Raw genomic sequence first — 72089 nt, 5'->3', positions numbered from 1 at the left:
CCAGCACTAATACTTTGCTTACATAGCTATCTTATGTACTTTTAGCCTTTTGCTTGGGGTGGTGGGGCTTCAATATACGGTTATATGTCAGGACCACGGGTGCCTAAACCACCAGTGGCTCAACAACGATGTCGGAACAACGACCTAATTCTAAACACTAATGCCTTTACCACGAATGCCTTTACAACGATTTTACCCTTGTAAACGCATTCCTGTTAAAGGCATTACCAATCAGCATGCACGACCCACCATCCTTCCACCCCAGCCCCCCACCCCACCACTTAAACCTAAACCCTGACACCCTCCCCCCTAAACCCTAATCACCCCCAGCCCCCACCCCAACCCAAAAACTAAAAATACCCTGAGTCACCACCCCGCCCCTAAAACCTAAACCCTGCCCCCCAAACCCTAATCACCCCCAGCCCCCCAAAACAGCCCCAGTCCCAGCCCAACTTACCTCCTCCTTCACCGCGTCCACTCCGACTCCCTTCTGTACCTTAACCACGCGTGTACGTTGTTCAGACATGCATGGTTAAGGTACCAAAACCAGGGAGTTGTGGAAAATTAAAGCGTTGTTTCGCTTTTGTTTTTAACAACCTTGTGGTTCCGAACTCGTTCTTCTGGGTGTTTCCCTCAATATACAGTGTAACTGTTTCTCAAGCCTGGAGGTAAATTCAAGGACATAGCTTGGTCAGTATGATCAGGTCCGGCTTTAGCTCTAGTGGCGCCCTGTGTGACAGTCTTTTTTGGTGCCACAAAGCCCTCCCCCTTCCACCGCCTTGACCACCCCTCGGATTCCCTCACTACCAACAGGCAAATGTGCCCCTCATCTCTCCATAGCCCCACTTTCACATACATTAATTTGTTTTAAAGCGCTGGTAAAGGCTGTCTTTACTATCCTCTCAGCTATCCCCATAAAATATAGTTCTGTTCTTTGCAGTAGGCATATTAACCCTCTATGCTACTTTAAGGCAAGTCAAAATTGCCCCTAGACAAAACTCCAATCTCTCTCCCTAACAGGAACATTAATCACAAGAGGTGTTTTGACATTTTAATTGCTCCCTGAAGGCTGGACACACAAGGAACTTTTCAGCAGGTGCTTTAAATCGCAGATTTCGTAAGTTATCGCTAAACACAGCGCCTCCCTGAGGTCAGTGCCCCCAAATCCAAGCCAGCACCTGGGGCACCTGCCCCTTCCCTAAAGACGGCCCTGAGTATGATTGGGGGGTGGGGGTAGCTTCAGATTTTCTGACAATCACGCTAGCACAGGATGTTAAAATACAATATACAACAAGCAAGTTGCACGACAAGGGCTTTAGGGGCATGGGAAAGGGAGATGAATGTGTATTAGTAGGTGTAGTAAGTGAGAGAAAGTGCATTATTTTGTGAAATAACCAACATTTTTTAGGTCTTTCAAAGCAGAGAGAGGGAAAGCGTGTGTGTGCAATTTTGTCTGTGTGTGTAAAATATCCTGGTGAAATCTGTCAGACACCTCACCATACCCGACCGAAAGCCCCTGTACCCAACTATTTATCACAAAATATATTTATTAGGGGGGTGTAACACCCCACAGCCCCCCCCCCCCCCCGCCCGAAGCTGCGCCCCTAAGTAAAATGCATATTATCCTATCTACAAGAAGAAAAGTCTTGATTTTGTCAACGACACGGGCATGTTTTCGTTCTCTTTCCTTAATTAAGATCCCGAACCAGTCAACAGCAAGCATAGACCATATGTGCTTCCTCTGCAGATAATCCCCTTTACGGCTGATGTAGAATCATGAAAACTGGGCTGTGGAAAGATTTTTATAGAAGTGTCGTCGCCAGATTGAAGGTGCTGAAATGTTCCCTTCTTAATATGCTGATGTTACCGAGGAACTGACTTGACACTGCAAGGAATAATCCGAATCATAAATAAATGGGCCAGACCAAGCCAGATGCCAAGAGCAAAGACTGAAAACTCATATTATGCACATTTATAGATCAAGATAAAGGTGGCAATTACAAAGAAGGGACCCAACTAATAAAACATCATAAACTTCTTTTGACAAGGCATGACATGTCAAAATCTGCTTCTTGGCACTAACAACAACATTATCTAGGGGGGACTGTGCTCCACAAGCAAGAATCTAAGAAAACGGAAAAGATTTCAGTACCTTGACATCTTTCTCAGTTGTGAGGCAGCTTGTTCTGAAATAAGGTGCCTAGGGCCAGATGTAGGAAATTCCTGAATTGCGACTCAGAGAGACCCGCAATTTGCGAGTCGTACCATCTGCGACTCGCAAGTGGGTCGCAAAGGCCCAACTCATTAATATTAATGAGGTGGGTCACAATTTGGGACCCCCTTGCGACTCGCAGCACTCACAGGGATGGTGGCCTGCTGGAGACAGCAGACCACCATGTCTGTGACTGCTTTTAAATAAAGCAGTTTTTTTTTTTTGTAATGCAGCCCGTTTTCCTTAAATGAAAAGAGATGCATTACAAAATGAAAAAATTTAACCTTTTTGTTTCATTTTTTCAGGGCAGGCAGTGGTCCATAGGACCACTGCCTGCCCTGAAAAAATGTTTTCTATGCCATTCACAAAGGGGAAGGGGTCCCATGGGGACCCCTTCCCTTTTGCGAATGGGTTACCACCACTTTGCGCACTATGCGGAGATAGACAGCTGGATATTATTCTCTGCTAAATTCCTAGCAAGTGGGATACTCGTGCCTGAGAAACAGTTTATTTTTTCGGATATTTAGTATATAAGAGATTATGCTACATTCTGTTGAAGGTCAAGCTTGTCTAAGGCAAACACTCACACACCTAGGTGTGAAACAAACTTGAAAATACCTTTGACCGTATCAGTGAAACTGTTGCCTGCTTCAGCCATTTTGTTGCTCAAGCTAACACTGCCCACAGGACATGCCTGCATCTGACATTGAGATGACTTGCATTTTGACTCTGACGGTGAGTAATAATTGAACAGCTGGACCTGCCAAAAACTGTTCACGTTTTTGTACTGCTCCGTTCTGCAAGTTGAAGCTCGTCTTCTAAACCACAAAAGAGACACCCATGTGTCAAAACATCCTTTAAATTAATTTGCCTATTACTATAACCTGCTTAAACTATGTTTCCTTGCTCAGGGTAACACTACCCACAGGAAGTGCCTGTCACTGACACTTGTAGCGTCCTCCTCAGGCTGGGTACCAGCTAATGAATACGCCGCACACAGAGCCATGTAATTACACATCTTTATTTGTCAGCGTGTGTAGGAAAGTACCTTATTTCTTGGTATGGGTACCCCCATTTTCTGCCTGCTGTCAGTGATTTTGACTGTGTCTACTGGGATCCTGCTAACCAGGACCCCAGTAGTTTTGCTCTCTCCTGTAAATTGTACCTTTTTCATCCCACAATTGGCATACTGGTCCTCTATTGTAAGTCCTCAGTATATTGATCCTAGGTACCCAAGGCATTAGGGTTCCAGGGGATCCCTCTGGGCTGCAACAGTTATTCTGTCACCCACAGGGAGCCCATGTAAAGGGTTCTTCAGGCCTGCCATTGCAGCCTGCGTGAAACTGGTCCATGCACCCGGTTTCACTACAGGTCACTGTTTCAGGTCACTGTAAGTCACCCCTATGGTAGGGCCTTTCAGCCCAGAGGGCAGGGTGCAGGTACCTGTGTGTGAGGGCACCCCTGCACTAGCAGAGGTGCCCCCACAATCTTCAGATCCATTTTCCTGGACTTTGTGAGTGCGGGGACGCCATTTTACACATGTACTGGACATAGGTCACTACCTATATCCAGCTACACAATGGTGACTCTGAACCTGGGCATGTTTGGTATCAAACATGTCGGAATCATATCCCAATACTGGTGCAAGTATTAGAAGTATGATTCCATACACTCTGGCGGCTCCTTAGAGGACCCAAAGCATTGCTACCACCAGTCTTACAGGGTTTTCCGGGCAGCCCAGCTGCTGCCACCCCTCAGACAGGTTTCTGCCCTCCTGCTGCTTGATCTGATCAAGCCCAGGAAGGCAGAGCAAAGGATTTCCTTTAGGAGAGGGAGGTAATACATTCTCCCTTTGTGAATAGGTCTGACTGGCTTGGGAGGTGTAGCCTCCCCAAGCCACTGGTTTGCCTTGAAGGGCACATTTGGTGCCCTCCATGCATAAACCAGTCCACACCGGTTCAGGAACCCCCAGTCCCTGCTCTGGCGCAAAACTGGACAATGGAAAGGGGTGACCACTCCCCTGTCCATCACCACCCCAGGAGTGGTGCTCAGAGCTCCTCCAGAGGGTTCCTGGGTTCTGCCATCTTGTTTCCAAGGTTGGCAGGGATCTCTGGGGGCATCTGAGTGGCCAGTCCACGCAGGTGACGTCAGAGCCCCATCCTGATAGGTGCTTATCTGGTTAAGTGACCAATCGCCCTTTCAAGGCTATGTAGGGTCTCTCTCTTGGGTGGGTCCTCAGATTTGGCTTGCAAGATTGCAGCAGGGTTCCTCTGCAACCTCTGCTTCGACTCCTCGCCTCTGGAACTGCGACTGGAATCTCTAGGACCCAAAAGCTGCCTCCAAGAATAAGAACTCTTCTGCAACATTGTTTCCAGCTTTGCAACATTTCCCTCGCCGTGCATCCTCAGAAGACTGCAACCATTCAGCCTGCACAAGAAGATGAAGGAATTTCCCTTGGAGTGAAGGAGTCACTCCCCTGCAACCGGAGGCACCTACAGCAAGCAACGATCGGCTCCGTGCATCTCCCTTCATCTTGAGCTGCATGGATACTGCATCACAGGTGGTGGTCCACAGTAGTCCTCCTGGTCCTCTGTGCCAGCTTTCCAACTTTGGTGGAGGTAAGCCTTTGCCTTCCCATGCAGGACAGTACCCCCATGCACTGTGTCCCTTGCAGCTGCCACAGATTGTTTGCATCTCCTCCAAGGGATCTTCAGGCGATGTGTAGCTTCAGCCCCCAGTACTCCTTCCTGAAAAGTACAGCTTTCTGCATGGTTCTCCTGTGACGTGGGATCTCCTTTTGTAGAGCTGCATGAGCTCGTTTGGCGACACATGTGTCCCCATCCTGTGGAACTCCTGTGGGTGCTACCTCTGCTCCTGTGGACTCCCTGTGATGCAGAGGGTCCCTTGTGACTTCCCCTCCTGGGTTGAGCCCTCCTGGGCCTAGCTGGTCCCCGGCAGCATCACTTATCCACTAACCGAGAGTTTGCCTTTGCCAAGGCTTGTTGGTGGAATTCCTGCACCGAAACCCATCTGCAATCTTTATTCCAGCGTGGATCATCTATATCCATCAGGAACTCTTCTCCAGCTCCAGGGCTGCAGTGCTGACCTGTTCTTCATCACCGTCGACCAACTCCTGCAAGTACAGCTGGGTGTGTAGTAGCTCCTACTCCTCCTGGAATCTGCTGTGCCTCTTGGACTTGATCCCCTCTTTTCACAGGTCTTCTTTCTTCAGGAATCCACTGCTGGTTTTCTTGCAGTCTTCTCTGGGTGTCTTCTTTTTTGTTCTTTCCCTCCTTTTGGGTGGTTTGGGGAAAATCCAGTGATTTACTCCTGCTTTCCTGGTCACTGGAGGGGAATGTGTTACTTACCTCTGTGGCTTTCAAGTACTCCCAGCTCCCCCCTACATATTCCACTTACCTAAGTGGGGGTCCTGTGTACGCATTCCATTTTTTTAGTATATGGTTTGTGCTCCCCCTAGGGTCACTATTGGTTATTGCAATTTGCACTGTTTTCAAACCTTTTCTATGCCTAATTCTGATTGCTAGTGTATACATTTAGGCACTCATTACAACCCTAGCGGTCGGTGATAAAGTGGCGGTAATACCGCCAACAGGCCAGCGGTAATAACTGTGAAATTATGACCACAGAGGAAACCGTTCAGACAGAGAGCTACTTTAACACACCAACCGCCAGGGCGGAATCAACAGGCACCACAGCGGTAACCGCCTACAGCAAGGTGAAAGACAATGTCCCGCCCACTGTATTATGAGACACCAATCCGCCACCTTTTCCGGGGCGGTACCAACGACATCAAAACCCTGGCGGAAACACTGCACAGAAGGGAAACAACTCACCTCCGGAGACTCAGGGCACAACCACTACGCCATGGAGCCTGAGTTGCATGTTTTCCCAATGCTCTTCTACGTGCTGCTCTACCATGAACACCAACGCCGGCGAAGACGACCACAGTGAATACTGCCGCGTAGCACACTGGGTAGGGGGGAGAAAAAAGAGAGTGACACACACGCAACACACAACACCTCCACCCCCAACACCATACACACAAGCAGATGCAGTAACATAACATACCCTTCAGGAATAATGCAAGACTACTACAATAGAGTAAAAGGAGTGTAATAAGATAAATATAGTAGTAATACGTGAATGCAAATAAAAAAAGTATATACATATTCACAAATCAAGGGACACTGCCCAGTCCTTAATGTTCATTGGCACAGGGCCACATCACAAAGTCTAAGGCCACACCTCACTCCTGCAACAACACAGAGAGAACACTGCAGGGGCATCAGGTCAAAAATATCCAGACACCTCAGGGGGACGGGGAATGGGGGGCACTCAGCCAGAAGATGGTACAACGCCACTGGTTCTGGAGGGGGCAGCATGCCCTGTGCTCTGTCCTGGGGAGTGCAAGCCCACAGTCTCTCAAGTCGAGACTTGCCCATATGCTCTGGAGGGGGCAACATGCCCATTACTTGGTCCTGGGGAGTGCAAGGCCACAGTCTCTCAAGTGGGTGACTTGCCCACATGCTCTGGAGAGAGCAACATGCCCTCTGCTCTGTCCTGGGGAGTGCAAGGCCACAGTCCCTCAAATGGGTGACTTGCCCACATGCTCTGGAGGGGACAACACGCCCTGTGCTCTGTCCTGGGGCGTGCAAGGCCACAGTCTCTCAAGTGGGTCACTTGCCCACATGCTGTGAAGGGGGCAACATGCCCTGTGCTCTGTCCTGGGGAGTGCAAGGCCACAGTCTCTCAAGTGGGTGACTTGCCCACATGCTCTGTAACGGGCATCGTGCCCAGTGAGCTTTATCCTGGGGAGGATGGGGTGAGTGAATGTCTTCTCCACTGGTTCTGCAGGGGGCATCGTGCCCAGTGAGATTCATCCTGGGGAGGATGGGGTGGCTGGATGGCTTCTCCACTGTTTCTGGAGGGGGCATCGTGCCCTGTGACGGGGAGTACAAGGTCACAGTCTCTCAGCTGGGTGTCAGACCCATAGGATTTTCAGGGGCCAGGACGCACAAAAGTCCATGGACGCAGGACTACACACTGTCCGCCGGATGGCTCAGTGGGGGAATGCTCCAGCCCATCCTCTGCAGTCTTGGATGACTGCCCACTGGGCAGGGGTCGGTGCTGGTGGTGGTGCTGGTGGCGGTGCTGGTGGAGGTGCTGACAGTGGTGGTGGGAGCCTCCAGCCCATCCCCTGCAGCCTCGGATGGCTGCCCACTGGGGCAGGTGGCAGTGCTGGTGGTGGTGCTGCTTGTGGAGCTGGCAGTGGTGGGGGGAGGCTCCAGCCAATCCCCTGCAGCCTTGGATGGCTGCCCACTGTGCAAGTGGCAGTGCTGGTGGCAGTGCTGGCAGTGGTGGGGGGAGGCTCCAGCCCATCCCCTGCAGCCTCGGACAGCTGCACCACCATGGTTGGTGGTGGGGGCTTCGACTGAGTCCCAGCACCAGGCCCCTTGTCTCTGCTGCCTGCTGTTGCAGGCCCCTTGCCCTTCCTTCCAGCAGCTGGGACTGGCTCCTTTCTCTTCCTTCCTACAGCTGGGCCTGGCTCCTTGTCCTTCCTTCCTGCAGCTGGGACTGGCTCCTTGCCTTTCCTTCCTGCAGCTTGGGCTGGCTCCTTGTCCTTCCTTGCTGCAGCTGGGGCTGGCTCCTTGACCTTCCTTCCTGCAGCTGGGGCTGGCTCCTTGCCCTTCCTTGAAGCACTTGGGGCAGGCACCCTTTCCGTCTGGCTGGCTGGTGGCCAGGATCCTTTGCCACCTGGAGTTGCAGGGGACACTACTGTGCCCATGGACTGGGTGGCTGAGGTGCTTGCCTGGGTTTTGACCACGCTGGCCTGACATGAGGGATGGGGGAGGGCTAGGGAAGAGGTCAATGGTGTAGAGGAAAAGCTTCTTGGGGACATTGGGGCGGGAAGAGGGAGATGGTTTGGGAGTGGAGGAAGAGGGAAAAGTGGTAGAAGGTGCCAGTCTGCTGTGTTTGGGTGCAGGTGCATGGGCTGGATGCTGTTGTGAGGTGGATGGCTGTTGGATGTCTCAGTGCTTGCATTTGTTTACTTTGGGAGGAGTGGGCACAGGCACAGTGGGAGAGGACACAGGGGACGTGTGCATGGATGTAGGGGTGGTGACTGCCAGGGAGGGGTGTGTACTGATAGGTGTGCTGGTGATGGTGGTAGTGGATGAGGATGTAGTGCATGCAGGTGTGACTGGAGACACAACTGGGTGGGAGGTGGACAACGAGGAGGGGGCCACAGTGGAGGCAGTGGATGTTGGTATGTCTGCTTCTGGATGGTGTTTGTGTGAGTGCCTGTGGGGTGAAGTGTGGTGCTTGTGTTTGCCATGTCCCCTCTTCTGTGTTGTCCTGGGTGCCTGCTCGTCTGACTGTGTGCTTGGGATAGGTTGGGGCTGAGGGGAATGGGATTGGTAAGAGGAAAGTTGGAGGGTGGAAACAGGGACAACGGCTGCCATCAGAGAGGAGGCCAGAGCCTGGATTGATCTCTGTTGGGCCGCAAAGCCAGTGTGAATGCCCTCCAGAAATGCGTTGGACTGTTGCATTTGGGCTGTCAGCCCCTGCGTGGCATTCACAATGGTTGACTGCCCAACAGAGATGGATCGCAGGAGGTCAATAGCCTCCTCACTCAGGGTAGCAGGGCTAACTGGGGCAGGGGCTGAGGTGCCTGGGGCGAAGGAGATGCCCACCCTCCTGGGTGAGCGGGCACAGGAAACTCGCTGAGGGGCTGCTGGAAGGGCAGTGCTGGTACGGCGGTGGTGGCTGTACCTGTAGCTGGAGTGGGCACAGAGGTGTCCGCCACCACCAGGGAGCTTCCATTGGAGGAGGTATCCCTGTCTGAACTGTCCTCTCTAGTCTCCACCGTGGTGCTCCTCTCGCCCTCTGTCCCACTGGTGCCCTCACCGTCGGTGGATTCAACCTCCTGGGTCCTGTGGGATGCAGCTCCCTCTGTCGCAGGCACCTCTGCTCCACTGCCAGATTATGCTTGTGCACATAAGGACAGGGTGACAAAACAAAAAGGGGGGAAGAGACAAAGGATACATTTGGTCAATGGCGGCAACAACACCACCTTTGGCGTACACAACACATTCACACACAGGGAACAGCCCTACGCATTAGGCAAAACACTACCAGTCACAATGCTAGTCACCAGTCCATGGACAGGGACACCTACACAAATTGGAGCATATCTGAGACCCACAGACCCCTGCCCAGTAGTGGATGCCTACTAGCTTGGTAGGAGGACTTTCACATCAGAACCCTGCCCAACATGAGACCTACTCTGCAATGCCAGGCCTTGCCTAGGGGCACCCACAGGGCCCACACCCCCCACCCGGACACCATCCCACCAGACGTAAGTTGTTAATTAGGGCACTGTACTCACCCCGTTGTGGCTGCTGTGATGCCCCCAAGCGCCCATCTAGCTCCGGATAGGCCACTGCCAGTATGCAGGCCATCTGGGGGCAGGGTTCGACGGACACCGCTTCCTCGTTGGGAGGCCATCCCCAGTTGGGTCTCCGTGTCTTACGTGCCCAGCGTCTCAGGTCCTTCCACTGTTTCCGACAGTGGGTGCTCTATCTGCTATAGACCCCTAGGGTCCGCACGTCCTTGGCAATGGCACGCCATACGCCTTTCATTTGATGGGCGCTGACCTACAGGGAAATAGGCACAGGGAAAGGTATTAGTTAGACCGTCTTGCCTGTTACACTTATGGCCCACCAAGCCCTTTCCCATCCCCATTAGCACAGACATGGCCCAGCATACATGCTGCACGCTGCCCTGGGCCTATCCACCAACCCCCCCACATGAGGCCTTCACACACAGCACTCCATGCATTCACACCCCATGCATCGTACTCATGGTGTACTCACCTGCCGGTCTGGAGGCCCATTCAGCAGTCGGCACTGGGGTAGAACTTCTTCTACCAGTTGCTCCCACTCCGCTGAGGTGAAAGCAGGGGCCCTTTCCCAAGTAACATGAGCCATGGTTGGTTCCAGACACAGGTCACAGCAGCACTTGCAGTGTAGGTTCTCTCCTGTTGAAGGTAAATTAGTGAGTGAACAGATAGAAAATGGTGGTCACGTCCAAGGCAGTGCGTCTTGTCACTGCTGGCGTACATCACCATTGGCCACTGTATGCCATAGGGGCCAATGATAACCAAAGAGGAGTTGCACGGAGGTTCTCGACCGCCTCCCTCAACGGTGCACAACATCAGCGGAATTACCTGATTTCCACCTGTCCCTCCATGCAAGACAGGCGGACGCCATTTCAGGGCGGGGTGCAGGCCATGGATCCTAACTGAGTCACAGTTCACAAATTCACTATTTGGACATATCCCACCAAAATAATGTTACAATCAAATCAAATCAAATCATTAACATTTATAAAGCGCGCTACTCACCCGTGCGGGTCTCAAGGCGCTAGGGGAAAAGGGCGGGGGGTTACTGCTGCTCGAAAAGCCAGGTTTTTAGGAGTCTCCGGAATGCGGAGTGGTCCTGGGTGGTCCTGAGGCTGGTGGGGAGGGAGTTCCAGGTCTTGGCTGCCAGGAAGGAGAAGGACCTCCCACCCGCAGTGGAGGGGCGGCAGCGAGCGCGAGGCCCGAGGAATGGAGGAGACGGGTGGGGGCGTAGAAGCTGAGGCGACGGTTGAGGTAATCCGGTCCCTTGTTGTGGAGGGCTTTGTGTGCGTGGGTGAGAAGTCGGAAGATGATCCTTTTGCTGACTGGGAGCCAATGCAGGTGTCTCAGGTGTGCGGAGATGTGGCTGTTGCGGGGTACGTCGAGGATGAGGCGGGCCGAGGCGTTTTGAATACGTTGCAGGCGTTTTTGGAGCTTGGCGGTGGTCCCAGCATACAGGGTGTTGCCGTAGTCCAGGCGGCTTGTGACGAGGGCGTGGGTCACGGTTTTTCTAGTGTCGGCGGGGATCCAGCGGAAGATCTTGCGGAGCATGCGGAGGGTGAGGAAGCAGGCGGAGGACACAGCGTTGACTTGCTTGGTCATGGTGAGAAGAGGGTCCAAGATGAAGCCGAGGTTGCGGGTGTGGTCTGCGGGGGTCGGTGCGGTGCCAAGGGCCGTGGGCCACCAGGAGTCGTCCCAAGCGGACGGGGTGTTGCCAAGGATGAGGACTTCCGTTTTGTCAGAGTTCAGCTTTAGGCGGCTGAGCCTCATCCAATCTGCGACGTCCTTCATGCCCTCTTGTAGGTTGGTCTTGGCGCTGGCGGGGTCCTTGGTGAGGGAGAGTATAAGTTGGGTGTCGTAGGAGGTGATGATGATGTCGTGCTTGCGTACGATGTCGGCGAGGGGGCTCATGTAGACATTGAAGAGTGTCGGGCTGAGCGATGACCCTTGAGGTACGCCGCAGATGATCTCGGTGAGGTCTGATCGAAACGGAGGGAGGTAGACTCTTTGGAATCGATTTGAGAGGAAGGAGGTGATCCAGTCCAGGGCCTGGCCTTGGATCCCGGTGGAGCGGAGGCGGGTGATTAGGGTGCGGTGACAGACGGTGTCGAAGGCAGCCGAGAGGTCGAGGAGGATGAGGGCGACTGTTTCACTGTTGTCCATCAGGGTTCTGATGTCGTCTGTGACTGAGATGAGGGCGGTTTCAGTGCTGTGGTTGGTTCGGAATCCGGTTTGTGAAGGGTCGAGCAGGTTTTGTCTTCTAGGAAGGTGGTCAGCTGTTTGTTGACGGTCTTCTCTATTACCTTGGCGGGGAAGGGGAGGAGCGAGATGGGGCGGAAGTTTTTCAGGTCGCTCGGGTCAGCCGTAGGTTTCTTTAGTAGTGCGTTGACTTCGGCGTGTTTCCAGCATTCGGGGAAGGTAGCAGAAGAAAAAGAGGAGTTGATGACGGCCTGGAGGTGCGGGGCGATGATGTCGTCGGCTTTATTGAAGATGAAGTGAGGGCAGGGGTCCGATGGAGCGCCGGAGTGGATCGAGTTCATGGTGGTTTTGGTTTCTTCGGTGTTGATGTGGGTCCAGTCGTTGAGGGTGATGGTCGGAGGTGTGGGTTCGGTGATGCTTGGTTGGGTCTGGTGTCCGAAGCTGTCGTGGAGGTCGCTGATCTTGCGATGGAAGAAGGTGGCGAGGGAGTTGCACAGATCTTGTGAGGGCGTGACGGCGTTGGCGTTGGCGTTGGAGAACTCCTTGACGATGCTAAAAAGTTCTCTGCTGTTGTGGCTGTTTTTGTCCAGTCTGTCGGTAAAAAAGTTCCTTTTGGCAGCGCTGATCAGGTGGTGGTGTTCGCGGGTAGCGTTCTTGAGGGCGGTCATGTTGCCAGCGGTGTGGTCCTTGCGCCAGGCCTTCTCGAGGGCGCGACAAGTTTTCTTCGATTCTTTGAGGGTGTCAGAGAACCAGAGAGGTTTTTTGCAATCACAATATGCATTGAACTGTAGTGGTTGGAATGTAGAGATAATGACCAGCCGCTCACTCTTTTGCCCCACAGATTGCAACTGCTGCGGATAAATAGGAGATGAAGACATACCACCGTTTACAGACCTCTGGTGGACTTGGCAGCAATGGAGGACAGGCACATTATCCTCATCTATAGACTTGACTGGGCCACAATCACAGAGCAGTGTGTCCAATTGGAGCCTGACCTAATATCTGCTATCCGTCACCCCACCGGGATCCCACCTCTTGTGCAAGTGCTATCAGTGCTTCATTTCCTGGCAGCTGGTTCTTTCCAAGTGACAGTGGGCTTGGCAGCAGGAATGTCACAGCCAACGGTCTCAATAGTGCTGACAAGAGTGTTGTCTGCCCTGATTTAACATATGTACAACTACATTGTTTTCCCCCAGGTGGAGGATTTGGCCACAGTGAAAGCTGACTTCTATGCAATGGGACACATCCCCAACATCATTGAGGCAATAGATGGAACACATATTGCATTTGTCCCCCCCACCGGCGAAATGAAGAGGTGTTCAGAAATCGAAAGAGTTTTCACTCCATGAATGTCCAGATGGTGTGCCTGGCGGACCAGTACATCTCCCACATCAGTGAAAAGTATCCTGGGTCTGTGCATGATGCCTTTATCCTGAGGAATAGCAGCATCCTAAATGTGATGGCCCAACTCCATAGGCACAGGGTGTGGCTGAGCCCTGGTTCCCACCCAGTAGATGTTGGTGTATGGGTATGGTGTGGGCCCTAAGGGTGAGTGTGTGGCTAACAGTTGTCCCTCGATATTTGCAGGTGACTCTGGTTACCCCAACCTCTCATGGCTACTGACCCCTGTGAGGAATGCCAGGACAAGGACAAAGGAACATTACAATTAGGCACATGGGCGAACAAGAAGGATTATAGAAAGGACCTTTGGCCTCCTGAAGGCCAGGTTTCATTGCCTCCATCTAACAGGTGGATCCCTGTGCTACTCACCCAAGAAGGGCTGCCAGATCATTGTGGCATGCTGTATGTTGCACAACCTTGCCTTGCGACGCCATGTGCCTTTTTTTCAGGAGGAGGAGGCTGGAGATGGCCATGTGGCAGCAGTGGATCCTGTGGACAGTGAAGATGAGGAGGCAGAGAATGAGGATGAGGACAACAGAAGTGCAATTATTCATCAATACTTCCAATGAGACACAGGTAAGACAGTGTTAATACACATATAATTAACAGTTTGATGTGTGACATTGTCACTGGCAGGCTGTGTATTCCTACTTATATGCCCACTCACTGTACCCTTTGGCATCTCTTTTTGAAGATGTTGGTGCCCCACTATTACTCCTGGTGTGTTCAGTGCAGCCAACTACAGGTCTTTCCTATGTAAACATTTTTGTACAGTTGAATTGCAATGTTTGAACCTGGTTAAGCAAATACATTTTGAAAACATTTGACATACACCATAAGTGTATTTTATCAAAGTGTGTTTCTTTCAGTACTCTGAAGAAGAGGGGGTAGTGCAATGAGCTGGGGTGATAATGGAGGAGAGTCCAGGTTAAAGTCCAGTCTATGTGGATCACAGGTGGGTTGTACAAAGGGTCATAGGAAGGGGAGCAATGGCAGTTCAAGGTGGACAGGGTGACAGAGTGGGACACAAGAATGACAATCAGGAGAGTCTTATTTCCTGGCGGGGTCTAGGCAATAGTCTCTGGCTTCTGCCTGGATCGCAGGGAACGTTTCAGGGTGGTTCTCCTTCTGCAGGGGGAGGGGTGCTGGTGGCCTGTTGGTCCTGTGGCGGGGCCTCCTGTCCACTAACGGCAGCGGAGGTGGAGGGCTGTTCAGTGGTTTGGCTAGTGTCAGGGGCCTAGTGGTGTGCCACTGCCTCCCTCATGCCGTTGGCCATGTCTGCCAGCACTCCTGCAATGGAGACCAGGGTGGTGTTGATGGCCTTCAAGTCCTCCCTGATCCGCAGGTACTGTCCTCCTGCGGCCACATGTTCTCCTGCAACTTGTTCAGGATCTGGCCCAGCGTATCCTGGGAATGTCGATATGCTCCCAGGATCGCAGTGAGTGCCTCCTGGAGGGTCGGTGCCCTGGGCCTGTCCTCCCTCTGTCGCACAGCAATCCTCCCAGCTTCCCTGTTGTCCTGTGACTCTGTCCCCTGAACCATGTGCCCACTGCCACTGATCCCAGGTCCCTGATTGTCCTGTGTTTGTGGGTTGGCATGGGGTCCCTGTAGTGGTGGACACACTGCTGATTGACTTGTCCTGGGGACAGCAGTATGGGCCAGTTGGGTGGGTGCTGTGGTGGTGTTTCCTGAGGGGGGAGGCTCTGTGGTGGTGTGAGAGTGTGCCTGGGTAACCGACTGTCTGGAGGTCCCTGATGGGCCAGGTTGGTCATCCAGATCCAGGCGACCAGAGCTGCTGTCATCACTGTGAGCCTCTTCTGTGGGGGGACTGGATGTTGTTGGCACCTCTTCGCCGGTGACATTGGGTGGGTTACCTGTGGGGATGTAAATGCAGTGTTTCTGCGTGTGACATATTGTGCATGGGTGTGTTTCCCTCTATGGTTGTTATTGCCCTGGCAGCTTTGCCTTGTGTGAGTTGTTATTTGGTGGGCTAGGTGATTCTCTCTAGTGTGCATGCTGTGGTGATAGGTGTCCATGCAGGTCTGTGAGGGGTGTCCATGCATTGGTGTTACATGCAGGGCTTGGCATTGGGATGAGTGGGTTGTGATGGTGAGGTGTGTGGGAGGTGGTGGAGTGATGGGTGAGGGGGTTAGGGTAGGGGTATGTCATGGCATGCAGGTAGGGAATTGACTTACCAGAGTCCAGACCTCCTCCTACTCCTGCCAGGCCCTCAGGATGCATGATTGCCAAAACTTGTTCCTCCCATGTTGTTAGTTGTGGGGGAGGAGATGGGGGTCCACTGCCAGTCCTCTGTACAGTGAGTTGGTGTCTTGCTGCTATGGAACGCACCTTTCCCCGTAGGTCGTTCCACCTCTTCCTGATGTCATCCCTTGTTCTGGGGTGCTGTCCCACGGCGTTGACCCTGTCCACGATTCTCCGCCATAACTCCATCTTCCTGGCAATGGATATCTGCTATACCTGTGATCCAAATAGCTGTGGCTCTACCTGGATGATTTCCTCCACCATGACCCTTTGCTCCTACTCAGAGGACCTGGGGTGTTGTTGTGGTGCCATGAGTGTGGTGTGAGTTGTGTGGATGAGGGTGTGTAGGGTGATGTGTTGGGGTGTGTGTTGTGAGGTACGTGGGTGGTGTATAGGTGATGGTGGTATGTGGCTTTGGTTGTGTGAGTGCTCTTGCTGTCTCTCTCTGGTGGCAATTGTTTGTAGTAGTAAAGGGTTGTGGGTAATGTGGGTGTGTGTTTTATAGTGATGTGGGTGTGTTGTGTGTATGTGTATCAGGTGTGTGTACTTTGAATTGACCAATGTAGTGTTGTTTTGTTAGGTTGTGTGTATTTTGAGCGCAGCGGTATGTATCGCCAATGGTTTACCACCATTGAAAGTCTGCTGTGGTGATTTATGGGTCATAATGTTGTGGGCGTGGTTCTGTTGGTGTAACAGTGTGGGTTTGTATACCGCCAGTTTATCACTGACCTTTGGGCTGGCGGACTTGTGTGTGTGGCTGTATAGTAACGGATTGGTATGTGTGTGTCATAATATGGTTGGCGGACATCTGCGGCGGTATGTTGGCAGCAGTCAGCATGGCGGTAAGTGGGATTTACCACCAATGTCATAATGAGGGCCTTAGTGTATTACTTACCTCCTATTGGAGGGTTGCCCTTCTAGCATTTTGTGATATTGTGTTCCAAAAATAAAGTACATTTATTTTTGAACAACTGAGTGTTTTCTTTCATGTGTGTAAGTGCTGTGTGACCACAGTGGTATTGCATGAGCTTTGCAAGTTACCTAGATAAGCCTTGGCTGCTCATCCACAGCTACCTCTAGAGAGCCTGGCTTCTAGACACTACCTACACTTCACTAAGAGGGGATACCTGGACCTTGTATAAGGTGTAAGTACCCTAGGTGCCCACCACACACCAGGCCAGCTTCCTACAGTGTTTAACTGCGAACCCAACATTCTAAACTTGCCTTCACTGTAACGCGTTCTAACACTTACGTCATCATGCTACGGAGTCCTTCAGGATCCAAAAGGTTAAATAATTCTTACACACAAGACACATTATCTCCCCTTCTGTTTAATAAAAATCTAGAATATTTCAACATATACATATTATTATAATTCTTCAATGAGTCCTCTTGGTGCTTTTACAACTCATCTGGACCGTGTCTTGGGAAACTGGGATTAAATAATCAGAATGTCCATGATCTGCTTTGGTGATTTAGGGGAAATGGCGATCTGGGATTTGCCACAGTTTTTCTCTGATCAGGCTCTACATTAACATTAACGTCCGACAAGCGTCACCTGTTTGGAGTGCGAGGAATCTAGAGTGATAGATTTTCCTGGACATTGGGCCTTTATCATCTGCCCTTTGCTGGTTACAACGCGAAATGGCTCACCATCATAAGGGGCATCAGATTTGCATTGTTGTGGTTGACTAAGAAGAACTCGAACTCCCCACTTGAAAACAATGTTCTTTGTATGTCTCCATTTGTCAGCATAGGCCTTCATCTTCACCTCAATTCGGTTGTGCGTGTCTTGGCATCAGCCTTGGATCTGACGTTGGTCCACTGAGGTAACTTGGTTATTGAGGCTCTCCCAAACATCAGTGTTGCAGGGCTTTCACCTGTGGTGAAGTGAGGAGTTGAACGGTAAGCTTGTAGAGTAGAAATCAAGACAGTCTTGAGGTTGAGCTTCACTAATGGAGCACACTGAACAGCTTTCTTTAATGTTCCCATAAAATGGTCAATGAGGCCATTAGCCTGTGGTCAAAGATGTGTGCTTTTCTGATGCTTCATATTAAGCAGATTGAGTAAGTCTCTGAATTGTCTCCTATTGAAGGTGAGCCATTGTCAGTTTTCCATAGCATAGGAATGCCCCATGTTTCAAAGATACCATCTAATCTCTTAATGACTCCTGTCCTGAGTAACAATGAAGAGATCTTCAACTAATGGGAAGCAAAAGTATTTGTTCACACCTCCATCAGGTGATGTCCATTGTCAAGTGGACTGAAAAGTCAACAGCAATCCTTTCCCTGGCATGCTTGGGCATCGCTGACATGTTCATGGGTGTACAGTAGTTTTTGGTGACAGGCAGTTACATAGGTGAGAGGTCTTTAACTATTTTTCAACTCATTCATCAAAATGAAGAAGCCAGACTCGATCATGGAGAGCTTGTTTAGTGGCAACTATTCCACAATGTCCTTTATGAGCCATTTCTATCACTTACTGTCATAGACTCTCTGGAATTACACTTGGTGAACTTCTCAGGATAATTTCTTCTTGTGTTACTGATCGTTACCCTTTGACATTTTTGTATTTCTGATAGTCGCTGTCTGATAAGAGGTCGAATATGTTGATTCCATGACTGTTATGTAATAATGTCTTTCAACTTCAACATGTCACTATCTTGACTGATGGCTGTGACAACTGGTTTCATCGAAACGGCAGTCAATGTGTTCGATTTCACAATGAAATGTATGTAGGCTTCAGCAGTCTTAGACGGGGTAGCATGACATTATATCGGCACTCTTGAGAAGTAGTCATCAGGGTTTTGATCTTTCCCTGGCCGATACACAATTGTGTAGTTGTACTTTTGCAATTAAGAACCCCATCGTTCAATTCATGGAGGTATCTTGGCTTTTGGATTGCCACATATCACTAATGCTTGATGACCTGTCACAAGCATGAAAGGTTTTCCGTACAGGAATACATTGAAAGGGTCAGAAGCCCACACCACTGCTAAACTTTCTTTTTTCTGTTTGTGAATAAGTATGTTCTGTTTGAGACAAGCTTTTAATTGCATAGGCTACAATATGCCTTCCGGCATGTGGCTGTTCGCTGTGTTGTGCAAGGATAGAGCCTAGCCCGACTGGGCTAGCATCAACAACTACATTTTGTAACTTTGGAACAAAATATGCCATTTCAGTAGCGTTTTCAATAGCATGTTTGATTCTCTTAAAATTCTGCTTCCATGTATGTGACCAGTGAAATGTAACATTCTTTTTTGTCAGCTTTCTCAATGGAGCACTCACAGTAGGTCTCATTTATATCTATGAACAGTAACTGGCCATGCCAAGGAATAAACGCAACATGGCAACATCCTGGGGCAGACTGGCAGTTGACAATGCTTGCACTTTTGCAGGATCAGGTGTCATATCTCCATAATAAATGACATGGCCAAAGAACTTGAACTTTGTCTTATTGAATTCACATTTCTCAGCATTTAGCATTAAACCGGCATCAACACGTAAACAACACACTTGCCATAAAGCTTTGTCACGTTCTTTCTGTGCAGCTCCAAAAACCAGTATGTCATCGCTATAGTTAAAAGCATTTACAACAGGTTGTATGATATGTCTAATGACATCTTGAAAATTTTCTGCAGCTGATGAAACACCAAAACGTATTCTTTTGTATCGAAACATACCAATATGTGTGGAAAAGGTTGTAATATACCTGCGATTCTCCTTGAGTTCCAACTGATGACATCCTTTGTTTTAATCAAGGCGAGAGAAGACGTTCGTACAGTCAATTGTGTTATTTTTTCAGAAATGTGCGGGCCTGGATGTCATTCTCTTTCAATTGCCTTGTTCGCTTGACACATATCCACGCAGTTGTGTACAGCTCTCTCACTGTCTTTTTTGGGCACTACCACAATGGGAGAAACCCATTGCGTCAGACCCGTAGGACGTTCAACGATATCATGCTTAAGTAATGATTCGAGGTCCTTTTCAACAGCTTCTTGGAAATGAAATGCAATTCTTCTGTGCCTCTGAGCAACAGGCTGAACGTATTTATTAATATGCAATTGTACTTTCATGGTCTTAAGTTTTCCTAATCCACAAAATAATGAAGGAAACTGACTTAATATTTCGTGAGGAGCATTCATATTGTAATTCACCAATATGAGTACCATATCAGCAGCCGTGCTGAATTTGAGTAAGCAGGCACTTGATGCTGTACCTTGAAGCATGTGAATGGGTGCTTGCCCTTTTGTTTTCTTGTGTTTCATCGCAGCTACAAATGAGCCTTTACTTTTTAGAGGCGTCGATGTAGCCCATGCATACACTTTTGATTTCAATGGCGTCAGTTGCAGTAATGGAGACAATTCATTGTATTTCTCCTCAGGTGTAATATTCATTGACCCACTGCTATCAATGATAAAAAGTATTGCACAACTATTTATTTTTAGTGTAATCTTTGGGCAACGTTTAAATGACTTGGTTGTTTTCTCATGTCAACTTTTCTTTGACTGGTATTTCTCTTCATATGCAGCCAGTCGAACATGTGCATATTTGTCTGAAGTGAACATTGACATTGTGCAATCATCTGCTTTACTTTCACTTGAGACTGAATAACTTTTCAACGATGAGTTAGATGACGATCAACTTAGTGTAGTGTCAATTTGTTTCAACTGGGGTGGTTGCTTCACCTTGTGGACACTCGCCGAGCATCTCTTCTGTAAGGTTCAGTTGGCCATTTTGTCATCGCGCCATGATGCACTTACTTTTTCCTTTGCCTTGCAGACCATTAAAAACAATTGTCTTTACCATAGCCTTTGTATATCTGTCCAATGGTGAAACATTTACCTTCATGTGGCAATGACAATCTACATCTGAAACACAAAAAAATTTTCAGTGGAGACATCACCTTGTGTCCTTCAGCTTTGTGTTTCTGCTTACTCTTCACATTCATGATTGACTCACTTTGAGGATCTATGGCTTCCATGTCAGCAGCTTGTTGATTGGCATGCCCTTCAGCTCTGACAGCCATAAGAACTCACTCCAGACTAAGAGTATCTCTCAATATTTGTCGTCTGAATGAATCTGAGGTTCAATTTGAGGTTCAAGGAATCTTTAATTTGACAGTACATAACTTCATCAGCCCGCAAACATTTCTTTATGACTTCTTTGACACCATCACCAGCAAGATTTTTGAGGTACTTGATAATCTTTTTGTTATCTGTTTCTTCCAGCGCATCAATGAAATCATCAAATGTCTCTTTCCAAGCAGTCCATCTATCACAAATGTTTTGCTTTTTAGTGGTATTGAAAGGTGGTGGTGGTTTCAGGAAGGAGGCAACTGGTAACTGTTCACAGGATTGGCTGACTAGCTCTCTCAGGCTCCACCTGTTGGGTTGGTGAATTGGTTCATGCATACCATCTCTGAGGCCCAGTGACATGCTGGCCTCTGGATCATCTTTGAAAGTCTGTGAAACAATAGCCTCTTTCTTGGTCTCCATGGTGTCCCTTCATTTGCTGGAGACTTCTGGAGCTGTGCTGAGCCGCCACCCAGCAGCTTTGGTGGTGTACCGCTTCAATTCTTGGACAGCTCTATAAGCACAAGCCCTGTACATCTTCTTCGGTCTCCTTGCTCGCCGCTGAGGTCGTAAAGCTCTTATCTTCGAGGCTCATGTAAGTGTAACCATAACATGCTTTGTTATCAATCATTCTGTCAGCTAGCACACTTTTCTGTATCTGTTTGTGGCTGCCTTAAGCGATATCATTCCATGCAATATGTAACTTTATATTGCATAATAGTGCTGTACCGTTCTGTATGGCTTTATTTGTAATTTCTTGATCACGTATACATAGACTTCTCAGTAAAGCTTTCTTTATCGTCAAATGCTTTACATCGGCTGGAGTTGTGCTTTGACTCTACATGTGCCATCCCTCGATTAAGCACTTTGACAAAGGCACATGTGGCACGCACAAGCAGTTTGCTGGACCTTGGCAAACTCTTCTGGAGAACACTGCCGACCTTTGGGTTACTTATTCCATCCTCGTCAGCAGTTGTATTGTTCTTCTCAGGCTGGGTGCCCGCTAATGAATACACCACACATGATTACACATCTTTATTCATCAGTGTGTATCCATGAACTCAACATTCTAAACTGGACTTTACAGTAATACGTTCTAACACTCATGTCATCATGCTATCGAGTCCTTCAAGAACCAAAAAGGTTCCAACATTCGTATTCACAAAACTGGACAACACCACTTAGTTGACTTGTGTTTTGGCTCTCAAGGCGAGAAATAACCAAATAGCTTACTCTGTCAAAAAAGATTCACATTTTTTGGCATCTGGAACTCTATTATCAGGTTCCAGATTGGAATGTATGTGTTTCATGGAGTTGAAGACTCTGATATGACAATTCCTGCTCAGTGGTGACTGGGGTGCAAGGAACAAAACTCAGCTGAGGAACAGGGAAGAGGGAGTGGTATTACAGCCAGAGCTGCGACTCTGGAATAGGGCAACCAAACTCAAGTCTCTGCGTCAGGGCAACATCCTGTGATTCTGACAAAATCACTCAATCATTATTTCCCTGTGCCTAAAAAATGAATGTGACCTGTGTAATGTATCTGGTGCTTGTGTAAGACGCTCTAGTACCTTCGTGTCTAGGTAATGCTACATTAAACTGCAAAAAATCACACATCTTCTGTCACCTAGTATCTGCGTTAGTGACTCCCTGCAGACATCAAGACTTCACACATTTCTGTTCCTAAGTGAAAGTCGTTTTGCTATTATCAGCTAGGCAGATGCTCCTATTATTGTATGATGTCTTCCATTGTGACCAAATATTAGACAGGTGTGTAGTAGAATGTAAAGTTGGGTCTTGCATATACTTGAGCTTGTTTGTTTCCAAAGGTCATTTGAGGAATACCCCTTGGTGATTAACTGATTCACAGGTTGTTCATTTTCAGGCTCTTATGGTGAGGGAGAATATTTATTTGATGCAGGTAAAGGCTGTTGTGTTAATTCAGCCTAAGAACCCAAGCAGCTAAGACTGAAGCATAGAGATCTTTTGGGTGAAAATGAAGAGATCTTTACAGAAGTCACATGTAAAATCATGGCACTGAACATTACCTTAATGTGGGCACTGCTCATAAGATTTCTCTCCCCAACATAACCTAGTTACTTTATCGTAGGTATGGCCAATGGTGCTATTCCTATTCTGGTCAGCCAAAGGGAGACATCTCATTGCAATCTGTTTCTACAGATGATCATAATTTTGGTGTTTGGCCACTTTGGGAGCCCTTTGGGGTTTTGTTTCTGACAAACAAAATGTTTGAAAAAGTTTGGTTGACGACTGTCAAAACTGCCATCAAACATTTTGTGCATTGAAAGGAACCACCTAGACAGCAGTTCCTTTGAAAATACAGAGATGACTGCTGGGCCAGCAATCATCTGTAAATTTGATGAGCAGTACGCTTAACTGTGCAGTTCTAACGAAACTCCTGTCTTCTGTCCTCTCACACCTTAAGAGTCTGGCTTCTCACAAAGGCTTCAAGAATGCGGTGAAGGAGCCCTATAGTACACATTGCTTGTCTGTTAGGCCCCCTCCACCTTCCATGTCGTAAACCATCTTCACAATGGAAATCCAAAAGAGATTGTGCTACACCTAAGGTAAACCATCACACCCACGCACAGACACACACACACAAATACACACACACAGCCCTAGTTCATCCTTCCAAGTACACACCATTTACACACATGATATACCTTTGCACATATGGATGCAGTGAAGGCTTCAGCTGTATTGAACTGACAATCTGAAGGAAGTGGCTAGTAGGTGACTCTCCTTGCACAAGTTAAGGACCTCTCTGCCACCACCGTCAGCACTATGGAGCTCGGTGAGCTCACTGTAGTCACCCTTATCAAAGGAGGTAGCACTTGGTGTATTCCTCCAAACCTGAGAACCCAGATAGGGATCTCAAATTTGTAAACAGACTGCGTTCAGCATACATCCATGATTGTTGTGTGCCCGATGGCCAAAAAAAGAACAAACAGCATCTACAAACTATAAACAGGTGCTATTCCTACCACAGCAGAGTGTGTAAATATAAGAGCCTGGCCAGATTGCTTTAATTACTTCTTAGTTCAATATATGTGATAAAAGTAAACAGAAACAATAAAAAATATTGCAAAGATAAAAGTTAAAAAAGGAGGAGAAAATGTGAGGAGACATGAGATTTTGGCACTAAACATGTAATCATGTCCACTTATGTTTGTAATTACGGATTTGCATCAAAACCCATAGGTGGTTGCATGGGAATGCCAATGCACCATCCATGGAATTCCCCCTTCATGCAAAATAATATAAAGCAGAACATAGTGCATCTTTAAATTGCTTTGGGATACCATTCAACGCAAATACTGATTTCCATAGGATAGTAAATCCTACCCTAACACTTTGCACTGGATTTGTATCACAAAAGTGACACAAAGCCGGTCAAAATACATCTGGGCCTGAGTGTCAGTAAGTATGAGTGGGATGCCATGCCGAGTAGCAAACCTGGGGACTACATATCCCAGGAGTGCTAAGAATTAGGAGTAGGCCCCTTCCTCAGCTGAAGCCATTTATCCTGTTTGGGCACTATGGGGCGTGCTCTCTCAGCCCCTGCACAGTTGAAGCTGTTTCTCCTGTTTGGGCATTATCTAGCGCCCTCACTGCACCCACCACACAGGACATGCATGGGCAAAGCCCGGGCCAGAGGCGTGCCCGTCTTCCGACAGTCATTGTAAGGAAGAGCCAGGGTGGGCCACCCCTATTGGTCCTGCATTGCTAGGAAGAGCCAGGGTGGTCCACCCCACCTTGGTCCTGCATGTGGACATTTACCTGGTGTATACAGCTTTTTTTGTTATGCTTCCCAGGTTCGTTATTTTTCTCCTCTTATCTGTGTTTTTTACCTGGCTTAACTTGAGGCGGATGTTACTTTTGGTGCCTGCATATAATGAGAAGAAGGTCCTGTGTTCTCCTCCAGCTGCAGAACTAATTTGTATTTTTTGTGAACTTCTGTATCCCTTTGAGTGAACTTCTGTATCCCTTTGTGCTTTCTCCACGGATTAGACTCTGTATGTCACCCCGCGGTTTTCATTTTGTGGGCTAACAAACAAACCTGGGCTGAAAGCCAGGAACGTGTTTTCTTTTAGTCTTCACTACCCGGATCTTTCCACTAGCCTTGCTCTTTTTACTCCCACGTTGAGCATATCTTCTGTGATTATTCTGCGAGACTTATATAGCGCATGGCTACCCGTAGGCCTCCCAGCGTTGAACAGTCAGCAGTGCATCAAGGAACATGCAGGTATAATAAACATGTGAATGCGCCCTCCCATGGCAGCTGAAGTACGTAAAAATGCTTTTAAATGTATGTTGTGCGCATGCTTGTGGGTGAGAGTGTGTTTATGTAAGAGAGAGTGTGTGCGAGTGTGAATTTGTGTGTAGGTGTAAGTATGTGCCTGAGAGTGAAAGTGGAAGTCAAAGGACGTGTGATGTCACTTCCACTACCCCTGGCATTTTGGGGAATACATTTTTTTTCTAGCTATCGCGTCAAGAATTTTCAATTCTATTAAGGACACGGAGGCGAGGACTATGCTTTCTCTTTCTTTACTGAGAAAATAACTGCAGCCAATCAAATTAAAGTAAATACAAAAAACTACATTTCCCAATGTTCCTGTAGTCCATATTCTGCCCAATCCCAGGCCTGCTTTCCATATAAATGTCTCTGCTACTTAAGTCCTTCCTCTTTCTTTGCAATAAGAGCATAACAACCTGATATCCACAAACTGAACTCTTCAACTTCTCAACATAGAAAACTGCAGCATCCGGCTGAACTGGAATCATCCTTTTCGTCCCAAATGAAAATGCCAGCTATTCACACGCCTTTATTGTCCACGCCTAGGAATGAAAGAAGATACGCTAATAAACTGGTAATGACTAAAAAATACATTGGTGGGTACTAAGCAAGTAAATTGAAAAAACCATATCAAGCAGATAATTCAACTCAATCATATTCTAACAGTATAATTACATTCAGAAAATAACATTTGAAATACATAATAACAAAATAACAAAAATAATAGAAAAAAATTGAAAATAGGGTGGGATAATCCTCGCCTCCGTGTCCTTAATAGATTTGAAAATTCTTGACGCGATAGCTCGAATTTTTTTAATTCTATGTCAGGACTGGAGGCTTCGGATTATGCTGGTTCAAAGCTGATCCACCACTGCAGATGCAACATCAACAATAGGCTTATGATAGAAAACCTTAAAAGTATTGTCAGAAGACCAATCTGCAGCAGCCATGATATCCTCCAAGCAAGTACCAACACTAAGGGCTTTGGATGCCATGGCGCCACATACTGAATGGGCTCCAAAAATGGCTAAAGTGGCCGCTGACACTGGAGCAAAAGGACTTTGTAATGATATAAGCAATTGCCCTCACGCATCTCTACGTCTCTCTTTAAACATTCAACCACACATAACTTCTGGTTATGAGGAAAAGCTGGATAAGAAATAATCCTGGTTGAAGTTTTAATACGTCTAGTAACCGTGAAAGAAACTCCAGACGGAGTAAAAACTCTACCTGCTAAATCCAATGCACGTACATCAGACACCCTTCGACAGGAAACAAGACACAGGAGTACAGTGAGTTTGGCTGATCGTTGCTTACAAGAAAGGTCTTCATCACAAGGCCAGGATCTTATAAATTGTAGAACAATATCTACATCCCATAAAGTAGAGGTTGAGGGGGTTTAACCATTCTAATACCTCTCAAAAGTTTACAAATCAAAGGATGTTCGCTCATAGGTTTACCCTCCAAATGAGGGTGGCCTGCTAAAATACCAGATCTGTTAGTTATTGAAGGTTCTGTACGCTAAACCCTGAGTTTCTAGATCTGAAAGAAAATTAACAATCATACTAATATGGGCCCCAATGGGATCAATATCCCCATTCACTGCACCAACCCACCCATCGCTGCCAGGAGGCTTCATAACGTTTATGGGTGGAAGGAGCCCAAGACTGGGATAAGAAGAACATAGCGTCTCTCAAAACACCTGGCACTTGCCAACATCCACTGAAAGTTTCCAAGCCAGGAGTAACAGCTGCCTCTGCATTATCAGTGGATGAAGGAGTTCTGCCGGATCCAGAAGCAATGACTGGAAAGAGGGAATTAGAACTGGCTGGGCACATGACATTGACATCGCTACTGGAAACCACGATTGAGTTTTACAGAGTGGGGTCACCAAAATGATTTCTGCTAATTGTCTCCTCACCTGAGAGAGTACTCTCTGAATCAGGGAGAACGGAGGAAAGGCATAAAGAAGAAGAAGACCCCGGGACCAGTCCTGGAGAAACACGTCCGACCCCAATGCCAGAGGGTCCGGCATCCAACTGTAAAAACGTGAAAGTTGAGCATTGAGTCAAGACGCAAAAAGGTCTATTGGACACTCGCACCATCGTCTCATCCGGCTGAGAAAAATTGACTGGTGCAGTTTCCAATCGCTTCTGTCCCTCAAAGAACGAGAGTTCCAGTCTGCCACCACATTGGAACGTCCTGGAATGTACTCCGCTGTCACTGAAATCCGGTGACGGAGATGTAAATGCCAAAAATCTTTAGCAATCTCCACCAGAATGCGAGATCTGGTCCCGCCAAGGCGATTTACATACCTCACTGCTGAAATGTTGTCTATACGTAACAATATGCAAAAACTGGCCTGGTGGGGAGAAAGGGTGCGAATCGCAAAGGCTTCCACCAGAAGTTCTAAACAACTGATATGGAGACTCAACTCCTCTGGGGAAAACCTGCCCCCGTCTCTACCGAGCTGCACTGAGCTCCCCATCCCCTTTGACTAGCATCCGATTCTATTATCACCTCCGGGCCGATACAAAAATAGCTTTGCCATTCCAAGCATCCATGTGGTCCAGCCACCAATTGATTTCCATCCTGGCTTCCTCTGTCAGAAGGATCTGTTCTGAATAATCCAGTCCTTTGGGAAGATGAAGGATCTTTCAACGTTGGAGGGCTTGATAATGAAGGGCCAGAATGAAGGGGACCCAGAAAAATCGCCTGGATGGAAGAAGCTAAAAGTCCCACCAGACGAGCAAGGGTCCTCAATTATATATTCGGAGAGACAAGGGCTCTCCGTAACTCTCTTGATTGAAGCTCGTTTCACCAGAGGCAGTTTTAGTTGCGCTCTGATTGAATCTACTTAAAAACCTAAGAACTCTGATTTGTTAGCATTTATCAAGAAACCTAGATCCCTCAAAGTCTGAATAGTCCAAGAAAGATGAAATAAAACCAATTGTTTGGTGTGGGACATGATCAGAATATCATTGAAGTAAACGATAAGGCGAACGCCTCGTTCCTAAAGGAATTGCACTACCAGGCGCAGTAATTTGGTGAAACAAGGTGGGGCCGAAGACAGTCCAAAGGGAAGGACTTTGAATTCGTACCATTGGGTTTTTTCAACAAAATTGATGAAAACAGCGATGTGGAGCGAAGATGGGCACCATTAGGTAGGCGTCTTTGAGATGTAAGCGGACTAGCCAATCTCTTTCCTGCAAAAGATCCAAGAGATGTATACCTTCCATTTTAAAATGGTGGTAAACTATCCAGGAACTGAAGACTTTGAGATTGAGAACAAGACAATAACCTCCTCCTTTTTTCTGGACCAGGAAGATTGTACTGGCAAAACCTGCAGGATGCAGAAGTGTCTTGACCATTGCTTGCTTGCGAAGAAGCGCAACAATTTCGTCGTCTATGAAAACACTCTCTGCTTAGGAAAAATGAAGGGGGAAAGGAATTACTTCCTGTCTGGGAGGGGAGTAAAACTAAAGTCTGTATCCCTGAATAGTCTGTAAAACCCATGGGTCTTGAGAAATGCACTCGCTTGCCATTTCAGTCTCCCCCCCAGAATAACCTCTGAAAAGGGGATTATTCTCACCTGTTGCTGTGACACCTGCAGTACTGGTACCACCTCGTCCACTGCCTCTATATGCACGTCCATGACCTCTCCTGTTCCTGGAGGGGTAGAATCCTGATGAAGTTCTGTAAGAGCCTTGGCCTCTCTGGGAATATCCTGAGGTCTAATAAAGACCTCTGCCTGGCGCTCGACCCTGATAGCGTCTGGCCCTGGTAAAAAGGCCACCACTAAACATCCTCTTCATAGAGGTCTGAGCCTTGTCAAGGGCAGAAAAGGTGGAAACGTACTTGCACAGATCCTTGACAAATTTATCACCGAAGAGCAAACCATTAGCCAATGTTCCCAGATCTACAGGGGATAGTTCAGCCAATTTGGGTCTATGCGCATCAAGAATGACTTCCGTTTTTCTGTAGACATGGTGCAATTGGCGGTCCCTAGAAGACATATAGCTCTCGGAGCCCATTCTAAGATAGCTTCAGGGTCCAACGGCATACTGGATTCCTTTGCTTGCACAGCTAGTTCCAGGATTTTCGTAATGGGCCCTGAGATGTCGAGAAGCTTGTCCTGGCAAGCTCTCCAGGCCCTTCATGGGATCTTCAGTAATTTTTTTGAGGAATGTGGCTACACTAGAATCCAGTTCAGGGGTGTCGGTCACCTTACCCATTAAGGAGGGACGAGGACATTCACAGCGTAAAGTATTACGCACATCTTTGTCAATACTTTTTACGCAGTCATTCCTGCACATAATGGGCCACTTCCCTGCTTGGTACCTACTCGGTAGATCTTGGGTGAATTATACCTTCTGGCTCAAAAAGTAAATTCTTTTGGACCACCGACTCTGTTGAGATATGATGGGTCTTGCGTTTGCGTTTGGCCGGTTTCTTGGCCTGGTCCGAGTCAGAGGAATGAGGGTCAGAAGATTGGGACTCCTCAGTCCAAGGAACTGAGGGGGTCGTAACAATCTCTTCACCCAAGGACACCCCATGTCCGTACTAATGGTCTTTGAGCACTGAAGAAGCCATCTGAGTCAAAATCTCCACTGAGGAGAAATGTCCCCCAGAACCTCTCAGGACAAAGTTCTCCTTATCAGATATACTTTCTCTATGGCAATGGCTCAACGGGCTGACGCCCATCAATTCTCTTTGCCCATATCCCACTAAGGGCTGTGTGAAAGGCTTTAAAGCCTTTATTAAAGCTTAATTAACATAGTCCTGCACATGATGTACCAATCTCTCCTCCATCTGATGTTCAAAAGGCACTTCTGCCTCCTCTTGGTAATATTTGTCCTCTTCTGCATAATACGTAATACTTAAAGCTAGAGGATATGAAGGAGTTCAAGGGGGAATCAGCCCTAGCAGGTGATTACAGGAGAATCTCCTAACTCAAAAAAGAGAAAAAAAATCTCTTAATATGGCCCAAATTGGAAGGTGGAGGAAGTACCTGCTTAAAATTCCCCTAGGGCGAGGCCCTTGCACTTTCTTACGCCCTGTCTGGCGTTCTCGGGGATAGGCACACTCAACTAAACAGCTTGTGCGCATGGGTGTGCATCAACATAAAAAGAGGACTTAGTCCTCTAGGCAGCGCTTGTTTTTGGCCTCCACAGGAGGCCAGGAAAGAATGAAATATCTACTGCGCACAGCCACGGTGCGTCCCTAACAACGCTCCGGAGACTGGGCGCTGAATCAGCAAGTACCCGACCAGGGCGATCTGGCAGCTTTGTTTGCTTTGCCAGGATCGGTCACGTGTGGTAAAAAAAACGTGTGCCATACAAAGAAAGGAATATTCCTCTGCAAGCACCGCTCGATCCCCGCTCCCGCTCCATGGGCCTAAAATACAAATAAAAACGACATAAACAGTTGTAACAGGAAGAATTATAATAGCCACTTATCGCTGGCTGCTAGCAGCAAAGAAAGCAGAAGGACTTAAGTAGCAGAGACATTTATATGGAAAGCAGGCCTGAGATTGGGAGGAATATGGACTACAGGAACATTGGGAAATGTATTTTTTTTGTGTTTACTTTAATTTGATTGGCTGCTGTTATTTTCTCAGTAAAGAAAGAGAAAGCATAATCCGAAGCCTCCGGTCCTGACATAGAATTGATGCCCATGAAGGCCACCTGTTACTACTAAGTCTGCAGGTATTAACCTGGTCTCACTCGTTTCAGGAGGGTTGTGATTTAGTAGAGCAGTTTCAGGTGTGTGTTTATGGAAATTTATTTTTCCCCTCACTCTTTCTTTTTGTTCTTTTTTGCAGATGCAAAATTATGTTGTTTTATTTATAATCGGCAAATTGGATTTTATGTTTGTCGAGTGAGGTAGCTGCAGCTCCAACCTTTAACTTTAACTTGTAGGTTTAACTAGCTGGAGTTCCACAGGGACTCTGTCTGTGGCCCCCGGTTTACATTTTGGATTTCACCCATGTTCCTTGTTTTGGGGAAGATGAGGATATGGAAGGCAATACATAACGTGGGGGGGATTAGGAAGGCCAAGAAATTAGCCAAGTGCACACCATCCAGTCCTACTCGAGAAGATACTGAAGGGCTTATACAGGAAGTGGAAGGCTTACTGAATGAGGAAAAAAGGGGGGCGCACCTGTACTGGTGCGAAATAAATCCAAGTGCAAAGGTATTAGAATCTATGTAACAAAATCATGCTCATCATGCTCATGTCAAAAAGAAAGCTACATCTTTAGTTACTCCAACAAACTAGTAATTGTGGGTGCTGTTGAGTCCCCTCAAGAACAAGCAAGCCTCAGCCACTGCACTGGAGGATAAGCGTCCTGCCTTCTTTATGGTAAATGTTGATTGCTCCAAAACATTTACAGCCCTCCAGCTGAGTGAGGATGTACACACTGTGGTTGATCCTGCACCCTTGCCTGTGGGTCCCAACTCAAATTTTCCAACTGAGGGTGGTAGGGTCACTTATCTTCTGTCACGAGGGAGGAGATAGGCGAACTGAGAAAAGAAACACAAGCACTGGCTGAGAAGGTGGACAAATTAACAATTTTGTTGAACAATATCTGTGAGGCAAGGAGGACTGGAACACCTATAAATGCCACTGTGGTCAAAACTGTCCTCTAAAACGCCAGTCTCCAGATTAATCCAGCAAGACCGGCTAGAATTGATTGCCCATTACCTCAACGTAATAACCTCAACATGAAAAGAGCTCTAATCTAGGACGCAACACGCCCTCAAGGCAAGTGGGCACTAAGAATAAGAGGGAGGGGACATTTAAACAGCTTACCTTATCAAATGGGTATTATCGACCTCAAGGCCATCCACCCATTGATCTGTGGCTATCATGTAGACAAGACCCTTGTGTTAAAAGATCAAGAAGTTGGGGGGCAGATACGTGGCCCCTTGACTGGAGGTAGGGAGGGAGGAGGTAGCACATGCCCGGGGGATGTGATTTTTCTGATAAATGTTCCCAAACTGAGCCCTGGATGTGTTGAAAATAGAGAGTCTCTTACCAATACATTCATCCATTGGGTAAGCAAAGTCTGTAACTGCAGATCAGTAATCAGGGATGATATGGTTGCAGTTAGATTTTACAGTCATTATCAAAACAGCCTAGATTATATTGGCATAAGATTTGCTAACAACAGAATAAATGAAGGCCTGATTGCTTTGGAGCACCCAGCCTTAATAGATGATGTCACCAAAATGTCATCCTTTGGACTTTCCTCTTTAGACTATCAAGAAAGCTACAGACCCCTATTATAATACTGCTAGGGATCAAAGACTAGCTGGTGGCAGTTCATTGGCATTTTCAGATCTTGACTGACTCCCACAGTTATCAGATCAGATTTGTTATACTGATTCTGATGTAACACGCCTCCAGATAAATATTGTTGACCTGTTTTGCCAGGGGCCCAGGTCGAGCAAAGATGCTAGCAATTATAGTAATGGCCAGGCCAAGGTGTGCCCACAAAAGCTGCCCTTGGACCCCACCTCAGATTCAGTGCCTGTAGTTAATAACATGGCACTAGGTAGCCCAGTTAGATTTATGTCCTGGAATGTGGCTGGACTGCAAGCTAAATTAAACAATCCAGAGTGGGAAGAATTTATAGACTCTCACTAATTTAATTTATTGCAGGAAACATGGCTGTCAGAGCCAGCTTATAGGCCTAGTTACTTTACTTATTATATCAATGCCATTCTGGCTAAATCTGGTCGCGCCTCTAGGAGTTTAATTATCTGGCTAAAGAACTTGTAAGACATTAGGACAAAAGTACTAGACACTGGCTAAAAGTGATATTTTAGCTATTCACCTTGTTTTAAAAGTCTGTGTTTGATAAAGCGCATAGCGGCGATTACCATCTACATACACTCTGTTCAAGACAATGTAAAATCGTCATCTTTACACACATTGGCCCTCATTACAACCTGGCGGTCGTTGATAAAGCGGCGGTAATACCGCCAACAAGCCGGCGGTAACAAAAATGGAATCATGACCACGGCGGAAACCACTCAGACATACAGCCACTTTAACACAACGACCGCCAGGGCAGAATCAACAAGCGCCGCAGCGGAAGACAATGTGCCGCCCACTTTCTTATGACTAGCCTGTCCACCACCTTTTCCGGGGTGGTACCAACAACAACAAAAGCCTGGCGGAAACACAACTCAGAAGTCAAAGGACTCACCTGTTGAGACTCAGGGAACAACCACGACGCCATGGAGCCCGAGCTGCAAGTTTTCCTCATGCTTGTCTACCTTCTGCTTCATTATGAACACCAACGCCGGCGAAGACGGCCACGGAGAGTACTTCTGCCTAGCACACAAGGGAGGGTGGAGGAAAAAGAGAGTGACACACACACACGCAACACCCCCACCCCCAACACAATACACACAACCAGATGCAGCAACATAACATATTTACGCCGTACCCCTCTGGAATAATGCAAGGACAAAATGATTTGAAGAAAGTGAGTGTAATACGATAAAATACTATGAATAAGTGCATCAAAATCCAAACGTATATACATATTTACAAATGTAGGGACACTGCCCAGTCCTCAATGTCCGTGGGCCACAGGGCCACAACACATAGGCCAATGCCCCACCTCACTCCTGCAACAACACAGAGAGAACACTGCAGGGGCACCAGGTCGAAAAGAGACAGGCACCTCAAAGGGATGGGGAATGGGGGGGGGGGCCTCAGCTGAAAGATGGTACAACACCACAGGTCCTGGAGGGGGCAACGTGCCCTGTGAACTGTCCTGAGGAGTGCAAGGCCACAGTCTCTCAAGTGGGTGACTTGCCCACTGCTTGATCCTGTGGAGTGCAAGGCCATAGTCTCTCAAGTGGGTGGTTTGCCCACTGCTTGGTCCTGGGGAGTGCAAGGCCACAGTCTCTGAAGTGGATGGTTTGCCCACTGCTTGGTCCTGGGGAGTGCAAGGCCACAGTCTCTCTAGTGGATGGCTTGTTCCACTGGTTCTGGAGGGGGCATAGTGCCCAGTGTGCTTCATCCTGGGAAGGATAAGTTGAGTGGATGGCTTTTCCACTGATTCTGGAGGGGGCATAGTACCCAGTGTGCTTCATCCTGGGAAGGATGGGGTGAGTGGATGGCTTCTCCACTGGTTCTGGGGGGGGGCATAGTACCCAGTGTGCTTCATCCTGGGAAGGATGGGGTGAGTGGATGGCTTCTCCACTGGTTCTGGAGGGGACATTGTGCCCAGTGTGCTTCATCCTGGGAAGGATGGGGTGAGTGTATGGCTTTTTCCACTAGTTCTGGAGGGGGCATAGTACCCAGTGTGCTTCATCCTGGGAAGGATAGGGTGAGTGGATGGCTTTTCCACTAGTTCTGGAGGGGGCATAGTGCCCAGTGTGCTTTATCCTGGAAAGGATGGGGTGAGTGGATGGCTTCTCCACTGGTTCTGGGGGGTCATTGTGCCCAGTGTGCTTCATCCTGGGAAGGATGGGGTGAGTGAATGGCTTCTTCCACTGGTTCTGGAGGGGGCATTGTGCCCTGTGATGCAGATCTTGGGGAGTGCAAGGTCACAATCTGTCACCTAGGTGTCAGACCCACGGGATTTGCAGCGGCCAGGCTGCACAACAGCCCATGGATGCAGGCGGTGACGGCTGCTCAGAGGTGGCAGTGGTGGTGATGGTGTCGGTGCTGGCAGTGAGGCGGTGCTGACGGCAGTGCTGGCAGTGGTGGGGGAGGCTCCAAGCCCATCCCCTGCAGCCTCGGATGGCAGCCGACTTGGGCTGCTGCTGCTGGCAGTGGTGCTGGTGGCAGTGCTGGCAGTGGTGGGGAGAGGCTCCAGTCCATCCCCTGCAGCCTTGGACGGCTGCCCACTGGAGCTGCTGCTGCTGGCAGTGGTGCTGGTGGCGGTGCTGGTGGCGGTGCTGGCAGTGATAGGGGAGGCTCCAGCCCATCCTCTGCAGCCTCGGATGGCTGCCCACTGGGGCTGCTGCTGCTGGTGGCGGTGCTGGCAGTGGTGGGGGGAGGCTCCAGCCCATCCCCTGCAGCCTCAGACGGCTGCCCACTGGGGCTGCTGCTGCTGGTGGTGGTGCTGGCAGTGGAGGGGGAAGGATCCAGCCCATCCCCTGCAGCCTTAGACGGCTGCCCACTGGGGCTGCTGCTGCTGGCCGTGGTGCTGGTGGCGGTGCTGGCAGTGGTGGGAGGAGGCTCCAGCCCTTCCCCTGCAGCCTCAGATGGCTGAACCCCCATGGTTGGTGGTTGGCTCTGAATGAGTCCCAGCACCAGTCCTCCTGTCCTTCCTGCCTGCTGGTGCAGGCCCCTTGCCCTTTCTGTCAGCAGCCGTGGATTGCCTCCTTGCCCTTCCTTGAGACAGCTGGTGGTGCCTCCGTGGCCTTCCTTACAGCACCTGGTCCAGGCTACCTGGTGCCCGGGTTCCTCTCCCACCTGGAGTAGCTGTCCACACTACAGTGGCCGTGGACTGGGTGGCTGAGGTGCTCGCCTCAGAACTGACTGCCCTGGCCCAACGTGAAGGCCAGGGGGGGGGGAGTGGTAGGGAAGAGGTCAACGGTGGAGAGGAGAAGCTTCTTAGGGACATTGGGATGGGAAGAGGGTGAAGGTTTGGGAGTGGAGGAAGGGGAAGTGGTTGTAGGAGGTGTCTGTCTGCTGATTTTGAGTGCAGGTGCATGGGCTGAATGCTGATGTGAGGTGGATGGCTGTTGGGTGTCTGAGTGCTTGTGTTTGTGTACTTTGGGAGGAGAGGGCACAGACACAGTGGGTGAGGACACAGGGGACGTGTGCATGGATGTGGGGGTGGTGACTGCCAGTGAGGGGCGTGTAGGGATAGGCATGATGGTGATGGTGGTAGTGGAAGAGGATGTAGTGCATGCAGGTGAGAGTATAGATGCAACTGGGACGAGGAGGGGGACACAGTGGAGGCAGTGGATGTAGGTATGTCTGCAACTGAATGGTGTTTGTGTGAGTGCCTGTGGGATGATGTGTGGTGCTTGTGTTTGCCTGAACCACTCCTGTGTGTTGTCTTGTGTGCATGTTGGTCTGCCTGTGTGCTTGGGATAAGTTGGGTTTGAGGGGAATGGGATTGGGTAGAGGAAGTTAGAGGGGGGAGGCTAGAAACATCAAATGGTATCTGCCCCCGAATGCATTTGTCGGTTGCAATTGGGCTGCCAGCCCCTTGATGGCATTCACAATGGTTGACTGCCCAACAGCGATGGATCGCAGGAGGTCAGTAGCCTCCTCACTCAGGGCAGCAGGGCTAACTGGGGCAGGGCCTGAGGTGCCTGGGGTGAAGGAGATGCCTACCCTCCTGGGTGAGCAGGCACGGGAAACACGCTGAGGGGCCGTGGTGAGGGCGGTGCTGGTGGCGGCTGTACCTGCAGTTGGGGTGGGCACAGAGGTGTCGGCCACCACCCGGGAGTTTCCATCGGAGGAGGTATCACTGTCCGAACTGTCCCCTCCTGTGTCCGCCGTGGTGCTCCCCTCGTCCTCCTTACCACTGGTGCCCTCACCGTCAGTAGATTCGGCCTCCTGGGCCCTGTGGGATGCAGCTCCCTCTGTCGCCGGTGCCTCCTCCGCCAGATGATGCTAATGCACATAAGGACAGGGTGACAAAACAAAAAGAGGGGGGAAGAGACAAAGGATACCCTTGGTCAATGGCGGCAACAACACCGTTGGCGTACACCGTTGGCGTACACGACACACACATACAGGGAACAGTCCTACGCACTAGCCAATGCACTATCACTCACAATGCTAGTCACCAGCCCATGGACAGGGACACCTAACACCAATTGCAGCATACCTGAGACCCACAGACCCCTGCCCAGTAGTGGATGCCTACTAGCTTGGTTGGAGGAAGTTTACATCAGATCCTGCCCAACATGGGACCTACCCTGCAATGTCCGGCCTGGCCTAGGGGCACCCACAGGCCCACATCTCCCACCCGGATACCACCCCACCACACGCAAGTAGTATATTGGGCACTGTACTCACCCACTTGTGGCTGCTGTGATGCCCCCAAGTGCCCATCCAGCTCCGGATAGGCCACCGCCAGTATGCGGGCCATCAGGGGGGTCAGGGTTCGACGGGCACCCCTTCCTCATTGGGAGGCCATCCCCAGCTGGGCCTCCACCGTCTTCCATGCCCAGCATCTCAGGTACTTCCACCGTTTCCAACAGTGGGTGCTCCGCCTGCCGTAGACCCCCAGGGTCCACACGTCCTTGGCGATGGTACGCCATATACCCTTTGTCTGATGGGTGCTGACCTGCAGAGAAATACACATAGGAAAAGGTATCATTCAGACCGTCCTGCCTGTTACACTCATGGCCCACCATAGCCCTTCACATCCCCTTACGCACAGACATGGTCCACCATACATATTGCAACCTGCCCAGGTCCCTTCCACCTACACCCCTCCACACGAGGCCTTCACACAAACCACTCCATGCATTCATGTCCCATGCCTCATGCTCACAGTGTACACACCTGTTGGTCTGGAGGCCCATACAGCATTCGGTACTGGGGTAGGACCCCATCCACCTGTCTCTCCAACTTTGCTCCGGTAAAGGCAGGGGCCCTTTCCCCAGTGACACGAGCCATGGTCGGTTCCAGACACAGGTCACAGCAGCACATGCAGTGTAGGTCCTCTCCTGTTGAAGGTCAGGTAGCAAGTAAGTGAACAGATATAAAATGGCGGTCACGTCCGTGGCGGTGCGTGCCGTCACCGCTGGCGTACATCACTATTGGCCACTGTAACCCATAGGGCCCCAAAGATAACCAATGAGGAGTTGCACAGCGGTTCTCGACCGCCTCCCGCAACAGCGCACAACGTCTGCGGAATTACCTCATTTCCACATGTCCCTCCATACAGGACAGGTCGACGCCATTTCAGGGGGGGGTGCAGGCCATGGCACATAACTGTGTCACAGTACACATAAGCACCATTTGGACCTATCCAACAATATACTGTTACAATCACAACATGCAATGAAGTGTAGTGTTTGGGAATATAGGATACTGACCAGCTGCTCACCATTTTGCCCCATAGATTGCTACCGCTGTGGATGATTAGGAGATGGAGACAGCCCCCGGTGTACAGACCCCTGGTGGACTTAGCAACAATGGAGGACAGGCACATATAGACTGGACAGGGCCACAATCACAGAGCTGTGTGCCCAATTGGAGCCTGACCTGATAGCTGCTATCCATCACCCTACCGGGGTCCCCCCTCTTGTGCAAGTCCTATCTGTGCTCCATTTCCTGGCAACTGGCTCCTTCCAAGTGACAGTGGGCTTGGCAGCAGGAATATCACAGCTAATGTTCTGATAGTGCTGACCAGAGTGTTGTCTGTCCTTATTAAACACATGCGCAGCTACATCGTTTTCCCCCAGGTGGAGGAATTGGCCACAGTGAAAGTTGATTTCTATGCAATGGGACATATCCCTAACATTACTGGGGCAATTGATGGTACACATATTGCATTTGTACCCCCCCCCCCAAATGAACAGGTGTTCAGAAATCAAAAGAGCTTTCACTCAATTAATGTGCAGATAGTGTGTCTGGTGGACCAGTACATCTCACATGTCAATGCAAAGTATCCCGGGTCTGTGCATGATGCCTTTATCCTGAGGAATAGCAGCATCCCATATGTGATGGCTCAACTCCAGAGGCACCGAGTATGGCTAATAGGTGAGCCCTGGTATCCCTCGATATTTGCAGGTGACTCTGGTTACCCCAACCTCTCATGGCTACTGACCCCTGTGAGGAATACCAGGACAAGGGCAGAGGAATGTTACAATGAGGCACATGGGCGAACAAGAAGAATTATAGAGAAGACATTCGGCCTCCTGATTGCTAGGTTTCGTTGCCTCCATCTCACAGGTGGTTCCCTGTGCTACTCACCCAAGGAGGTCTGCCAGATCATCATGGCATGCTGTAGGATGAGGCTGGAGATGGGCGTGTGGCAGCAGTGAACCCTGTGGACAGTGAAGACGAGGAGGCAGAGGATAAGGATGAGGACAACGGAAGTGCAATAATTTGTCAGTACTTCCAATGACACACAGGTAAGACTGTGTAACTTCACTTTTAATTGACAGTTTTGTGTTTAACATTGTCACTGGGAGGCTGATTTTCCCACTTCTATGGCCACTCACTGTACCCCTTGGCACCTCTATTTGCAGATATTTGTGCCCCACTATCATTCCTGGTGTGTTGACTGCAGCCAACTACAGGTCATTCCTAGGTACACATTACTGTACAGTTGTATTGCAGTGTTTAAAGCTTGTTAAGCAAATACATAGATAAATCATTTGATATACTCCATACTTGTATTTTTTCAAAGGGTGTATATTTAAGTGCTAATAAGTAGAGGGGGGTGAGCAATGGGCTGGGGTGATGGTAGAGGAAAGTCCAGGATAGAGTCCAGTCTATGTGGATCACAGGTGCATTGTCCAGGGGGCATAGGAAGGGGGGCAATGGCAGTTCAAGGTGGACAGGGTGACAGGGTAGGACACAAGGGTGACATTCAGGAGAGTCTTATTTCCTGGCGGGGGTCCTGGCAGTAGTCTCTGGCTTCTGACTGGATTGCAGGGAACATTTGCTGGGTGGTTCTCCTTCTGCAGGGGGAGGGGTGCTGGTGGCCTGTTGGTCCAGTGGCGGCACCTCCTGTCCACTAGCGGCAGCGGAGGTGGAGGGCTGTTCATCGGTTTGGCTAGTGGTAGGGGCCCGGTGGTGTGCCACTGCCTCCCTCATAGTGTTGGCCATGTCTGTCAGCACCCCTGCAATGGTGACCAAGGTGGTGTTGATGCCCTTCAAGTCCTCCCTGATCCCCAGGTACTGTGCCTCCTGCAGCCGCTGGTTCTCCTGCATCTTGTCCAGTATCTGACCCATCATCTCCTGGGAATGTTGGTATGCTCCCAGGATCGTGGTGAGTGCCTCCTGGAGAGTCAGTTCCCTGGGCTTGCCCTCCCCCTGGCACACAGCAGTCCTCCCAGCTTCCCTGTTGTCCTGTGCCTCTGTCCCCTGAACCGTGTGCCCACTGTCACTGACCCCATGTCCATGATCGCCCTGTGTTTGTGGGGTTCCCTGGGGTCCCTGTAGTGGTGGACACACTGCTGATTGATGTGTCCTGGGGACAGAGGTGTGGGCCTGCTGGGTGGGTACTGTGCTAGTGTTTCCTGGGGGGGGAGGCTCTGTGGTGGTATGGAACTGTGCCTGGGTAACTGACTGTCTAGAGATCCCTGATGGGCCAGGTTGGTCATCCAGACCCAGGCGAGCAGAGCTGCTGTCAGCACTGTGGGCCTCTTCTGGGGAGGGGGGGGCTGGATGTTGCTGGCACCTCCTCTCCAGTGACGTTGTCTGGGGGACCTGTGGGGATGTAAATGCAGTGTTATTGTTACTGCGTGTGACATCTTGTGCATGGGTGTGTTGCTCTCTATGGTTGTTATTGCCCTGGCAGCTTTGCCTTGTATGAGTTGTTATTTGGTGGGCTAGCTGTTTCCCTCTAGCGTGCATGCTTTAGTGATAGGTTTCCATGCAGGTCTGTGATGGGTGTCCATGCATTGGTGTTGCCTGCATCGCTTGGTATTGGGAGGGGTGGGTTGTAATGGTGGGGTGTGTGGGAGGCGGTGGAGTGATGGGAGTGAGGGTAAGGGTGGGGGTATGTGATGGCATGCAGGTAGGGGGGGGTGAAAGTAATAAAGAGTTGACCTACCAGAGTCCAGTCCTCCTCCTACTCCTGCCAGGCCCTCAGGATGCATGATTGCCAAGACTTGCTCCTCCCATGTTGTAAGTTGTGGGGGAGGAGGTGGGGGTCCACCGCCAGTCCTCTGTACAGCTATTTCCCTAATGGCTGCTCCAAGTCTGATCATTGGCCTCAGTCTACTTTTAAAAGGGGCCTGTATTTTAACTATATAGACTATAGGGGTCATTCTGACCTCGGCGGTAAAAGCCGCTTACCGCCGGTCAGAAGGCCGCCACAATACCGCCGCGGTCAGCCGCTACGGACATTCTGACCCACAACTGCAAAACCTCCGAAAATCCGCCCTCCACTGCAGTCCGCCACATCAGCGGCCAGCGGTAAACTGGAGAAGACCAAACCTCCACCGCCACGCCAACAGAAATACGCCCATCCCATTATGACCCGCAAATCGACGCGGCGGTCATTCAACCGTGGTATTCCATTGGCGGTACACACCGCCGCGGTCAAAATACACACACCTTTACAAACCCCTACCACATTGGACAATTTGAAAGGCACACACCTGAAACACATACACACACCACTCCCACACATCCAATACCATATTAAACACACACCCACATCACCCACAAACCCCTACCAACAAAAACCAGAGACGAAGGAGAGAGAGACACATCAGAGAATAGAGAGCCAGACACACAGAGGCACACCACAACATCACACACACCACATAGAAGCACAAAGCACCACACACCAACACACACATCATCACATACACCACCCCACACCTCATACACACCACCCCATGGCACCACAAAGGCACCCACGCTTTTCGGACCAAGAACTCCGGGTCATGGTGGAGGAGATCATAAGAGTGGAACCCCAGCTCTTCGGCTCACAGGTCCAGCACACCACCATAGCAAGGAAGGCGGAGCTCTGGCAGCGGATCATGGACAGGGTCAACACGGTGGAACAGCATCCCAGAAATCGAGAGGACATCCGCAAACGATGGAACGACCTACGGGGGAAGGTGCGCTCAATGGTCTCGCGACACAACATCGCAGTGCAGAAGACTGGCGGGTGACCCCCACCCACTCCACCCGAATTCACAACATGGGAGCAAGAGGTACTAAACATCCTGCATCCTGATGGCCTCGCTGGAGTACACGGAGGAATGGACTCTGGTAAGTACAAGGCCAACCACTTCACCCCCCCCCCAGCATGCTAACCCCCACCCTCACCCCCAACCCCCCAGCACACATCCTCCCTGAGAATGTCTCCCCAGCACAACCCACCCAACACCAACCCCTGCATGCCACCCCCAAACTATGGACACCCATCACCTAAGCATGACCACTGCACATACCCATCCCCCCCCCCACAAAACACCCTCACAACACCTCCCCCAAGGGAATGCCAGCACTGGGGGACAAGGGCATCCATAAAACGCAAGCTAATGCACACACAGAAACAATAACCATACCCTCTTACCCCATGCAGGACCCGAACAACAACACACCGGTCAGGAGGGACCAGAAATGTCCATCCCACCCCCGGAACAGGCCCCTAGTGATGACAGCAGCTCTGTCGACCTGGAACCTGACGACCAGCCCGGACCATCGGGGACCTCTGGGCAGTCGGTTCCCCTCACCCAGACACAGGCCACTGCAGACCCAACCCCCTCTGGGAACAACAGCACAGCTCCCACCCAGCGGGCCCATGCCTCTGTCTCTAGGACAGGTCAAGCAGCGGTGTGTCTACCACTACAGGGCCCCCAGGGTAACCCACCAACCCAACAACAACAGGGACCTGGGGGCAGTGGGAGTGGGCACACCGTCCAGGGGACAGAGGCCCAGGGAAACAGGGCAACTCGGAGGGCTGCTGTGCGACAGGGGGGGAGGAGAGGCCCAGGGAACCCACTCTCCAAGAGGCCCTCACCACCATCATGGCAGCCTACCACCACTCACAAGAGACGATGGCGACGGTACTGGCCAGGTTCCAGGAGATCCAGGCACAGCAGGAGCAACGCTACATGGGGTTCAGCGACCAACTCAGCAACATCTCAACCGCTATGGGGAGCATAGTCCAGGCCCTGAACCGTATAGAGGACACGTTTCGGGACCATTTGGCATCACACAGGGCCCCTGTCACTAGCCAGGAACAGGAACAGCCTGTAGGAGGCTGGACTGGCTTGTAGTGAGTACCAAGGGGTACTTGCACCTTGCACCAGGCCCAGTTATCCCTTATTAGTGTATAGGGTGTCTAGCAGCTTAGGCTGATAGATAATGGTAGCTTAGCAGAGCAGCTTAGGCTGAACTAGGAGACGTGTGAAGCTACTACAGTACCACTTAGTGTCATATGCACAATATCATAAGAAAACACAATACACAGTTATACTAAAAATAAAGGTACTTTATTTTTATGACAATGTGCCAAAGTATCTTAGAGTGTACCCTCAGTGAGAGGATAGGAAATATACACAAGATATATATACACAATAGCAAAAATATGCAGTATAGTCTTAGAAAACAGTGCAAACAATGTATAGTTACAATAGGATGCAATGGGGAAACATAGGGATAGGGGCAACACAAACCATATACTCCAAAAGTGGAATGCGAACCACGAATGGACCCCAAACCTATGTGACCTTGTAGAGGGTCGCTGGGACTATTAGAAAATAGTGAGAGTTAGAAAAATAACCCTCCCCAAGACCCTGAAAAGTGAGTGCAAAGTGCACTAAAGTTCCCCTAAGGACAAAGTAGTCGTGTTAGAGGAATAATGCAGGAAAGACACAAACCAGCAATGCAACAACTGTGGATTTCCAATCTAGGGTACCTGTGGAACAAGGGGACCAAGTCCAAAAGTCACAAGCAAGTCGGAGATGGGCAGAAGCCCAGGAAATGCCAGCTGCGGGTGCAAAGAAGCTTCGACTGGACAGAAGAAGCTGAGGTTTCTGCAGGAACGAAAAGGGCTAGAGACTTCCCCTTTGGTGGACGGATCCCTCTTACCTTGGAAAGTCGTGCAAAAGTGTTTTCCCGCCGGAAGGACGCCAACATGCCTTGTTAGTTGCAAATCGTGCGTTTGGCGTTTTTGGACGCTGCCGGGGCCCAGGAGGGACCAGGAGGTCGCAAATTGGACCTGAAGAGAGAGGGGATGTCGAGCAAGACAAAGAGCCCTCACTGAAGCAGGTAGCACCCGGAGAAGTGCCAGAAACAGGCACTACAAGGATGCGTGAAACGGTGCTCGCCGAAGTTGCACAAAGGAGTCCCACGTCGCCGGAGACCAACTTAGAAAGTCGTGCAATGCAGGTTAGAGTGCCGTGGACCCAGGCTTGGCTGTGCACAAAGGATTTCCGCCGGAAGTGCACAGGGGCCGGAGTAGCTGCAAAGTCGCGGTTCCCAGCAATGCAGCCCAGCGAGGTGAGGCAAGGACTTACCTCCACCAAACTTGGACTGAAGAGTCACTGGACTGTGGGGGTCACTTGGACAGAGTCGCTGGATTCGAGGGACCTCGCTCGTCATGCTGAGAGGAGACCCAAGGGACCGGTAATGCAGCTTTTTGGTGCCTGCGGTTGCAGGGGGAAGATTCCGTCGACCCACGGGAGATTTCTTCGGAGCTTCTGGTGCAGAGAGGAGGCAGGCTACCCCCACAGCATGCACAAGCAGGAAAACAGTCGAGAAGGCGGCAGGATCAGCGTTACAGAGTTGCAGTAGTCATCTTTGCTACTATGTTGCAGGTTTGCAGGCTTCCAGCGCGGTCAGCGGTCGTTTCCTTATCAGAAGGTGAAGAGAGAGATGCAGAGGAACTCGGATGAGCTCTTGCATTCGTTATCTAAAGTTTCCCCAGAGACAGAGACCCTAAATAGCCAGAAAAGAGGGTTTGGCTACTTAGGAGAGAGGATAGGCTACTAACACCTGAAGGAGCCTATCAGCAGGAGTCTCTGACGTCACCTGGTGGCACTGGCCACTCAGAGCAGTCCAGTGTGCCAGCAGCACCTCTGTTTCCAAGATGGCAGAGGTCTGGAGCACACTGGAGGAGCTCTGGACACCTCCCAGGGGAGGTGCAGGTCAGGGGAGTGGTCACTCCCCTTTCCTTTGTCCAGTTTCGCACCAGAGCAGGGGCTAAGGGGTCCCTGAACCGGTGTAGACTGGCTTATGCAGAATTGGGCACCTCTGTGCCCAACAAAGCATTTCCAGAGGCTGGGGGAGGCTACTCCTCCCCTGCCTTCACACCATTTTCCAAAGGGAGAGGGTGTCACACCCTCTCTCAGAGGAAGTTCTTTGTTCTGCCATCCTGGGCCAGGCCTGGCTGGACCCCAGGAGGGCAGCTGCCTGTCTGAGGGGTTGGCAGCAGCAGCAGCTGCAGTGAAACCCCAGGAAGGGCAGTTTGGCAGTACCAGGGTCTGTGCTACAGACCACTGGGATCATGGGATTGTGCCAACTATGCCAGGATGGTATAGAGGGGGCAATTCCATGATCATAGACATGTTACATGGCCATATTCGGAGTTACCATGGTGAAGCTACATGACCTATATGTAGTGCACATGTGTAATGGTGTCCCCGCACTCACAAAGTTCAGGGAATTGGCTCTGAACAATGTGGGGGCACCTTGGCTAGTGCCAGGGTGCCCTCACACTAAGTAACTTTGCACCTAACCTTTACCAGGTAAAGGTTAGACATATAGGTGACTTATAAGTTACTTAAGTGCAGTGTAAAATGGCTGTGAAATAACGTGGACGTTATTTCACTCAGGCTGCAGTGGCAGGCCTGTGTAAGAATTGTCAGAGCTCCCTATGGGTGGCAAAAGAAATGCTGCAGCCCATAGGGATCTCCTGGAACCCCAATACCCTGGGTACCTCAGTACCATATACTAGGGAATTATAAGGGTGTTCCAGTAAGCCAATGTAAATTGGTAAAAATGGTCACTAGCCTGTTAGTGACAATTTGGAAAGAAATGAGAGAGCATAACCACTGAGGTTCTGATTAGCAGAGCCTCAGTGAGACAGTTAGTCACTACACAGGTAACACATTCAGGCACACTTATGAGCACTGGGGCCCTGGGTTACCAGGGTCCCAGTGACACATACAACTAAAACAACATATATACAGTGAAAAATGGGGGTAACATGCCAGGCAAGATGGTACTTTCCTACACAGCCTACCACCTCCGCCGGCGCTAGTGGACAGGAGGCCCCACCACAACGACAGCCCACCAGAACCCCACCTCCTGCTGAACAACAACCGCCCCGCAAAAGGAGCCTGAGATCAAAAAAACCGACAGAGTAGGATGTCAAGTCCCCCGCCAGCATCACATACCCCCTGAAGTCCTCCCACTGTTCCACATTGCCACCCTGTCAAACCTTGAACTGCCCCTGCTCCATCCTGCCACAGGCATATGGACAATGCACCTGTGAGACTGAGAACTGGACTCCGCCATGGACATTACTCCACCCCCACCCATCACTGTTTCACTATCATGTACCAATATCTATGCACTAATAATAAATCACACATTGCACTGAAATCAATCAGGACTCAGCCTGTCTTATTTACAAATGTATGACACATTACATATCAATTACGTATTATTAACATTGTGAATTACACATACCGAGGTAACTTAGCATTAGTCCATGGGCCAACCAAGCCGAGGTCACGCAGTGGCTCATACAGCACAGAAAAGGGAAGGGCAAATCAAAAATCATGTTTATAGGTCTGGGAGGAAATCGACAAAGTTGAGATGCAGGAGGCTTTCAGGAAATGTAAAATGGCATGGGTGATTATTACCTGTGTGCTACTGGAAATACTGTTCTATTACTCTGTCCCTGTTGTCTGTGTCGTCCTCTGAGTCTTCCTCCTCTTCACTCTCCGCAGGCTCCACAGCTGCTTCAACACCACCATCTGCACCATCCTCCTGCAGGAAAGGAACCTGACGTCGCAATGCCAGATTGTGAAGCATACAGCAGGCCACGATGATGTGGCACACCTTCTTTGGTGAGTACATCAGGGATCCCCCAGTCATATGCAGGCACCTAAACCTGGCCTTCAGGAGGCCAAAGGTCCTTTCGATGATCCTCCTAGTTCGCCCATGGGCCTCATTGTACCGTTCCTCTGCCCTGGTCCGGGGATTCCTCACTGGGGTCAGTAGCCAAGGCAGGTTGGGGTAACCAGAGTCACCTATTAGCCACACACGTTGTCTCTGTAGCTGCTCCATCACATAGGGGATGCTGCTATTTCGCATCACATACGCGTCATGCACTGACCCTGGGAACTTGGCATTTACATGGGAGATGTACTGGTCAGCCAAACAGACCACCTGGACATTCATCGAATGATAACTTTTTCTGTTTCTGTACACCTGCTCATCGTCTTTTGGGGGTACCAAAGCCACATGGGTCCCATCAATGGCACCAATGATGTTGGGGATATGTCCAAGGGCATAGAAATCACCCTTCACTGTAGGCAAGTCACCCTCCTCTGGGAAAATGATGTAGCTCCGCATGAGTTTCATCAGGGCAGACAACACTCTGCTCAAAATCTTTGAAAACATAGGCCATGGCATGACATGGCCACTGTGGTCTGGAATGACCCAGTTGCCAAAAAATGGAGGACTGACAAAACCTGCACCAGAGGGGGAATCCCTGTGGGTTGTCGGATGGGGGACATCAGGGCTGGCTCCAGCTGGGCACACAGTTCATAGATAGTGGCACGGTCAAGTCTGTATCGAAGTATTATATGGCGTTCTTCCATTGTCGACAGGTCCACCAGCGGTCGGTACACGCGAGGATTCGTCCTTCTCCTCGCAAGTCCCAGCGGACGGAGCCTAGGAAGGACAACATAGAGCACAGAGTCAGGCAAACCACAGGTACGTACAGACAGCTTGCACAGTTAAAGAATGGCAATGGGTTGAAAGGCGTGTATGTGTGGCAATGCAAGGCCTAGGCCTGTGTGTCGCAGTCAAAATTAAGCCATGTAGGCCCTTGAAATGGCGGCTGCCTGACCTGTGAAGTGGGACAATGGGATGTGAGGTCAATGTGCTGGCGGGGCACACCGTGGCGGTAGGCGGTCGAGACCGCGGCGCAAAGCTGCATTGGTTAACATTGAACCCTATGGGTTTAAGGAGCCAATGACGATGTGCGCCGGCGGTCGTGGTACGCACCGCCGCGGTACGCACCGCCGCGGGCGTGACCGCCATTTTCTATCTGATTAATCACTCGAGACCTGATCATCCACAGGAGAGGACCTATACTGCAAGTGCTGCTGTGACCTCTGTCTGGAAGATACAATGGCTGCTGCGACTGGGGAAAGGGCCCCTGCCTTCACGTCTGAAGAGTTGGAGAAGCTCGTGGATGGGGTCCTCCCCCAGTATGCGCTACTCTACGGTCCTCCAGACCAATAAGTGAGTACACCGGGGGCACATGGAATGGGCTATGCCTGTGTGGATTGGGGTGGATGTAAGTTGGTGGGGTGGGGGGCGAATGAGGAGTGCAACGCCCGACAGATGAGAGCATGTGCCATATGGCAAAGTTGGTGGGGGGGGCCAATCACATCTAACATGCAGGTCATTGATGATTTCCTCCTTTCCACCCTGTACATGTCAAATAGGTCAGCGCCCATCAGAAGATCGAGATTTGGCATGCCATCGCCAAGGAAGTCCGGAACTTGGGGGTCCACAACAGACGGTGCACCCACTGCCGCAAGAGGTGGGAGGACATCCGCCGCGGAACAAGGAAGACCGCAGAAACACTGCTGGGGATGGCCTCCCAACCTAGGAGGGGTGCCAGTCGCACCATGACCCCCCTGATGTCCCGGATCCTGGCGGTGGCCTACCCTGAATTGGATGGGCGCTTTAAGACATCACAGCAGACACAAGGGGGTGAGTATCAGCACATTCTCCTATCTTTCTGCGCAGTGGAGGCGTCTGGGTGGGGGAGGAGGGCTGTGGGTGACATTAGGCCAGGGCGCTTTCTGTAGTGTAGTCCTCTCCCTTAGGCATGGCCCTGTGCCCCCGGCCCCCACCTCTGTAGGGTGACAAGTACAGCCATTGAAGGTCCAGCATCTCCCATGTGCGCGTTTGACGTCTCTTGGCCTGTTGTCCTAGTCAGTAGGACTGAGTAGTGTACTCCGAATGCGCAGCTTAGTGCATTAGGCTCCTGTGTCTGTCCTCTCCGCCAACGGTGTTGACATTGCATGCACTCAACCTGGTCTTCTTTTTTCTCCCCCCACCCTTTCTCTTCATCTTCTTGTGCATGTGTGCATTAGCATCATCAGGCGGAGGAGATTTGGCATCGGAGCACGAGGGAGCTGCAGGACACAAGGCCCCGGTGGGCCCAGGAACAGACACCGAGGGCACCAGTGATCCGGAGGGCGAGGGAAGCACCACGACGGGGACCGCTGGTGAGAGCAGCGACAGCGACACGTCCTCGGATGGGAGCTCCCTAGCGGTGGCGGCAACATCCGTGCCCCCCGCCTCTACAGGTACAGCCGCCACACAGCGCACCAGCCCCGCCCTCCCAGCAGCCCCTCAGTCTTCGCTCCGTGCCCGCTCGCCCAGGAAGGCGCGCGTCTCCTTCGCCCCAGGCACCTCAGCCCCTGCCCCTGTTGCCCCTGCTGCCCTCAGTGCGGAGCTCATTGACCTGGTAAGGACGCTCATTGTTGGGCAGACGACCCTTTTGAATGCCATCCAGGGTGTGCAAAGGGAGGTGCAACAGAGCAATGCGTACCTGGAGGGCATTCATTCGGGTCAGGCTGCCCATCAACGAGCGTTCACTGCTCTGGCCTCAGCACTGACGGCAGCCATTGTCCCTGTTTCCAGCCTCCCTCTTCTTACTGCCTCCAGCCTTTCTCTGTCTCCTGTTCCTCAGCCTATCCCATCCACACCATCAGACCAGCCTGCACACACCTCAACACCCAAGAGCAGCTCATCCAAACACAAGCACCACAGATCCCACAAACACTCACCCAAGCAACACCCAGATGCAGACATTCCAACAGTCACAACCACCTCTGTGTCCCCCTCCTCCTCGTCTCCCTCCTCCCTCCCTGTGATGTCTACACTCACACCTGCATGCACCCCAACATCAGCCAGTGCTTCCATCACCACCTCACCCTCCAGTACAGTCCACACTCGTGCAGTCACCACCCCCACTGCCATTTACACGTCCCCTGTGTCCTCTCCCACTGTGTCTGTCACCCCCTCTTCCAAGACACACAAACGCAGGTAGCCACCCACCCAACAGACATCCACCTCACGACAGCCTACAGCACCAGCACCTTCACCCAATGACAGCACACCTGACTCTCCTACAACCACCTCCTCTTCCTCCACTTCCATCTCCACTTCTCCTACCCTTTACCTTGGCCCTAAAAAACTTTTCATGGCTAATCTTGACCTCTTTCCCTCCGATGAGCTCCCCCCTCCATCTGCAAAGAGTCCCAAGAGCACCGCAGCCACCACCAGCCCAGCTTCGCGTGTCACTGTTGTGCATGGGATCTGGAGTCCACCCTTTGCCAGCAGTGACACATCGATCAGCAGCAAGGACATGTCCAGCCCCCCCCCCGGCAAGAGGACCCGCAAAAACAAGGGCCGCCGTGCGAGGACCGACAGGGCTGCCCCCAAGGAGCAATGTGCGGCCACTTCACCAGCCACACCATCTAGGGGAGGCAAGGGCCCGAGAGCCCCATCAAAGGAGCGGAAGGGCAGCAGGAGCGCGGAGAAGGTGGACCCCACATGTCACATCCCAGCTGGGAAGGAGGACACTAAGGAGGCCAGGAGTCCGTCCCCGAAGGGTCCAGAAACATCACGGTCCGAGGGCGACTGAGCAGGGAGTCCAGGCCAGGTCTGGCTCCCTTGACCTGCTGGATGAGCACCGCTGAACAGGGCCCGCCGTGGAGAAGAGCACCGCTGAACAGGGCCCGCCGTGGAGAAGAGCACCGCTGAACAGGGCCCGCCGTGGAGAAGAGCACCGCTGAACAGGGCCCGCCGTGGAGAAGAGCACCGCTGAACAGAGCCCGCGGTGCAGAAGAGCACCGCTGAACAGGGCCCGCCGTGGAGAAGAGCACCGCTGAACAGGGCCCGCCGTGGAGAAGAGCACCGCTGAACAGGGCCCGCCGTGGAGAAGAGCACCGCTGAACAGGGCCTGCCGTGGAGAAGAGCACCGCTGAACAGGGCCCGCCGTGGAGAAGAGCACCGCTGAACAGGGCCCGCCGTGGAGAAGAGCACCGCTGAACAGAGCCCGCGGTGCAGAAGAGCACCGCTGAACAGGGCCCGCCGTGGAGAAGAGCACTGCTGAACAGGGCCCGCCGTGGAGAAGACCACCGCTGAACAGGACCCGCCGTGGAGAAGAGCACCGCTGAACAGGGCCCGCCGTGGAGAGGAGCACCGCTGAACAGGGCCCGCGGTGCAGAAGAGCACCGCTGAACAGGGCCCGCCGTGGAGAAGAGCACCGCTGAACAGGGCCCACCGTGGAGAAGAGCACCGTTGAAGAGGGCCCCGCCGTGAGGATAGGCACCGCTGAAGAGGGCCCCGTCGTCTCAAGCACCGCTCCGCTGGGCCCCGCCGTCTCAAGCACCACTCCACTGGGCCCCGCCGTCTCAAGCACCGCTCCGCTGGGCCCTTCATCTCAAGCACCGCTCCGCTGGGCCCTTCATCTCAAGCACCGCTCCGCTGGGCCCTTCTTCTCAAGCACCGCTCCGCTGGGCCCCGCCGTCTCAAGCACCGCTCCGCTGGGCCCTTCATCTCAAGCACCGCTCCGCTGGGCCCTTCATCTCAAGCACCGCTTCGCTGGGCCCTTCATCTCAAGCACCGCTCCGCTGGGCCCTTCTTCTCAAGCACCGCTCCGCTGGGCCCCGCCGTCTCAAGCACCGCTCCGCTGGGCCCTTCGTCTCAAGCCCCGCTCCGCTGGGCCCTTCATCTCAAGCACCGCTCCGCTGGGCCCTTCATCTCAAGCACCGCTCCGCTGGGCCCTTCTTCTCAAGCACCGCTCCGCTGGGCCCCGCCGTCTCAAGCACCGCTCCACTGGGCCCTTCATCTCAAGCCCCGCTCCGCTGGGCCCTTCATCTCAAGCACCGCTCCGCTGGGCCCTTCATCCCAAGCACCGCTCCGCTGGGCCCTTCATCTCAAGCACCGCTCCGCTGGGCCCCGCCGTCTCAAGCACCGCTCCGCTGGGCCCTTCATCTCAAGCACCGCTCCGCTGGGCCCTTCATCTCAAGCACCGCTCCGCTGGGCCCTTCTTCTCAAGCCCCGCTCCGCTGGGCCCTTCATCTCAAGCACCGCTCCGCTGGGCCCTTCATCTCAAGCACCGCTACGCTGGGCCCTTCTTCTCAAGCACCGCTCCGCTGGGCCCCGCCGTCTCAAGCACCGCTCCGCTGGGCCCTTCCTGTCAAACACCGCTCCGCTGGGCCCTTCATCTCAAGCACCGCTCCGCTGGGCCCTTCTTCTCAAGCACCGCTCCGCTGGGCCCCGCTGTCTCAAGCACCGCTCCGCTGGGCCCTTCATCTCAAGCACCGCTCCGCTGGGCCCTTCATCTCAAGCACCGCTCCGCTGGGCCCTTCATCTCAAGCACCGCTCCGCTGGGCCCTTCTTCTCAAGCACCGCTCCGCTGGGCCCCGCCGTCTCAAGCACCGCTCCGCTGGGCCCTTCATCTCAAGCCCCGCTCCGCTGGGCCCTTCATCTCAAGCACCGCTCCGCTGGGCCCTTCATCTCAAGCACCGCTCCGCTGGGCCCTTCTTCTCAAGCACCGCTCTGCTGGGCCCCGCCGTCTCAAGCACCGCTCCGCTGGGCCCTTCATCTCAAGCCCCGCTCCGCTGGGCCCTTCATCTCAAGCACCGCTCCGCTGGGCCCTTCATCTCAAGCACCGCTCCGCTGGGCCCTTCTTCTCAAGCACCGCTCCGCTGGGCCCCGCCGTCTCAAGCACCGCTCCGCTGGGCCCTTCATCTCAAGCACCGCTCCGCTGGGCCCCGCCGTCTCAAGCACCGCTCCGCTGGGCCCTTCCTGTCAAGCACCGCTCCGCTGGGCCCTTCCTGTCAAGCACCGCTCCGCTGGGCCCTTCATCTCAAGCACCGCTCCGCTGGGCCCCGCCGTCTCAAGCACCGCTCCGCTGGGCCCTTCATCTCAAGCACCGCTCCGCTGGGCCCTTCATCTCAAGCACCGCTCCGCTGGGCCCTTCATCTCAAGCACCGCTCCGCTGGGCCCTTCTTCTCAAGCCCCGCTCCGCTGGGCCCTTCATCTCAAGCACCGCTCCGCTGGGCCCTTCATCTCAAGCACCGCTCCGCTGGGCCCTTCTTCTCAAGCACCGCTCCGCTGGGCCCCGCCGTCTCAAGCACCGCTCCGCTGGGCCCTTCCTGTCAAGCACCGCTCCGCTGGGCCCTTCATCTCAAGCACCGCTCCGCTGGGCCCTTCTTCTCAAGCACCGCTCCGCTGGGCCCCGCCGTCTCAAGCACCGCTCCGCTGGGCCCTTCATCTCAAGCACCGCTCCGCTGGGCCCCGCCGTCTCAAGCACCGCTCCGCTGGGCCCCGCCGTCTCAAGCACAGCTCCTCTGGGCCCTTCCTGTCAAGCACCGCTCCGCTGGGCCCTTCATCTCAAGCACCGCTCTGCTGGGCCCTTCTTCTCAAGCACCGCTCCGCTGGGCCCCGCCGTCTCAAGCACCGCTCCGCTGGGCCCTTCATCTCAAGCACCGCTCCGCTGGGCCCCGCCGTCTCAAGCACCGCTCCGCTGGGCCCTTCATCTCAAGCACCACTCCGCTGGGCCCTTCATCTCAAGCACCGCTCCGCTGGGACCTTCTTCTCAAGCACCGCTCCGCTGGGCCCTTCTTCTCAAACACCGCTCCGCTGGGCCCTTCATCTCAAGCACCGCTCCGCTGGGCCCTTTTTCTCAAGCACCGCTCCGCTGGGCCCCGCCGTCTCAAGCACCGCTCCGCTGGGCCCTTCATCTCAAGCACCGCTCCGCTGGGCCCTTCATCTCAAGCACCGCTCCGCTGGGCCCTTCATCTCAAGCACCGCTCCGCTGGGCCCTTCTTCTCAAGCACCGCTCCGCTGGGCCCTTCTTCTCAAACACCGCTCCGCTTGGCACCGCCGTCTCAATCACTGTTTATGGTTCACTGTGCCCACCATGCCTCCTCCTTGACCAGTGGAGACTGTCATCCACCTGATGGACTGTGGCTTTGCACTCCCCAGGATGGTACAGTGGGCAGCCCACCCACTGTAGAGACATTGAGAGACTGTGGCTTTGCACTCCCCAGGATGGTACAGTGGGCAGCCCACCCACTGTAGAGACATTGAGAGACTGTGGCTTTGCACTCCCCAGTGGGCATGGTGGCTCCTCGTGGATCTGGCGGCGTGGACTCATGTGGCTGTGGTGCCCCCCCCTTCCTTTCCCCCTGAGGTGCCTGTAGTTTTTACATCTGATGCCCCTGCAGTGTTCTCTCCAAAGGACTCAGGTCTCCTGTGTGGGCTTTGCCCTTGTTTCTCAAAACTTTGGCCCACGGACATGATGAATTCGTAGGATGTGCAGGACTTGGTACTTCAGTTATACACTGATGTGTATGTCATTTGTTTTCTTGTGAATATCTTTCATGGTTGTACGATAATTTTCAGGAGCTTTTTGGTACATAAATATTTATTCCAAATTTGATTATGTCCTAGCATTTTTCAGGGGTGTTTGGGTGGTGTCACTGTGACTTGTTGCTCTGCATTGGTGTGTACATAGTTGGGGGGGGGGGGGGGTCACATATGTGTGTGCCCGTAACCTTTCGTCCTCCCCCCTCCCGTGTGTCGTAGGTGCAGTACTCACCGTTGTCGTCTGCGCCGGACTTCGTACTCGTGGTAGATGAGAAGGTAGACGAGAGCAGGTAGGATGTTTAATTCGGGTTCCATGCTGTCCTCCTTCCTCCTGGAGTGCGTAGTGGTGTGCGTTTTCCCGTCCGTAGTCTGTTTCCGCCGTGTTTTTATCGGCGGTGCTCCCGCCCCGGAAAAGGTGGCGGATTGGTGAGTTGTGATAGTGTGGGCGGTACATTGTCTGCCGCCTGTCTGTTGGCGGTGACCGCCGCGCTGTTTGTTTGTACCACCGTGGCGGGCGGAGTGTTAAAGTGGCTGTCTGTGTTGGCGGTTCCCACCAGGGTCAGAATTCCATATTTTTTACCGCCAGCCTGTTGGCGGGTTGGCCGCCGCTTTAACACCGACCGCCAGGGTTAGAATCACCCCCTATGTATTGTTAGACCTGAGGACTTGGTCTTACATGGTCGATATGGAAGTTGTCAACAGGTTAAACAGTCACCATAACGCCTTTGTCGCTGAGTTTGGTGCAGAACTATTTAGCAAGATCCCTGAACATATTAATGGCTCTTTCACATTCCCACTAGCGCTCACATATAATCGAAGAATATAAAATGGGCCACCACCAGCTACGATGAATGCCTTCAGGCTAACATTTATACATTTCTAGTTACCAAATGGGAATCCTTTGATACAGTTGTATAATGTAAAGTGAATATTTCTAAGTTTGTCCACAGACATTCTGAACTGTTTGAGAGTCTTAAACTTCTGTTTAGGAAACAATCTAGAATGGCGCAAAATAAATCTATATCTCACCCCAGTTCACAGTAGCTTCTAGGGTTGCGAAGGGGAAGCTAATACATACCATTAAAGAAGGGTCTAAAAAGTGACATAACATCAGTTAGGAGGATGTATAAAACTTGTCTCCTAAAGGCCAATAAAGATTGCGAGGATGCAGAATGGGTATTGATGTTAGAATCACTAGAGAGGCATGATTATAAAACTTTCTGGAAAACTGTCGCAGTAGACAAGGATTGTGGTAGCTCCACTCCAGAAGCATTTGTCTTTTTAGATTTCTGGGTCGACCATTTTAAAGCCTTATATGCCAAAAGAGTCACTGCGCGCCGTGTTTCCTTCTAAAATAGGGGGGTCGTTGCTGCCCTCCACCTCTGCGCAACATCCCTCTCCTTTTGGAGACTATTCATTACTAGTCACATTGGATTCAACTAAAGTTGCCCTCATATGAAAAAACGAAAAAAAGCTCCTGGCCCTGACAGTGTACCTGTGGACTTACTACACTCAGAGCCAAATATCTGGGTCTCCTACATGAATGTATTAACTAATGCTGTTGTAAATGGAGAGGAGAGCTCAGACTCGTCATGTGGTGCTATAATTGTTCCAATCCACAAAAAACGGGACTATGGACACTTCTGCAAACTATAGGTCAACATACCTGATCGATAACACCCAGATGATTTTCTCTTAACAAGTTTTAATCTGTTTGCAGGAGTGGATGGACACATATAACATTTTGTCCTATCTCCAGGCAGGGTTTCGTGAGAATATAGGGAAGATAGACCAGATATTCTGCTTCATGGCCATCTGTTGGAAATACACTAAAAACAAAAAGGACCATCTGTACGTAGCCGTTATGGATATGAAGGCTGCCTTCGATCTAGTACCTAGACATATTCAGTGGAAGGTACTGGACCGGAAGGGGTTGCACCAGGACCTCCTCTATTTATTAATTACACTACTCACAGATATGTATGCCGGGGGAGTGGAATGATCTAGGTGGTTTTCTCCCAGGGTCTGGACTGAGCAGGATGCTCTTTTTGTTATTCTTGAATAGAGTGGTGGATGCAATGAAAAACTGCCAGCAAGATGCCCCTAGAACGGCTGGAGCACACGTTCCTGTCATGCTTTTTGCAGATCATACCCTGTTACTTTCTCGCACGCCAATGGGTTTGTAACAACTGCTCAGCCACTAGAATTTAGTTAACGTAGCGGGCTTGAGATAAATACAGGTAAGTCAAAGTTTATGACCATAAACCCCCACCACTCGTTTAGAAATAAGCTGCTTGTGGGCGGGTCTGTTAAAAGAGCTTTGATTATTTGGGGCCTAGGCATATGGAGAGGTTAACTTCGGGCTTACGAATACAAAAAAGCTATTCTCTTTTATCTCACAGGTCAGCAGCGATTGTAAAGAAACACAAGTTAACAACTAATAGAGCAGTTTCCCCAGCCGTTGAGGTATACAGATTAGTTGCCCTGGGCAGACCATGATATGGAGCAGAAATCTGGGGCTCTGGGGATACTCTGATACTCAACATCAATTAAAATACATTTGTAAGGTCACTCTTGAATGTTCCTGTTAGGTCTCCAATAATTCTGCTAAAATGGGACTTGAATATGAAAAGGATGGATCACATAGCCCTCCTCAAAGGCTTGACCTATTGGGCCAGAATCTGGACAACCCAGGAACTGGCTCCCTATAAAGCTGCACTTCAGGAGTTCATTAGTGTTGATTAGCCCTGTATTACACCATGGCGGAGAGCAGTGAAGTTGTGCGGTGCGATTAACTTAGCGGACATGTGGGAGGATCATAGCAAGTTGGACAGAAACTTACCCATTAGGATCAAGAAATATACTGGAAACATATTCTCCAGGAGACATGATGAGAAACAAGATTGGTAGAGTTGGTGGACTAATTCCTGAATCATAAATGCTCCCCACTATCTGAACCTTTTATCAATAGAATTACCCCAGCTGAGGCCAAGTCCGTCTACATCCAATTTCGGATTGGTACTTGCACACTTAGGTCCTTTACATCGAAGTGGGGTCTAGACAATGCAGGATCAGAGGGATGTCCATTCTGCCCAAACACGCCTGAACTGAGGTACCCTTTTTATTGCTATGTCAAAAAACCCGAGATCAAGGTAGATCCTCCTGCTTTGTAGTAATTTAGGCCTTTGTCACTGTGTGGTAGCTTTGCGCCTATTAAACTCTCTCAAGATACCTAAAGTGGACTTAGGCGGTCATTCTGACCCTGGCGGTTGAAAACCGCCAGGGCAGAGTGCCGCGGAAGCACCGCCAACAGGCTGGCGGTGCTTCATGGGCAATTCTGACCGCGGCAGTAAAGCCGCGGTCAGAAAAGGGCAACCGGCCCCCTGTCCCAAAGAATCCTCCATGGCGGCGTTGCTCGCAGCACCGCCATGGGGATTCCGACCCCCTTTCCGCCATCCTGGTCCTGGCGGTAAAAACCGCCAGGAACAGGATGGCGGGAACGGGTGTCGTGGGGCCCCCTAACAGGGCCCCATAATGATTTTCAGTGTCTGCCTAGCAGACACTGAAAATCGCGACAGGTGCCACTGCACCCGTCGCACCCCTTCAACTCCGCCGGCTCCATTCGGAGCCGGCTTCATTGTTGAAGGGGCTTTCCCGCTGGGCCGGCGGGCGGCCTTCTAGCGGTCGCCCGCCGGCCCAGCGGGAAAGTCAGAATGACCGCCGCGGAATGACCCCCTTAGTCCCTTCGAGCACCTGCATTGAAGGTGCGGGCCTGAGACTAAGACAGTTGACTTTACGCTTTACTCCTGAGTTATGATCCCCTCACTTGATCTGGTGCCCACTGAATATGAACTTCTTTCCAGTTAGACAGGTGTTTAAGTCGAATATGGCAAGGCAAAGTACTTTATGCTAGCTTACGAGGGAAAGTTCAACTTTATTTGGGGAACTTGTATAATTGCAACTGTAAAATGCTTGTGAAAACGTACTTTGTGTTTGGTCATTTTTGTCCATAACAGCATTAACCAGACCTTAGTGTCCGGCCCAATTTAACATGTAGTTACGAGCAAATTTTGCACTATGATAGCTTCCTTTGTATGGAGTTGGGGGTTATGGCAAATGTGCGTTCGAAATGGGGATTTGACATGAGTAACTTTTGTTGGTTGCTTAACGACCCAAGAAAAGGGGTGCGAATAGCACTATGATGTTTATATGTTTCCTAGGCCACACCTGTTTTACAACATTGTCATATTATTAAATTTTAAAATCATACCCTGGCATTCAGGTTTTATTGTTATTTTTATCAATAGCACATATTTTAATTGTACAGCTGTTGTCCATTTTTGTATTTCTGGTTGCTGCTTCAGAGATACCTAGCTGCTATTTCACTGTTTATTAATAATTTTTAAAATGTGATGTATATGTACTTTTATGGTCTTATCTACCGAAATAAAGTAATTTGACGAGTAAGAATGAGTAAGATTAAAAGTGAATTTAAATGAGGAAGAATGAATAAGAATGAGTGTAAGGGAGTGTAAAAGAGATGTGAGTAAGAATGAGTGAGCGAGAGAATGAAAGAATGAGTGCGAGCGTCTGAATCTGAGTGAGAATTAGATGGGATGACTAGGAATTTATTTTATGCCCTGGAATACTGAAGGTAATTTTTGTCAAAAAATATTGGATCTGGTATACTTGCATCAATTCTTAGAATGACACATACCCGTGACAAAATGCTGGCACTAGAAAACGAAAGTTATTTATTGGCATAAAGGGCACCAATGGCAAAATAATGATAAGGGCACCCTAAACGTAATTAATGTTATATAGGGCATCTATGGAAAACACAGATGTACCTGAGGAATTTCTTGATATGTGGATACCAGGAGCACAATACTGGTACTACCATAGTTGAGATAATGTTTGTCATTAAGGTGGAAAATCTGGCTTATGGGAGTGTAACAACCATGACAAATTGGTGGCCCTGACATACTGTGGTATTTTGTTTACATAAGGGGCACCTATGGTGTATGGACAGCATACATTTCAAAATTCTGGCACTAGCATATTTTATGTCATTTTTTTATATGGAATATAGTGGTACCAATAACGTTGGTCCTGGCACAATGGAGGTAATTTTTTACTTACTGGGTACCCATACTACATTTTGGAAAATACAGGCTCAACGTTTGGGGAACGTCAGGGTTCGTTGGCTTGGTACTCCATGAAAGGTTTGAATATTTAATGGGCACTTATGGCATTTTAGCAAATGCATGTGAATATTGTGCTTTGAAATGCATGATTTACCCCATTTGTCATATTTTTCTCGAGATCTACCTTAGAAAGCTCCTTGGAAAATGTCATGCCAAGTCATTCTCAGCTACAATAGAAACATTAATCAAGCGAATTCAAAATAGTATAGTTATTGGTCTGTCATATCAGTTCTGGTTTCAAAATAAAACATGACCCCGCCCCCCCACCTTTTCTATACAGTGCACACTTGTCTTTCAAAAGGTGACGTTGCTTCCTAGGCGTATTCTGGGCATCACACTAATACGACTGCTTCTAAACACAAAGGCCCTCATTCTAACCCCGGCGGTCTCAGACCGCCGGGGCCAGGGTCGGCGGGAGGACCGCCGAGAGACCGGCGGTGCCCCGCTGGGCATTCTGACCGCAGCGGTTTGGCCGCGGTCAGAAAGGGTAAACCGGCGGTCTCCCGCCGGTTTACCGCTGCCCTTAGAATCCCCCATGGTGGCGCAGCTTGCTGTGCCGCCATGGGGGATTCTGACACCCCCTACCGCCATCCTGTTCCTGGCGGTTCGCCCGCCAGGAACAGGATGGCGGTAGGGGGTGCCACGGGGCCCCTGGGGGCCCCTGCCGTGCCCATGCCAATGGCATGGGCACGGCAGGGGCCCCCGTAAGAGGGCCCCACAAAGTATTTCAGTGTCTGCCTAGCAGACACTGAAATACGCGACGGGTGCAACTGCACCCGTCGCACCTTCCCACTCCGCCGGCTCAATTCTGAGCCGGCATCTTAGTGGGAAGGTTGATTTGCCCTGGGCTGGCGGGCGGCCTTTTGGCGGCCGCCCGCCAGCCCAGGGCAAATCCCAAAATACCCTCAGCGGTCTTTCGACCGCGGAGCGGTATTTTGGTGGGGGATCTTCGGCAGGCGGCCTCCGCCGCACGCCGAAGTTAGAATCACCCCCAAACTGTCTCAGTGAATCTGCTGCATGTATTAATCCTGTACACAAACACAGACATTCATTTTTATCATTTTATCAAATGTATGTGAATATTGTTCTTTAGAATGCAATATTTAACCGAATTTTTTCATATTTTTCTCAGTGGAAGAAACGCTAGAAGATATCTAGCTTACATGCTTTGCTTGCTCACTACAGTTCAGGGCAAGTAATATATCTCAGAACTTTGAACGTTCGAATAGGCACCATAATATAGGTGGTATCTAAATTAGCCATTTGTCTGTGTTATGCTGTTGTACTAATCATGCAGTTATAATGGAACTTCAGCAATGTCATTTTTTTGTGATGTTAAGGTCATGTGACATGCCTTACTCAAAAACAAATCAGGGTCATATGTCTTGTGATGTCATTACGTTCTTACTTCCTCTATCCCTATCATTTTGGTGAATCGACACCATGTGGCTTATCCAGTTTAAGTTTCAGCTATACAGAAAGCTCCATGGAAAATGTAATGCCAAGTTATTCTCAGCTGCAAGAAACACATTAATCTAGTGAATGAAAAACAACACTGCTATTGGGCTGTAATACCTTTCTCAGTTAATCTGCTGCACGCATTGACCCTGTACAAAAACACCTACGTTCTTTTTTTATCATTGCCTGTTTGGCTATGGTTTGCTTTTCAGAATTAACGCTGCACCAGATACAAACCTCTCTAACCATGTCACGCAAATCCTGGCTGTACATCAAGGGATATATTGCATTGAAACATTCCTCAATTGCTCTATTGTGTCAGCATTGAAAGGCCTTACTCAGAAATTGCGCTGCGCTGCTTTTTGTATGCCACTCAGTGATCAAAACAGTCCATTCTCCAACTAAGGAGTTATCCAGAAACTTAAGTGGATTTGGGTTTACCTATCAAGCAGCCTGCCAACGGGTCTATTTTTGTCATCTCCAGCAATGCCATCTCTCACCTTTCCTCTCTTACTTCCTCTCCTCGTCTCTTTCGTTGTCCACTCTCTCAGATCTCTCCTCTGACACAACCATTCTTAGGTCTAGCCAAGATCTTCTGTTTTTAATTAAACAAATCCATATATACTAAACATACTTACTCACAGGGGCTTTCAGTCAGTCATGTTATCTATTGGTCTGCTGTAGTGTCATTCCTATTGTGGTTCTGCCCACCAGAGTATAGGGCTCAGAGCCCACTTCAGCTATTGAGAGTGACCACGCGCCACTCTCCCACAATGTGCACATCCGCACAATCAGTACTCCATTTAGTACCAGGGACTACTGATTCAATATGTGCATTCAGATTAAAGAAATGTATATACTTTGGCTTTTAAACGATGATAATTTTTAACTTTTCATACAATTTGTGACTCCATACAAAAACATTCACAAACAAGAAAAGGAAGGGCAAAGTCAGACAGTCAGCAGCTAACGCCAGCCCTTCTGGGTTTGCCAATGCTTGTTTCATGTCTGGTATTTGACAACGTAGTTGTTTAAGAGATTTGTTGCTAACAACATACGCAGAATGGGATCTGGCTCTGGCTCTTTCAAATTGGCTTTCTTCTACCAGCCTCTTTCAGCCATTGGCTTGAGACTTTGTCAACCACATCTTGTCTCAGCCTAGTGGAATTGCCAACTCTCACCTAAAGCAGTTGGGTGTTGTGTGCTTGCCTCCCTCTAAGGTGCTAACGCTGCAAGTAGCAACACATTAAACCCAGACCTACTGGCTTTGGCTTTGTTTGTTTGATAGCTTAGTGGTGACAACTACTGGAAGTAGCCTACCTAACTTGAAATACCAACCAGCAGGAAGCTGACTCTGCACTCCGCCTGTCATTCTTCAGAAAAGTCAAGGGAGCGCCAAGACTGAATATAACTAAATAGGTAAGCCAATCATCGTCACATCATTAAACATTAAGCCACATAATCATATAATGTTGGAGGGCTGACGGCCTAGGTAGGAGACTAGCACAATCTAAACTCCTGTTTGCCACTTTTTCAATCAAACAAATAGTTAATAATGTAAAATATTGATAACGACCCTTTAGAACTCGTACGTCAGTCTGAACTTTGGAAACTCTCTCTACTTTGGTCGAACCGACTACTATCTACAAACTGACCATGACCCTCTCCCTGCAACTTTACCAATATGCACCGACTGTCGATTACACAGAGATGCATTTCAGGATATTATGCGTCCTTTCCAAAGTGCCTCAAGGGAAAGGCCCTCCCTTCCTTCCATCTACAATAAAGTGCTGCTAGCTGTGTCTAATTTCACAAGTCATATATAAAAATTGCTATCTTGTATGCTTTAAGATTTATGCCACCCTTACCGTAGGTCAACTGTAGGCGAGGAGGACATGTGAGATGGAAATGGGTGCCAAAAGGGGAAAAAAAGGACGGGGAGAAAAAAGAAATTAGGAAGATGCCTTATGGACGCAAAACAGTTTCAACTGAACAATAATAGCACATTGTAGGGAAAAGAGTTGAGATGTTATTTTTTTATCTTTTTGATAGAGGGGATGTAATACATCTTACTGCCGCCTCTTCTCATAGATTACCACAAACAATGTCAGAAGTAAGGACATATGCATGCAGTACCCTATCTCTCAGAGATTACCCAGAGTGCATGCCAAAAATGTCTAAACTGACACAATTTACAAACGAAGGTCAATTTTTGTTATTACCCAATTCATGATTAGAAACCACTTTTACTTTGGTACCCAGGCCTATTTTCGCTTCCATTCAGAGCCTGCATCTACCCAATATATTGTTATTTTAAATATTGTTCTTTATTACCCCTTTCATGCATAATTGTTTGTCTTTCTTCAATACATTATTCTAAAGGTGGTTTTCGTGTTACACTGAAGTCTACAAACTGCTTTGCCAGTCAGCACTAAATGTGCACTTTCGGTCGCCTTTAAAAATGTACTTGTTTTGCTCATTCATCGTGTCTTCTGCCTGCATGTTTGCTTCCAGATACATTTTGGAATGGTCTACGTTTGCACGAGGAAAAAAATCTTCTTTTTGTTGGTCTTTTTTAACATTCCAGTCCTGTGTAAATTCTGGTAACGATTTTTTCCTTTTTTTGCCCACTTCCTTCAACCTCACATAAAAATGTCCAAGTTTTTTAAAGCTACTTCATTTGTCTGAAATAAAACACATTATATTTTAGCACATATTCTACAATATTAACTTATTGTTGGAAATGTACCCTTTCTGCGGGTTTAACCCTGATTTTTGCCTTGCATTACTCAACTCGCTTTTCTGTTGGTCATAGGCTTCTGTGCACTTTACCAGTGGTTAAAAGCTTGTGCGCTCCACTCTAAACATGTTAAAATTGGTATACTTATTGCTACATTGAATTTACTTATAAGACCCTAGTATGTGGTATTACCTATGCCCAGAACCTGTACGTTAAATGCTGCTAGCGGGGCCCCACACTCACTGTGCCACCCAATAAAGACCACTCTAAAACATGTTTCCCGGCCTGCCCCATGTTGTCTAGGTGAGAAGTTATTTTGACCTAGCAAAATAAACCCTTTTGCTAGGCCCAAACTTTTTTCTTATGCGTATGTCACTCCTAAGTTGGTTCCTAAATGCTCAAAGGGCAGACTGCATGGCATTTTGAAAGAAGGATATGTATGTTTAATGTTTTATATGTCCTAGCAGTGAAAAAACACTCAAAGTCGTTTTCACTGTGTCAAGGCTAGTTTCCCCATAGGAAAACACTGGGTTACATTATAACAACTTCAAATGCGAGCAGCTAGAAAAACAAATCAAGGACTCATTTTAAATGTGATTTAAAATCCAACGTAGTGGTCAAGTCAGATTTTATATTGCTATTTTAGAAATAACACTTTAAGAAAGCTGTCATTTCTCTGTCTAAACCATAAGATCCTTTCTGCCAGTGTCACATGACTGATGAATTACTTCCCTGTGGTGAGATGTAGATTTCTCCAAGAAATTGGACAAAGGGCTTGGGTGCGGAGAGGTCTTTAGCTCCTTGGCACCTAGTCCCATTATCTGACCCTCGCTCTATTGCAGTCAGCCTCGACTTTCAATTTTGACCTGGTCTGTTTCGAACCGATAACTGTGGTTGGCGCTTTGTACTTTTTGGTGCTATTTTTAATTCAAACTGTAAAAAAATCATACCTCCTGGCCTACTGATTGGATTGTTGTCATTTTGATGTCATTTTATTTAGTAAAATATTATCTATTTTACTAAATTGATTTGCCATTTTCTTGTGTTGTATTTTCACTCATTACTGTTCAAGTACTGCATAAATACACATTGCCTCTAAGTTAAGCCTGACTGCTTTCTGCCAATCTACCTAGGGGTTAAAAATAAGTTTATTTAGTGATTTATGGTTCACCCTGAAAAGGACTGTTATAATTATATGAGGTGGGTTCTCACTCCCTCAATTAACACTCCATAATCTTACAATTACAATGTAAAATGACCATCAATTCTTTTTTAAAGTTACCTTGATTTAGAATGTGGATGCCTATTGTGAGAACAGTAGTCTCTTTGTGTCTCAGCTAAGTCCCAAATCTTTCATATGTTGAGAGTATCTGTGTCTTAGATGAGGATGCTCATCTTGAAGCTAGTAGACCTCACCCACAAGCAGCATTGAGGAGACTGGCAATCCGGAAAGTGAAGGTTGCAACCAGTAAACATATTAGAGAGAACAAGGCTTATCCTCATAGAAGTTAAGCACCAAAAGTACAACATGGTGTTGAACGCAAAACCCCAATGAGTAGAAATATGCCCAGGCTAAGTCCATCAATAAAGAAACTACCAACCACATTATGCTCGAACCTCTGAATTAATAGTGAGGTACTCTATGTGTTCATGTGAAGTTAATAGGGTTGTTGATTCATGTGAAATGCTAATAAGCTACATAATCAATCAATGACATTTGTACAGCACGCAGCTGCTTCAGAAGAAGTGTCCCAGTGCTCAAAGCAGAGACTGAGAGCAAGCCTGGTGGGAAGATTTGGTTTCCAATAAAGATGTTAGGAGCCAGGGGGATGATAAAACAAAGATTTATTTCTTGCAGGAAGAAACTCCAGCCACAGCGCTTAAGAATCCAGAGGCCCTTAATGTCTCTCCTTGACTCTAAACATTCTACCTCTGTATACCACTGGAACACTTATAAATATTAGCAACAACATAGTGCAAAGCATGTACAGCAACGAGGCGAAATCAATTAAGGAATAGAAAATAATAAAGTACACATTACTACACACCTTCCCCCCTTATCAACATGACGCCCCCCAAGAAATAAATATAACTATCCTTTAATTACAACTATTCTATTTAAGCTCCAGATGCGACCATCATCCATTTTGGCCACACCCAGAATACTTCGGCAACTGTGTATGTTTTACTGAATTGTGATGTATTCCTGATCCTGTCTTGCAGTTTAATCATCACCATATCACCCACTTTGATTAGTGCAGGTTTAACATCGTTGCAACAATCATCCCTCTACTTTTGTTCACTCTGCTGACATATCTGTCGCGTAATAGCATTTTTCTTCTCACTTTCTGGGCACATCTCTTCCTTACAGTCGCTGCTCACCCAAAGAGGTTCCACAACCGTGTATGACTTACATGTTTTTGTAAAAACAATAAAGGGAATTGCATCTGTGGTGGAATGTGGTGTGAACCTATACCCTTCAACACAGTACTTCACAGCCTGAACCCAATCTCTACAATTATCCCTCACACCTCACAACCTGAATGGTTTCCTTCAACGTTCTTTTAAACCTCTCTACCATGCCATTAGTTTCAGGATGAAACAGGGCACATCTTTTGATCACCAAGAAATGTTCTCATTTCCTTAGAAGTGAACTGCAACCCATTGTCAGTGAGAATTGTCATTGGATTCCCTTCTCTTGCAAATATTTCAGACACAAACCTGATTACAGCATTGGAATTGATTTTAGTGGTCAGTGCTACTCCAGGCCACCGTGACTGCATGTCAATAACAACAAATAAGTACTTCGGAGTACTACCTGCCTGGATCAGTCCTAATATGTCAAAATCAAACTCTTCCCAGACTTCCTTAGGAAATTTATGACAAATCATTGGGGGAGGGGGGGCTTTCTTACTTTCATGTTTTTGTCACTCATCCGGCACTCACTACACTCTCTTACAATTCTCTCAACTATTATGTCCATTGCTGCCCACGAACATGCACTTCTGAGTCGTTCCGTAGTTTGATTAATTCATTGATGTCCCTCATTTACCAACTGAATGAGACAAACCCTGATTCCCAGAGGTGGCACCAATCTACTTCCTGTCATGAAAATTCCATTGGTAACAGACAATTCATCAAAAACTTTTACATATCCTGCAAACCTCTCTTCCTTTCTCCAGGTGACATCTACAGACAGCACAAACCATGACATAGATTTTACCAAATCGTCACTATCAGTCTCTCGTGTCCATTCACTTTCAGTAACACAACCCATGGTGATCTGACACAACTTATCCTCCTCATATGCCCACCAACTTTCTTCATCTCTTCCAAAATCTGAATCAACTGCAAATCTTGACAGGCAGTCCACAACCTTATTGTCAATCCCAGGCAGATAAGAAACAGAAAACTGAAAATCCTGTAATACCACCATCTATTTGCAAATACTTGACAAAACACAGTCAAGACCTTTTCTTTCATAAACGTCTTGCAGAGGTTTGTGGTCAGAATGTACTAGAAATTTTGCACCCCAAAGAAACTGGCAAAACTTTTTAATCGTCCAATAAACTGTGAGAGCTTCCCCCTCTATTGTAGAATACATTGATTCAGATCCCCTCAATGCTCTAGGGGCAAAAGCTATGGTGACCTCATTCTTGTCCTGCATATGTTTGAGACCGTCCAACCCTTTCTCACTGGCATCTGTGAGTATGGTGCACGGAGGCCCCGGTACAAAACTCTTGAGAAATTGAGTGGTTGATAAAGCTTTCTTGATATCTTCAAATTCTTCTTGTCACTCTTTTGACCAGGCAAATTGAACCTCCTTTTTATGAAGTGTTCTAATGGCTACCGTGCAATTTGTGAAATTTGGCCCAAATCTGGAATAGAACGAAGTCATCCCCAGGAAAGTCTACAGTTCTTCTTTTTGGGATGGTTAGGGAAGCTCAGAAATGGCAGTGACAAGTTCTTTCTTTGACTTCATTCCTTCAGAAGAGATAATGTGTCACAAGTACGTTATTTGGGACTCTGAGAACTTACATTCGTCAATTTTAAAGGTTAAACCTTTATGACAAAAAATTCTAAGTACTTCTTTAACACTGTTGACATGATCATGAAGCGTTCCATTAAAAATGAGTATGTCATCTTGAAAATATTTCACTCCCTTCATCTGCTTCAACAGACTCGACATGAGTCTCTGGAACACAGATGCCAGCGAACAAAGTCCGAATGTCATCCTGTTGAAACGGTAGACACCAAAAGGAGTGATACATTTTATTAAATGTTTGAGTCATCACTCGTGCAAACTTGGTGATAGACAAACACCAAATCTAGGATAGTGAAGTATCTGACGTTGCCAATCAGTGTCACCATGTCTACATGTTAGATAGAGGAAATTTGTCCTCAATGACTTCCTTATAGAGTTGATGAAGATCAACACAAAGGCGGATTTCTCCTGAAGCTCTGGAAGCCACAACAACAGGTGCTAATCATAGTGAGGTTTTCAGTGCTTCAATGATGCCAACCTTGTCAAGCCAGTTAAGTTCTGACTCCACTGAACCATGTAAACTTGAGGGTATGCTCCGTACTTTGCAGGCAAGAGGAGACACCCCATCTTTGACCTTAATGCAATGCACATAGCCTTTTACACACCCAATTCTCCCTGAAAACACTTGTGGGAATTCTAATTTAAACTGATTGGCCATGGTGTCTACTTTATGCACTTGAACCTGGGAATTGAAATTAGGATCCAGAAAAAATCCCCAGTGGTGTTTGATGTGGCCAACTTAAAATAGAATCTACTTTCTCTGGTACATAAACTTTACCTGACACTCAGTTCCCCTGAAACTCAAAACCCACATCAAAGACCCAAGTAGATCTATGGGTTTTCCCCCATAACTATATGGTGTGACATTAGGTGCTCTTAAACTGACTTTACCTTTGAAGAGACTATTAAATATTTGTCTGGGGGGGCGTGGCTAAGATGGCAGCCATGTTGGAACCTCTCTCCGGAGCTCCGCCACGGGCAGTGTTGAACACCAGCCTGTGCACCCCCCTCGCATCCCCAGTGGGCTTGTGTGATGCCCGCTGGTACCGCGGTCGTCCCCGAGTTGGCCCGCAATATGTGAGCGTGCCCCGGCGGCCTGCGGGGGCGGGCTGGAGGCGAGACGCCCCAGGCACACATGCCTCTGGGGCATCGGCTGGAGGAAGAGGAGTGAGGGGCCCGGTCGGCGAAGGTGCGTTGTGTCGGACGGCCCTGACGTGACCTCCGTGGCTAGGTGGAGGCTCTCTGGAGCCCGGGGCCGTTGTGCAGGGTCCGGGCCTGGGACGCTGGAAGTTGGCACGTTAGAGCGGGCCGCAGAGGACTGTGGGTGACGCTGGACGTGCTGTGGGCCTTCACGGCCTACCCGGATGATGGGTGGTGGCCCGATCGACCCCCGATCGTTCTGGAGAGGAAGACGCTGAGGCGGCGGTAGACTGAGTGCATCCTGGATGTGCCTAATGGAGTGAGGGCATGTGGGCCCTCGCGAGGCTCTGGACCAGACAGGAGGCAGAGCTGACAAGAGAGGAGAGCGAGATCGGGTTGGAGCCCGGTAGAGTCAGGTACGACTGGGTCGCGGTGCCGGCCTTTGGCCACCTGGGGCCACGGGGCCCCTAGAAGACGCGAGCTGGGAGCATCTGTGTTGTGCTGACAGAGGAGCAGACCTGCCTTCCACAGGGGGGTAAGGTGGCCTGCCGTCCGGAACCGGGACGCCGGGAGAGAGAGGGCACCACCCCTGACCCGAAGAACTACACGCTTGTTATACCAGAGCACCAACAGCAGGAAAGGTGTTGGCGGTGGCCATTTCTGGGCATCCTGAGCATCCTGGGACGGCAGCGATGAAGTCCCAAAGACACATCAAGAAAGAGGGCTCCCCTAAGGACCTTTTCGTCAAAACCCCATCAAGAAGGCACTATCGGGCAAGCTCCCAGCTATGGACGGTGGTGACGCGGTGGACCAGGGGGCGCAGGGGGATGGAGAAGTGCCCCTAACCAGGTCCTTCATGGAACAGCTATTAGGGCACCTATGCAGAGACTTTGCAGGTCGTTGAGCTGGGTCAACGAGTAAACACACTGGAGCAAGCTCGGTATGCACGGGAGGAAGAGTTGGACTGCCACAGGAAGGAGCTTCTCACCCTGCAAGACAAGAACCAAGAACTGCAGTACCAAATTGAGGACCTGGAGAATAGATGATGGGACAACTGGAGGACTTTGTGGAGCGCCTCTTCCGCCACGTGGCACCGGACCTCAAGGACCAGACTGTAGTACTCGACAGAACACACAGGGATGGCAGTCCTGCTCATTCGCCGAGTGTAGCCCAGGACATATTGATCTGCCTGCACCACTACAAGCAAAAGGAGACCATCATGGCGGCGGTCCGGGACCAACCATTAATTGACTTTGAGGGCTTTAGTATTGGCTTATTTCAGGACTTATCAACGCTGAGATTGCAGCGGCATAGAATGCTCTTACCCGTAACCGATTTCCTGAGAGAAAATGGTATCAGATATAAGTGGGGCCATCCTTTCCGCCTCCAATTCGCCTGGCAAAATGAAACTCGCAATGTCCGCACATTGGAAGAGGCACAGGCTTTGGAGGGTATGCCGCCCCACTTCGGAGACACAGTACCGTCTCCAAAGGACCAAGAGCAGCAACCACGTACTGATGGGGGCCGCTCAAAAACTCAGGCCAGACGAACCAAACAGCATAAACCCTCAACGGCAGAGAGCTAAAAAGAGAGGGTGGCATTGCTTGGAAGTCTACTCAGTCAGGACATTGTCTCAGATGTGAACTCGGACCAATGAAATCCGCGGGCCCCATATGCTACCCCTATAGCACATTGGGTGCGGCTGGCCCACTTCCTCCCACGATGCAACTAGGAGTGGTGACCGTCATACCCAAGCTGGGGAAAGACCTGTACCTTTGCTCTTCATACCGATCCATCACGTTACTGAACGTGGATGCTAAGATTTTTACAGGAATCCTAGCCCACAAACTGAAACCACACATGCAGGGCCTGATCGAACCGCATCAAACCGGGTTCATCCCAGAGCGCTCTTGTTTCGACAACACTAAAAGGCTATGCCATCTACTGGACGAAGTGCAGTGAGCTCAAATCCCAGCCTTTCTTCTCTCTATTGACGCAGAAAAGGCCTTTGACAGGGTCCACTGGCGATATATCCACGAGGTTCTGCGGCACACTGGGCTTGGTTCTAGATTCCGCGACTGGATATGCTGCTCTTATGATAAACCTAGAGGAACAGTGTCTGTGAATTGCAGATTGTCTCAGCAGTTCCCTATTTCTAGAGGCATGCAGCAGGGCTGCCCACTCTCGCCCCTACTATTTGCCATATATATGGAGCCCTTTGCTGAACGTATATGTAACAATCCTGACATAACTGGCCTTCTGATTGGTGGCAGATCACATAAAAGGGCTCTTTATGCAGATGACGTGCTGCTTCAGCTCTCCCGGCCTCAATCCTCCCTGGCAGGGATCATGACAGACCTGACAACATTTGGTGAAGTATCAGGCTTTAAAACTAATCTCGCCAAGTCATCGATCCTGAACTTGACCATCCCAGAGGCGAAGAGGTGCACCATGGAGGCGGGGCTCCCCTTCTCTTGGGCCGCACAAGAAATCACATATCTAAGCTTGAAAATACACCCCACACCCGAAGCAACGTGGCATGCAACTACACGAGGATATTAGACTCTGCCCGCACTGAATTGATAAAATGGAGGGCTTATGGCCTCTCCTGGCTGGGATATATAGCGGCAATCAAGATGACTCTCCTGCCTAAAATACTTTACCTCATGCAGACACTACCGCTGCAGCCGTCACCCCATCTCCTAGACAAATTAAAGGTGCTTATATGGGAATATATTTGGAACGGTAAGAGGGTTAGCATGCCGAAGGGCCAAGCCTACCTACCTCAGGCGGAGGGAGGCCTGGGTGTCCTACACCTGCTTAGCTACTACTATGCTCCTCAGCTGCGTTACATGGTTGAATGGGCCCGCCCGCAGACGGAAAATTACTGGTGCTTTATTGACCAGGCAATAGTGGGAATGCACAAATGGAAAGTGCCATGGCTCCCTAGAAAACACCACCCGCCCGGAGTGTATGTTTCCCCAGTCGTGTGGGCCACACTGAGAGCATGGGATAGGGTACAGACGGCAAAAGGACTGTCCACCCCTGTTTCCCCCAGACACCGCTTATTGGTAACCCCGACTTCCCTCCCGTGGTCAGGGAACCAGCTTATCTAGAGTGGCAGGACGCACAATACAAAATAATTGGAGACCTCTTTGATGAGAAAGGGGTTCTGACCTTCACCAGAATACAGGCAGTGTATGGCCTCCCTGATAGTGCGTACTGGCAGTATCGGGCTGTCCATCACTGGGTAACCTCCCCTGCAATACGTCCACATGCAAGCAGACTCCTGACCCACTTCGAACAGTGGCTTCTAACTAGGGACACAGACAAGCG

Source organism: Pleurodeles waltl, chromosome 6 (genome assembly GCF_031143425.1).
Source record: "Pleurodeles waltl isolate 20211129_DDA chromosome 6, aPleWal1.hap1.20221129, whole genome shotgun sequence".
Classification (NCBI taxonomy): Eukaryota; Metazoa; Chordata; class Amphibia; order Caudata; family Salamandridae; genus Pleurodeles; species Pleurodeles waltl.
Note: the sequence above shows the minus strand (reverse complement) of the source record.